This window comes from Triticum aestivum, chromosome 4D (genome assembly GCF_018294505.1).
Source record: "Triticum aestivum cultivar Chinese Spring chromosome 4D, IWGSC CS RefSeq v2.1, whole genome shotgun sequence".
NCBI classification, from domain to species: Eukaryota; Viridiplantae; Streptophyta; class Magnoliopsida; order Poales; family Poaceae; genus Triticum; species Triticum aestivum.
Window position 1 is genome coordinate 472,797,615 of NC_057805.1, and position 72,089 is coordinate 472,869,703.

The 72,089-nt window shown below is 46.9% G+C and overlaps 2 protein-coding genes across 2 annotated transcripts; one reads left to right on the top strand and one right to left on the bottom strand.

The window, feature by feature from the left end:
* Nucleotides 1-22,170: 22,170 nt before the first annotated feature.
* On the bottom strand, nt 22,171-37,002 carry LOC123098736 (uncharacterized). Its single transcript, XM_044520800.1, has 11 exons — nt 36,704-37,002; nt 34,332-34,449; nt 34,032-34,215; nt 33,872-33,943; nt 26,249-26,431; nt 25,988-26,068; nt 25,718-25,804; nt 24,094-24,228; nt 23,587-23,794; nt 23,358-23,429; nt 22,171-23,201 (listed from the first exon to the last, which is right to left on the bottom strand). The coding sequence occupies exons 4-9, from the start codon at nt 33,890-33,892 to the stop codon at nt 23,639-23,641; spliced, it is 663 nt and encodes a 220-aa protein (XP_044376735.1). The 5' UTR covers nt 33,893-33,943; nt 34,032-34,215; nt 34,332-34,449; nt 36,704-37,002; the 3' UTR covers nt 22,171-23,201; nt 23,358-23,429; nt 23,587-23,638.
* On the top strand, nt 24,493-25,420 carry LOC123098737 (uncharacterized). The gene has a single exon (XM_044520801.1). The coding sequence runs from the start codon at nt 24,620-24,622 to the stop codon at nt 25,271-25,273; it is 654 nt and encodes a 217-aa protein (XP_044376736.1). The 5' UTR covers nt 24,493-24,619; the 3' UTR covers nt 25,274-25,420.
* Nucleotides 37,003-72,089: the final 35,087 nt, after the last annotated feature.

Sequence of the window (72,089 nt, forward strand, 5' to 3'; positions counted from 1 at the left end):
GTGTAAACTAAGCAGAAGTCATTTCAACAAATTAGAAGTAATACAAGCTAGACACCACATGAAAGATGCAAGACAATATCACACTGCCAAGCTAGAGAAAGCACCTGGGATGCCGGTTTCGCCGGACGACCGCCATCAGTCCCTGCCTTAATTTTTTCCTTCCTCTTACTAAATTTTATTGCCTTGTCAAGTCAAACCCACACGAAAAATGAACAAAAATTTGCTTTTCAGAACTCATTGATGTAGGATGCTGACGAGCACTAATTTAATGTAAGGCAACGCATGATAGGACGATTGAATGTGTAAGAAAAAAGGACAACATTGCATATTCACATCTATGATGTGTAAACTAAGCAGAAGGCATTTCAACAAATTAGAAGCAATGAAATCTAGACACCATACGAAAGATGCAATGAATATCACTCCACCAAGTTAAAACTGTCTCGTCATAAGTGCAATTTCAACAAATTAGAAGCAGTACAAGCTAGAAAATAATGTGAGATGTAACCTATATCACACTCCCAAGTTAAACATGTCTTATGACAAGTGATTGTTACAGGTTACACAACAGTAGTACTTTGATGTAAGGACATGGTGTGATAGACAAATATTGTATGTTCTAGAAACAGGAACACGTGTCTTATTCACAAGTATAATGTGTAAAGTAAGCAGATGGAATTCAACAAAACTAGAAGCAATACACGCTAGACATCATACATAACATGCAACCGCATATAACAATGCCAAGTTAGAGGGAGCACCTGTGATGGTTGGCTAGGGGAGACATGCTCATCATCAACACATCTACGTTGAGTGTCTATGCATGTGTTGTCTTCCAAATCTTGTTGGGGGGATGGCGGAGTAGAATCTGTAGAGGCCCTTTGTTTCAGTTGGTTGGAAGGAGCATCTTTATCCACTGCCTTGCTAATTTCCTTCCGCTTTGTTGATTTTGCATTGTCAAGTAAAACCGACAAGAAAAAACAATGAAATTCACTCTTCAGAACTCATTCATGCATGATACTGACAATCACTACTTTGATGTAAGGCAAACACATGATACGAGGATGGAATATGTACGAAAAACAGGACGACATGGCATATTCACAACTATTTTTGTAAACTAAGTAGAAGCCATTTCAACAAATTAGAAGCAATGCAAGCTAGACACCACATGAAGGATGCAACCAATATGACTCTGCCATGTTAAAAGCATCCCATCATAAATGGCGTTTCAACAAATTAGAAGCAGTGCATGCTATAAACATATGAAAGATGCAACCAACATCACACTACATATACTAAAGGTGTCTCGTCATAATTGATTGATGCGGGATACAAAAAACAGTAGTTTTATGTAAGGACATGCTTGATTGATAGATGTACTGTGTTTCAAAAACAGGAAGGCATGTCACATTAACAGGTATAATGTATAAACTAAGAACAACACATGCAATTTAACCAGATTGGAAGAATTACAATCTGGATACCATATGCAACATGCAACCACATATCACGCTGCCAAGTTAGAGCAAGCACCTACGATGGTGGTGTAGGGGAAATGCTATTATCAACTACAGAGCTATGTTGACTATCTTCATCTAGCCTTGCTGTTTCTTGAGAATCATGTGGGGAGGCTGACACTGCATTCTTTAAAGGAGGATCTTTTCTCACAGTTGTCCACGGGCCTGACTGTCTCATCATAAGTGATTGATGAGGGATACACAAAAACATTAGGTTGATGTAAGAACATGGTTAATAGACACATGTAATAGTATATACCAAAAACAGGAAGTCATGTCATATTCAAAGGTATAATGTGTAAGCTAAGCAGATGCAATTTGAGCAAATTGGAAGCAATACAAGCTAGACACCCGGCTGGAGTGGTGAGCATGATCATCGAGGACCTGGGAGCCTGGTGGGAGGCGGGCTGCTTCGCCGCCACCGTGGCTTTTTAGTTGGCTTGCATGTGATGCCTGTCTGTGCTGGGCTTGTCACTGGCTCGGCCATTGCCCTGACTAGCTATTTGGCTTCTGGTGCTCCCGGGATGGTGGTTCATGTAAAAAATATCTTTCCTTATCTTAATAAAGACCTACTTCGGCCTTTCGAATACAAGCTAGACACCATATGCAACATGCAACCACATATGACACCGCGAAGTTAAAGCAAGCACCTGGGATGGTGGTTCATGGCGAGCGAGATGATCAACTCCAAAGCTACGTTTACCGTCTCCATCTGCTGACACTACACCCTTCAAAGTGCCGAAATGTGTCTTGCCTACCCACGTAGAAAGCTGGAGCGACTTCTCTCTTTTCTTTCGTGTTTCTACCAACAGTTTGGCAGAGGCTGAAATACTCATTCATAAAAAAATAGTGAGAGTATGGGTGAAGTGCGTGCAGAACTAGTGCACTGTAAAAGTAGCAAATAGCAGGTGGCTGAAAAATAAATGACAGGAGACATATGATAGCTCTACAACATTAAATGGCAAATGAAATTAGATTCTACTCCGTAAGATTTTGTAATATATGAGCATACCGATGGCTGGGAAATGCAGGTACACCTCCAGCACACCACCACATGTGGTCCTATCAAAATAACAGTCGACTGAAAATAAATAGGCCAGTCGATTTTTTCTGAACCGTCCGATCTACAAGGAACGGGCAGATGGCCTTCGTCTACCTCCCGCCAGTCACTGTTGACGATCTTTCTCGAACCGACAGCGACCACCGGCCCAGACCCCTGCCTCCGCCGCCCCGCCCTCCCCTCGACCTCACACGACCGCCGTGCTTGGCCGCGCCCCCGACCATCCCTTTAAGCCCGGCCGACCTCTAGATCGGGCGCCAACAGCTCCTAGGCCCCACACACCCCTAAGATAAACACCGAGGCGCTGTTTCCCTGGCATAACAGGTGGACTAGGGCCTGTTACGCCGGGGGATGCTTCCTTTAATTGGGAATCAACTGACCAGGAATTGAAATCCAGGGGGCGACGAACCTGTAGCTAAGGTGAAATAGTATATGAGGAGAAACCTTGTGCATCGCGAGTTACTAGGAACATCTAGCATCAGGAAGAAGATGCAGGAAAAAGCGGTCAACTAGTGTCTTATGTGGGATGAATACCGTGCAAGCAGACACGTAAGATTTGCATGAATAAGGGAAGAGGAGTACCAGTTCCGGTTGCCAGTGTTGTGTCGTCGTGATTTCGCGGTGATGTTCTTCTTTTTACCGAGGGAATCGATGTTGTGGAGGAGGGTGGAGCCCTGGACGACGAACCCATGGACAAATTGTTGACTGTGTTGCGGTGGCCGTCTGTCGACGGAGGGGAAGCAGATCCAAGGCGGTGAAGGATGGCGTAGCGGGAACAGCTCCGGTGTGGAGGACGTTGGCGATGTTGGAGTGGCATCGGTGAGGCGCGGGATGGCGTGGTTGAACTGGCTCAGGTACGACGCACGTCGGCATCCTGGAGGCAGCTCGACCTCGGTTTCAACTACTAGCAGTGGAGGGAGTTGTGGTTGCGGTGGACGGCGACGTCGGGGTATCGGCTCCGATGTGATGGATCAGGAGGGCGGCGGTTGATGGGTGGGATGGGGTGGTGGACGAAGGACGCCAGGGTTTCGCGACTGGTGGAGAGGTAGTTTTGGCACCCACGAGGTACGAATGGGGAATCGGACGGGGGCGGGGGGAGGTGGGGAGCTAAGGGGGAACCATGTTTTGGTCTGGGATGCGCTTGTTTTGTTTTTTTAACAGATGGGACGCGCTTGTTTGAAATTTGGAGAAAGTACAAACTTTGTCCCCCTCTTAAATTTCAGACCTACTGCGAGTCGGGGGTAGGACGGTAATCCCAGGTGTCCCAAATAGTGGGCGGGAGCGATTTCGGCCGAGCGCATGTGTGTTAAGGCGACCAGGGTGTATGAATGTTTTTCGGAGGCGGTTGCGCGGCGTCTAGATGAAGTTACAAACCTACCCCGGTTTAGACCTTTGGTCGTCGGGCCGGTAGGTTTCATGGGTCGGAGTTAGAAAAGTAATTTTCTTCTACCAAACATTGGTCTCACACGTTTTCGGACGAGTAGAGGCTCTTTTGGAGCTTGGTTCGAAATTTTGAAATAGAAGCATTCACGTTTAGAGTACTCTTGAACTTTGAGGATTGATCTAAATAGACAACGTTAAATTTGACCTTGCATGTGTGAAAGCCTCATTAAATTATGCAATTCTTTTTGAAATTTTGACTCTTAAAAATCCTATAACTACGATTATTTCGAAATGGAGGAGATAAATTTGAATCTATTTTGTATACGACTATATATGCTATTATGTACAAAAGCAGAGCAAAGATTGGTGCTTTCATAAGTTAGGTATGATTTACAAATGCCATGATCTCAAATTCAAATAAATGAATGGATTTCATGTTGAATTCGAATTTTTTAAACCACCTTAAGTTGAATTCAAATGTATGCTAGTTCCTAGTTAGCTATTTAGAATGTTCATTGTGTAACTTTTGTATGTATAATGTGCTTTACACACACAACATGAACTATACTTATGTTTATATTCCAATTGCTAAAACGATGCATTGTCTGGAGTTCAAAATACTGATTATATGGATCAATTATGTTGAATAATAACATAGACATGCTTAAATTCGATAAAATATAGATGTCTGATGGATCAATGATTGTTCCTTATGCAAATTGCAAATACCATGATCCCATCCTAATATTTGGATATAATTTATATTTTTAATCAATGTGTACATCAGTCTTTTACGTGTAGTTTCACTCTCCATAGGCCCCTCCTCACACATGCGCTAACTTTCTCTCTCATACATAAGCGCACATGGTGTATATCCATCGGGGGTCTCTCACACATGCTCACACACACTCTCCCGAGGTGTCTTTCTCGCACACATGCTTTTGATATCACCCTCCCTCCCTCTCGCAACCATTTATGACTGTTTTCACTAGCCTTTATCACAAGAACTCTTCCTCTCACACGAATATGCATGCACAATCCCCATCGACCCTTTCTCTATACATAGACCTGCCTACGTGTCTCTCGCACACACATTATCTTAAGGCCTATCTCACATGCACTGTCTCCACCTCTTTTCCTAATTGACCAATATGATTCTAACAGAGCATTCTATAGGATGCCCCTTGAAGTTAGGTTGGATGAATGGTAATATCACAGACAAGGGGTTACCTTAGTCCGGGGACCTAGGGTTACAAATCCTAGCCGGCTTTGTTAGTGGACATAGAGTCCTTCACGGCTCTGGTATCTTTGTCTTGTACGACTAGTCCTTCATGGGTCTCCCTGAATGTGTCATGGGCCGACCAATGTGGCGCAGGACGGAACCGACCCAAGGGCCTCACCTCGGCCCACCGGACCTCACGCGGTGACACACCCTCTACCCCTAGGTCTTGTTATCTTCTCACACCCACACACACACCCACACAGACACCGCACAAACTATTTCTCCTCATGCCTCTATCCCCTCCCCCTTCCATGTACACACTCAAGGGCATCTCTCGCCATGACATCCTATTCATCTCTCTCTCTAGACCTCTCTCATTTCTCGTGATATCTCTCCCACGTCGCCCCCCCCCCCCCCCCCCGCGCGTCGGCCCCTCAATCCATGCATCTCTCGAATACGTACACACACCCTCTCTAGGCCCTGCCAAATACGTCAACTACACATTCACACATGTTACATCTTATCACATACCCCATTGATCCAAAAAGCCCTCTCTTCACGTTTACTTCGCATACAACATTCCTTTTGAATAAAACCACACAAAGTGTGGCCAAAAATTAATTTTAGAATTTCTACATATATACAACATTACAAAGTTATATGGAGTAAGAAAGTTAATTTGCATTGCATGGTGCACCCAATGATATTTATTCCGCACTGTGAATTTTTATATTTTTATACTATATACTCCCTCCGTCCGGAAATACTTGTCGGAGGAATGGATGTATCTAGTTGTATTTTAGTTTTAGATGCATCCACTTTTACCCATTTTTGCGACAAGTATTTTCGGACGGAGGGAGTATAAAGTTAGTCATAATAAAGAGAAACGAAGAGCATCTCTCTCCATGCACACACCCCACTACGCCCCTTTCACGTACGCACACAAACTATCTCTATGTCCTCTAAAAGTACGCCCCCAGCACATTCACGCATGTTTCATCTTTCTCTCGTGATATATACAACGACGATCACTGCATTTGAAGCGAAAGCACGATACGTATATTGGGCTTCAGAATCCACTCATTACGGTCACCATTTATGTTTTGTGGTTATTATACAGTCACGGGCTCACCGTACAGCTCTGCATTTGACCAGTTAAATGCTCCATGTGGCACCTCTAGTGTTACATCACATTATCTCACTACCATTGGGCCCACCTGTCGGCGTGTGTAAGAATAAAAACGAACGATAAAAAAATATTGGATGGGGGAATTCAAAGTCATGACCGCAGACACGGCGGACAAGGTGGCCTTGTATTGGTATGCTGAGCCGTCTGTTTTGACATACATGAGCTAGTGTGGTGATTATATACACACACACACATGCACACGAACTGCATGCATGCAACACTCACACGTACACACGCAGCCACGCAACACTCTCTCTCTCTCTCTCACACACACACACACACACACGCACGTAGCACTCACACGCACACATGCACACACCACACGATCCAACACACACGCTCACGCTCAAGTGCTCAACCTACACGTGCATGCGGACACATTAGACCCTGACAGACACATACACAACCAGGGGGTTCCCGCGCACGGGTTGGAGTCTTGTCGCGCCTATGTAAATTTGTGTTTATCTTACTTTTTTCCTCTGCGAACTGACAGGTGAGACCCACGAGGAACGTGGTCAATTTAACCAGTCAACATAATGCCATGCAGACTATTTGGCCGGTCAACAGAGTGCAATCCGATGCTGAATGGTGAGCAAGTGACTGTATAATCACTGCAAAATGTATATAGTAACCGTGATGAGCGTATTCTAAAGTCCGGTGACCGTATTACGCTTTTCGCTTGAAATAACATTTTTTTAATCCTACCATTCCATTACGGAATTTAGTTCTTTTTGAAGATTAAGAAAGATCCCAACTCCGTTGCATTGCCAAAATCCATGTTTCATATTTGAAGCGGGTTGCAAACAAAATTGGAAGGAAGAAAATTTCTTTTTTATTTTTATTTAAGAACTACTTGAATTTTTGTAGGTTCTACTTACTTTTCATTGGCTTCGGAATAATAGAGTAATTCGGAATAGCAGCCAAAATCTTGTATTTATCTCTTCTCTCGCTCTCTCTGTGGAGCCGAGTAGGCCAACGTGCCAATGCCTAAATTGGTGCACGCTACCCCATTATTGTTGTACTGGTTTCGTAAGAGCGAAAAAACATTCACGTCTACCGTACAAACTGTAGATATGAGTTACAAATGCTATGAAGACGAATACAAATATTTGAATCCACTTTATGCCAAGTTTCTCTCTGTAGGCCCTCCAAAAGTACATCTTTACACGTTCTCACTTATTACATCTAACAACTATGCAATACAACACTACTACACTCTAACACAATAAATCATATGTGTTTTTAGTTTTACTAGATCTCATATTGTTACTTAATTATTTAGTTTGCATACATTAAAATTGCCTTTTAAATGTATGGCTAGTATTATCTAGTGATATGAAAGGCCACACCACACACACACACACACACACACACACACAAAAGGGCCCATTACACATTCAAGCATTTCACATCTTTTTCTCGCTCTCTATGTCAAACCAACTATGCCAAACTACCCTGTCTACCACGCGAGAAAATTCCCACCCTCGCCTGTTTAATCAGGTTTGTATCGATGGATCATGCGAAACAGCAAAACTATAATAGTACATGAAAATGTACACATTACCATGGCATGTGTCAGATTTAACCTGTGGACTGTGATAACACCAAATTCAGTTAAGAAGATAGCATTATAACTAAAATGTAATTCAGTTCTTGTTTTTAAACCAAAAATTCAGTCAACCCTTCAGGGTCATCTGGTACACAAAATATTAACATTTTCTGTCAACCAAGAGTTTACTAAAGAACTTCAAGCTACCTGAATAAAAAAAATTCAAGATATGGATGTTATTGGTATCTTTACCGAGAATGTCAATACTCTTTTGATATATCTAAATATCTGTTGTTTCCACAGAAAACCGGATCATATTTTCTAGGTGAGCACCTCAAATTTTCAATAGAAAACCCTGATCTCTAACATAACATTTTTATACCTGATCTGGCAACTAAATTGAGTGTGGGTTATCTAATTTAATCCATTGGTATTTTCCTCATAGAACATAAACTGGACATATACAGATAGCTAGACAGAACTAAAACTGAAATTAAGATATATTGAGCTAGGTGATTTCCCTATCCAGAGCATAAATGCCATATTATACCTAATTTAAGCTACGCATGACTAAGGAAAATAAATGCTTTATTATACATAAATCATCAGAGTTGAGCGCCTCGGCAATACTACAGTGGAAGAGATGACTGACAGACTGATGAAATAGAAGATTTATGTCTTCGGTGTATGAACCCCTAGAGAGGCTAATATAGCACTTAAAATTGTTAAGAACTAACAGTGACAGGAAGTGCTTTATCGTATCAAATGAATCACATCTCAGTACACCATGTAATTGCCGCAGAGCTTTCTTGCATTTTAGCATTTGTGTCCTATGTGTTACTGCTGACGTGTAATAACTAATAGTGGTGTGTAAGGAAGTTGGATAAATCTTGTTACCACTGAAGGATCTTGAGCAGCGACAATGCCTCCTGCCATGACAACCAAATGAATCATTAAACACTAACCAAGTAAGCCAAATAAGTGAGAATTTGCAGTACGACTGAAGATGTGTATTGTGCCGAGTGCCCGCATAATTGCAAAGAAACCCAACTGGACAAAGATAGCCCTCACAAATACGATACATAATGCAGCGAGGAGTGTATGCCACTTCCACCTGAGCAATGGAGCTTGAAAAGGATCAAATATGAAACGGAAATGTTGATAACTTTACTTAGTCGCAGAGACTGAAGCAAAAAAATCCACAGCTTACCCTTTTTCTAGTCAAGAACCTGCAGTCAAGAATGCAACTGAATAAAACAATGGTGTAATAATTAACAAATAATTTGGTATACAAGTATACAGCCTGATAGCACTGGCTATTATGAAGGTGAATATTATGCAATCAAAAATTTCTGCCATGAAACAGGGGACATAATATTTCTTAAAGAAATGAGCCAATCTGAACAAATCTGAGTATTGCAAAATTATTATAAGCAGATCTACAACATGCATGTCCTGATGTCCATATACAGCCTATCTCCAATCAAAATTTTGCACCATCCTGTTGAACATGGAATTCTTTGGCCCACCGTTCTCCTACAAAGGCATGAAATTAACCCCATTTTGCAGGAAACATTAATTTTCCCATGCACACTTAATCTTGGGCATGAGAAACTCCTGATCGACTAAATAAGTATTTAGGTGTACAGACTTTTCACCAATTTCGTTATAAGAGGATAATCTTCTTCTCAACTTTGTGGTAAAATGTAACTGAGTAGGTTTTGTTGAAAGAAGATATACAACACACCACGTTCTTAGGATCAATTGTTTAAAAACAGAATATATACACAATCAAGTTTTGCTCTGTCTTGCAATATACTAACCAAGGGAAACAAAATTTTCCATCTGACTTGGAACTGAATAGATAAAATACCACTTCTCTCCCACTCCACACCCCAATGAGACACCTTCTCAGTTCAACAGTGTACAACCTGTAGATCCAAATTATGGAGACCATGGTTGAAGTGCCATCAATACTGACTGTACCTCGTTACAATACATGCATAGTCTTCAGATAACTACAAATAACTCAAATAGGACAACCATAGTTACATCATCGAACCACAATAGCAATGCTTTTGTTTCTTATATAAGGGAAAAAGAGGAGCAATAGAATGAAATTCAGCAGCAGCAGCAGCAAGATAAACTACAGGAAAATAGAAATGAATCATAAATTCATACCAAGTGAGACACAAAGTTTTGGTAGAACAATATGTGTATCAATGATTTCCTTAGACAAAATGTAGGGAATAGTTACGTTAGTAGAAATGCCATGATCACCTTCAGTGAGAATCTTTATTAGTCCTTCTCATGAAGTCACTTGTGAAACAGTCACATATAGTTGTCATCAAATCGGAGCAAATCTTTCAGTGGAAAAGACCAATCAGGAAATTTAGGTAACGAAACTTTCCCAACGTAACAACCATTGTAAACTGGCAAGTTAAACCTTCCATCATGAGCACCCTTAGAACGTTCCTGAAACCAATATAAAACCTGGCAGGTACCGCATATATACTCAGGACCTCCATAGTACAAACGTCCACGAACAGTTGCTGCCATCCAAAGAGAAACAATTTAAAATTTAACAACTATAATAAATAAGACAGTAGTTTTGCAACAATGTTGGACCCCAACTACAGGAAAAATTTGAGTTGATTATTAGAAAACTCGTCAAAATTTGACTGTGATATCCGTTGTAAGAAAGCATGTTTTTTTGGCTTTTTTTGTCTCTAAAAAGAAATGAGTACGAAGCGATACAATTCCTGTTTAAATCTACAATGTTAATACAGAAAACTGAGAACTGAACATCAGTCCCTGAAAAAAAGGCTAGAAGCAACTACCTTTCAACAGATCAATGTGATTTTTGGAAAATGGAGACGCAAGTTTTTTAACTGAAAACACAACCGTAGCCACCAATCAAATAAGCAAAGAGAAGAAAGTATGAAAACAATAAAATGGTCAATATGCTAATAAGAAAATACGTACTTTTAATTTTGCCTGATCGATGCCTCCAAAGAAACTTTCTCTTCCTCCTATTCAAACGCACAGGATCAACGTACGGCAGGGGAAATACTGAAGAAGAAGCAGATATCTAAGCATATATGAGTAAATCATGAGAGACAAAAAGAGACGGAAAATACCTAAAGGAGTCGGCTGGGCGCACATGATAGATCAAAAACCAGAGATGAACGATGGTCCAGAGGTCGAAAAAGAATCCATGGGTTGTGGCAACTGGCAAGGAAATAGTTGGATGAAAACAATGGTGTAGAGCAGTCGCCTTGGAGAACGACAGAACAAGACGCCAACTCTGCCGAAAGTATAAAAGAACAGAGAAGGATTAGCATGAGCCAGTAATGCAAAATTTAGATATTGCAAAAAAACAAAGAGAATGAGAGGCCCACCTGAAGAAGCCGAGGGAGTACTTTTGTTACGTGGGTTCTCTTGAATAGGACGCTTTCCCTGACGAATATCCTGATGACGGCGCCGCGCTTCAGCAGGATCAACAGCCCCATCTGCAAAAAACAAAATCATAAACATACAGAAGAGATAACTAAAATAGATATAGTAGATGAAATCAAAGAAGCAAACAACTGCAGCAGCAGCTATACCAACAGAGGGAGCATCCACGACACGCACATGGTGTTATGGCGCTGCTAGAAGGAGGGCGCGAGAGGGCCGGCCGGGGGCCTTTTTGCCCACGGCCGGGCAAGAGGGAAGGGATTTCCTTCTTAATTCTTGCTTGATTAGATTGATACATCTCCTCTCTTTATATAAAGAGGTTTACTTGACTCCCAAGCAAGGCTTTACTTGACCCCTAAGCAAGCGACCCTTATCTCTAATTAACCCTAAGACTAACGGGCTATACTGCCAGACCAGGCCCATTACGTACTCTAACACTACACCCCACCTGGACATGCAACTTGTCCTCGAGCTGCAGCCTAACCAACCTATAACCATGACTCGACGCAACACAAACCTAACACCTAAAAACAAGCCTTTTACATCTCGGCTTGTGTTATTACTCTCAACCTGAAATGGAATGGGACGCTTTATTTTGGACCTCTTTACAAAAAGTGGACACCATCCGCACGTCGGACGTGCACGTGTACAGCCACCTGGATCCCATGGACACCACCTGGAGAAAAGGAGTGCATGTGTATGGCTGTTGGTCTGCACCGCACAGGGAAGAGTTGGAGGGCTTGCGATGGAGAATGATGAGGAGGGGTGCACCCCCCCCAACCGCCGATGTCGCAAACTTTGAGGTCGCTGCCCGCGGAGAAAACAGCATGCCCACCGCCCGTGGGGGAAACCGCATGCCCAAGATCCCCGACGCAGCGGACAAGATCGAGGTCCTTTGCGCAGCGAATGGCAATTTTGAGGAGCGGCAGCTGCAGACCACGCATCTCCCGCACACGCCGACGCACTAGGAGGCCGCGCGCAGCAGCCTGCAGCCTCACCGTCGCCGACACGTGGCGGGTAGTGATCCAAGACGGAAGCGGTGACGGCGAGGGCGGGAACCGGACCTGGTGGATCGGGACTCCCGCCGGCGCGGGCGATGCGGGGCCGGAGCTGACCGGCGGTGGCTGCTGCAGCTGCAGCGGCTGCTGCGGTGTCGCGCCAGGTGTGGCGGAGGCTGCCATGAGCGGCGGCTGCCACGGCAGCCAGGGCGGGGCGGTGGTGGCGGTGGATGGCAGCTGCAGCGGCTGCTACAGCGGCCCGGCAAGCGCGGTGGAGGCCGCCTGGTACGGCGGCTGCCACGGCGGCGCGGCGGAGGCCGCCTGGTGCGGCGGCTGCCACGGCGGCGCGACGAAGGTCGCCTGGTGCGGTGGCAGCCACGGCGGCATGGTGGAGGCCGCCAGGAGCGGCGGCTGCCACGGCGGCGCGGCGGAGGCCGCCTGGTGCGGCGGCTGCCACGGCGGCGCGACGAAGGTCGCCTGGTGCGGTGGCAGCCACGGCGGCATGGTGGAGGCCGCCAGGAGCGGCGGCTGCCACTGCAGCCAGGGTGGGGCGGTGGTGGCGGTGGATGGCAGGTGCAGCGGCTGCTGCAGCAGCCTGGCGAGCGCGGCGGAGGCCGCCTGGTGCGGCGGCTGCCACAGCGGCGCGGTGGCGGCAATGGATGGCGCAGCCGGGTGCGGCTCGTAGGACCCGGCCAAGAACAGGCGGATCTCCTGGACCGCCTGGGTTAGGTCCCGCACGCCCCGGACACCTCCTCCGGGGTGAGGACGGCGGGGGCGGGTGTGACGAATGACAGCAGGAGAGACGGGTTGGGCGGCGGTGAAGACATGATCGAACCGAAGCTAGCTGATACCAAATTGTTATGGCGCTGCTAGAAGGAGAGCGCGAGAGGGCCGACCGGGGGCCTTTTCGCCCACGGCCGGGCAAGAGGGAAGGGATTTCCTTCTTAATTCTTGCTTGATTAGATTGATACATCTCCTCTCTTTATATAAAGAGGTTTACTTGACTCCCAAGCAAGGCTTTACTTGACCCCTAAGCAAGCGACCCTTATCTCTAATTAACCCTAAGACTAACGGGCTATACCGCCAGACCAGGCCCATTAGGCCCATTACGTACTCTAACACATGGAGACCAGACGATGAAGAACGGGACGCAGAGAAAGAATTGCCGACCACACCCACAGTGTCCCCGAAGAAAGCAGAGAAATTGGTCTTCTACAACCAGGACCGCCAGATGGATCGGGGGGCAGCGGAACACGGCGGACGCCTCGTACACCGCCTCGATCAACATGAGAAGGCGCAGCGGACGACGGGTCAGGCGAAGAACATAAAGAAATCCCGCCCCGAGAATATCAATCGGGGGATCCAACCAGAGAAAAAGGGAGTCGGACGAAGCATGAATCAAGGGAACAGACCCGTCGGCCCTACCAGGTGCGCCGCCCCGCGGCAAAAGAGCAGCCAACCACCCACGGCCGCCTCGACCAGATCGGTCAAATCCAATCAAGATTCAAGGTGTAGAAAGTAAACCTGAATGAGATGTGCCAATAGGCAACAAACTCTTCAATGCTGGATTTTTAACATCAACATTCAAATGCATCGCTTAAGTCCAAATAACGGGCATGCTTGACATCCCAAACATTGCAAACACAAGGATCATTGGTAGGAGCTAGGGCCCTACCGGATCTAGGGCGTAGGTTGTAGGGGAAGGAGGGGGAAGGACGAGGGCTGGTGCGCGGCGGCCGACGGCGTGGCACCGTCCTTGCGACGGGAGCAGCGGCGGCGAAGGCAGGAGGCGGCTAGGGTTTAGGTCTCCCGGCTCCCTAAGGGAAGCCGAGCAAATATTGATTGCTTCTTGCTTCCTTAGATTGATACATCTCCTCTCCTTATATAGAGAGGTTTACTTGACTCCTAAGCAAACGATCCTAATACGATAAGATAATTGGGCTAAGCCCCTAATAATGATTAAGATACTTGGGCCATAACCCACTGGGCTAAGCCCCTAATATGCTGGTCATAACACTTCTCCCCGCCTGCACAAACAGCTCGTCCTCGAGCTGTAAGGTGGGGAAGCGCTTGCTGAACTCCTCGAGGTGATCAACCAGCGTCAAACACCTTCGCGACAGCTGGGGCGGCAAGGTCGGCGGCGACGGCGTCCTCCGGAATGTAGTCTGCAACCTCCAGGTAGAAGAGTCGCGGGCAGGCGTGGCTGGGCGTGTAGGGCTCGTCGCAGTTGAAGCACAACCCTTGGCGGCGACGCTCGAGTAGCTCAGCCGAGGTGAGCCGGCGGAACGGGCGCGCCGCGGTCGCGGCGAGAGGTGTCGCGGAAGCCTGAGCAGGCTGACCCTGCGCGAGATCTAGCCAGGGTATCGACCCAGCGGCCCGGGACGGTGATTCCTGCTGGACGGCCACCGCGCGGCGCTCGAACGCGCAGGCGTAGTACATGACCGTCTGGAGATCCTGGGGTCCCCGAAGCTCCACGTCCACGCGGATGTGATCCGGAAGTCCACCGACAAAGAGGTCGGCCTGCTGTTGCGCCGTCACGCCCGACGCGTGGCATGCCAGGGCCTGGAAACGGTCGGCGAAGTCTTGAACCGTGGAGGTGAAGGGAAGGCGGCCTAGCTCCACCAGGCGGCTCCCGCGGATCGGGGGCCCAAAACGAAGGAGGCAGAGCTCGCGGAAGCGCTCCCAAGGGGGCATGCTGCCCTCGTCCTGCTCGAGGGCGTAGTACCAGGTCTGGGCTGCACCGCGGAGGTGGTAGGATGCCAGCCAAGTGCGCTCCGACGCGAGCATGCGCTGGCCACGAAAAAACTGCTCACACTGGTTGAGCCAGTTAAGCGGGTCCTCCGTGCCGTCATAAGTGGCGAAGTCGATCCTGGCGAACCGTGGTGGCGTCTGGGTCGGCGCGCCATGGCCGACCGGCTCGGCGGTGCGGAGCAGTGATGATTACGGCGCCCGGTCAACGGTGGGGAGGCCATCGTAGGCCCCCGCGGAGCCGGACAAGGCCCCAGACTGCAGCGTGGGTACCGGTGGGTCCCCGGCCTCCGTGCAAACTGGCGGTGGCGACGTCCCGGTTAGCCAGGCCGGGATAGGGGACGGTGACGACGGAAACCGGACCTGCTGGATCGGGAGGCCTCCCGGTGTGGACTGGCCCAGTCCGGAGCTGGGCGGCGCCGGTGGGAGCTGGACCGGCGCGGGCGGCGCGGTTGGCGCGGCTGGGGGCGGCGCGGGCCAATGCGGCCACTGCACCGCTGGGGCGGGCGCGGGAGGCGCGGGTAGCGCCGCGAGAACCGGCGCGGGCCACTGCGGCCAGGACGGTGCTGGGGCGGGCGGCGGCTGGAGCGACGGATGGGCCCCGACGATCGCCGCGGGTACCGAGTACCAGGGCAGGTGCAGCAGCGGTAGAGGCGGCCCGCTGGGGTGCCCCGTCTAGAACGGCAGCAGCGGTGGCCTGCCAATTGCAGGCGCACCCTGGGACGGCCTCGGCAGCGCGAGGTGGCCGTAGGCGGCGGTAGTCGCAGCCGGCGGAGGTGCGTGCGGTCCGGCCAGGTACAGATGGATGCCCTGGACGGCCGTCACGAGATCCCGCAAGATGCTGGTGACTTCTTCCGGCGTGAAAACGGCGGTTGTCGGCGCAGCGGAGGTGACCGGGGCCGGCGGCGTGGGGGAACCAGCGGTGGTGACGGTGACCGGGGCCGGCGGCGTTGGGGAACCGGCGGTGGTCATCGGTGCGGTGGTGATGATTGGCAGCGGCGGCGTTGGCGTTGACGAAGACATGATCGAGCCCGAGTCTCTGGATAACAAATTGGTAGGAGCTAGGGCCCTACCGGATCTAGGGCGTAGGTTGTAGGGGAAGGAGGGGGAAGGACGAGGGCTGGTGTGCGGCGGCCGGCGGCATGGCGCCGTCCTTGCAACGGGAGCAGCGGCGGCGAAGGCAGGAGGCGGCTAGGGTTTAGGTCTCCCAGCTCCCTAAGGGAAGCCAAGCAAATATTGATTGCTTCTTGCTTCCTTAGATTGATACATCTCCTCTCCTTATATAGAGGTTTACTTGACTCCTAAGCAAACGATCCTAATACGATAAGATAATTGGGCTAAGCCCCTAATAATGATTAAGATACTTGGGCCATAACCCACTGGGCTAAGCCCCTAATATGCTGGTCATAACAATCATTGTATAGGCATGTGCTTCTCTATTTGATCATCTCCTCATGCAGTTAAGGATCTCTTCTGCAACCCATGTATCTGCAATAGGAAAAGAACATGGCACATTATCATTGAGAAGACATCATATTGCATTCACATCACATGATGAGCTTCGCAAACCATTCAACAACTTTCCCGAAATCCTACCATTGATAAAAAAATCAATGAACTCGCTGAAGACAATAATTATCAACCTCACAACCAGCAAGAAAACAGTGCAATAACTAAAGAACAACACATCATGTACAATAAAAAATCACAAATAAGCATTAGGGGGTTAGAAACAGCAATAAAGCGCTAAAAAGGATAGCGAAGTTGGTAATTAAAATGATTCAATACCACTGCCATATTGCTACCTAGGCATTGCAATTTCCCACTGGCACCTATAATGGTAACAGTGCCCATTTTCTTGAATGGTTCAACTACAGAGGTTTTCATTTGCTGAAATTCAAGCACGGTCACCATAAAGAAAGTTCGATAAATAAGATTCAGTTGTTAGTGTTAGGAATAAGCAACTTGTATTCCCATGAGGCCATAGGCCGATATATATACATGTACAGGTGTGGAACATATGCAGAAAACCCCTTATACAACAGGATAAATACAAAGGGGTACATGACCTATATTATAACTCTAACACCCCCCCCTCAAACTCATGGTGGAGGAACAACACTGAGTTTGGAGAGATAAAAGCCATGTTGTGCTCTAGTCTGGGCCTTCGTCAGGAAATCCGCCAACTGTAACTCGGAAGGCACATACTGAAGAGCAATAACCTGATCCTGCACAGCAGCGCGCACATAGAAAGCATCAACACCAATATGCTTGGTGAGCTCATGCTTCACAGGATCGCGCGCAATGCTAATAGCACCTGTACTGTCAGATAAGAGCAGAGTCGGTGTAGTGACAGAAACACCAAAATCCTGAAGTAACCACCGTAACCAAGTCACCTCTGCCGTCAAAAGAGCCATGGCTCGCAACTCAGCCTTAGCACTCGAACGGGAAACTGCAATCTGTTTCTTCGTCTTCCAGGCAATGAGAGAACCGCCAAGAAAAACACAGTAAGCAGAAAGTGAACGGCGATCAGAAGGATCACTAGCCCACGTAGCATCCGCATAGGCCTGAAGCTGTAAAGAACTGGAGCTAGGGAAGAATAGACGGTGAGAGATCGTGCCCCGAAGATATCGGAGAACACGAAGGAGATGACTATAGTGAACCGATGTGGGAGCAGAGACAAACTGACTCAGAATATGAACCGGATAAGAGATGTCCGGACGAGTGACAGCGAGATAAACAAGACTGCCAACAAGATGACGATAACGCGTCGGGTCAGGGAGAGGATCACCATCAGTAGCACGGAGGTGAACATTGAGCTCCATAGGAGTCTCAACAATGCGCTCGTCAGTAAGAGCAGCACGAGCAAGAAGATCCTGGATATACTTTTCCTGGGATATAAAAAAGCCATCAGAGGTAGAAGAGACTTCAATCCCAAGAAAGTAGCGAAGAGGTCCAAGATCAGACATAAGAAACTGCTCACTAAGACGGGCCTTTACAAAGGCAATATATTCAGGGTCATCCCCAGTGATGACCATATCATCAACATAGAGAAGAAGAAGAGTCCGGCCACGAGGAGAAAGGTGAATAAACAATGCTGGATCATGAGCACTTGCTGAAAAACCAGCAGTAGTGACCACAGAGGCAAAACGCTCAAACCAGGCGCGAGGGGCTTTCTTAGGGCCATAGAGAGAGCGACGAAGACGACACACCATGCCATCAGGAACAGAATACCCAGGTGGTGGCTGCATGTACACCTCCTCACGCAGCTCACCATTAAGAAAGGCATTCTTAACATCAAGCTGAGATATAGACCAGTGGCGTGCAGAGGCAACGGCAAGAAGTGTATGAATAGTGGTCATATGGGCCACAGGAGCAAAAGTCTCGTCATAGTCACGACCATGCTCCTGCTGAAAACCAAGAGCCACGAGACGAGCTTTGTGACGCTCAAGAGAACCATCGGAGCGAGTCTTAACCTTGTAGACCCACTTACAAGTGATGGGACGGACTCCGGGAGGAAGAGAAACAAGATCCCAGGTACCAGTGCGTTCAAGAGCAGCAATCTCCTCTGCCATCGCAAACTGCCATTCAGGATGAACAACAGCCTGACGGTAAGAAGTCGGCTCAAGAACAGCAGCACCTGCGGTGGGAAATCCAAAGCGATCAATAGGCGGACGAGGACGAGAACGCAAGCCATAAGTAGGCTGAGAGGAAGAGGACGACTCATCCAAGGAAGCATCCACAGGTCGTGAACGACGAGTGTAATGCTGAGGCAAAGATGGAATAAGAGAAGGAGGAATCGCCAAGGTAGAATCGGGGGGTGGCGACGAAGAAGTCACCGGAGATGAAGGTGTAGAATCCAGTGACATGCTAGGTGAGGAGACCGGGGAAGACGGTGGCGGCAAATCGACGAGGGGTGGAGAAGCAGAGGGAGTGGAACGAATAGGCACAGGCGCGACGGGGTGATAGGTGAGTCAGGAAAAGTGAGGAAAGAGATATCCTCCACTGAAAAAGACGAGGAAGATGGGCGTGGGTAGAAAGGACGAGACTCATCAAAAGTCACGTCTCGAGAGATACGCATCCGACGACCGATAGGATCCCAACAACGATAGCCCTTATGCTCATCACTGTAGCCTAAGAAGACACACTCAACAGACTGAGCGGTCAGTTTGGTGCGTTCGCGAGGGGCAAGAAGAACATAGCAAACACAACCAAACAAGCGAAGCATCGAATAATCGGGAGAACGATCAAAAAGACGCTCAAAAGGAACACCACCCTGCAAAGCAGCGGACGGCTGAAGGTTGATGAGATAGGCGGAAGTGGAGATAGCCTCGGCCCAAAAATGAGGCGGAAGAGAGGCGGCGATCATCATAGCACGAGCCGTCTCAAGAAGGTGACGATGCTTGCGCTCAGACACGCCATTCTGAGCATGAGCACCAGGACAAAAGAACTGGGCAAGAGTACCCTGCTCAGCAAGAACACCACGCAACATCTTAGAGATATACTCGCCAGCGGAGTCAGCACGAAAAACACGAATGGGTGAAGAGAACTGAGTATGAACCATGGCAGCAAAACGCTTATAAATAGACAACACCTCACTACGTGAAGTCATGAAATAAAGCCATGTGTAACGAGAAAAATCATTGATGAAAATAATATAGTATTTATGACCACCTTTCGAAGCGAAAGGAGCCGGACCCCATACATTAGAATGGACTAAATCGAAAGGACGCTTAGACACTGACTCACTATGTGAATATGGTAACTGAATCTGCTTGCCAAGACGACAACCCTGACACTCTAAAGAGACATCTCCTGAGACAGACCCCAGAAGACCTCGACGAACTAAAGACGATAATCGAGAACCACACAGATGACCAAGTCGATGATGCCACTGCTTGAAGGAACCAGTAACAGAGGCGACAGCAGCGGAGGGACTGGCGATGGTGGTGGCAGCGGAAGGAACATGAAGCCAGTCCAACTCCCAAAGACCCTGAGAATCACGGCGGCGAGGGCCAGCCCCAACCAGAGTGTGCGTGCGAAGATCCTGGACAGAACAAGAGTCAACATCAAGGATGACACGACAACCAGAATCAGTAAGTTGACCAGCAGAAAACAGATTCATGGTAAGTCGAGGAACATGAGCAACATCAGGAACAGAATAAGGAGTGGAAAGATGGCCTCTACTAGCAACAGAAAGTGGAGTACCATCAGCAGTGAAGACATGAACAGGAGAATCCAGCGATCGAAGAGAAGACAAAGCGGAAGAATGAGAAGACATATGAAAAGAAGCTCCAGAGTCCAGAACCCATGGGGATGTACCTGACTGTGTAGAGGGCGGGTGCTCAGTGCGGGAAGCATCAGTCACCGAACCAGCAATACCCGTCGAGGAAGAACCTGAAGCCGCGAGCAGACGCTTAAGTCTCAGAATATCCTGCTCAGTCAAAGCAATGGCTGAAGCTGGCGAGGGAGATGACGAAGTCCCTGAGGAGGATGATCGCGCCTTGCGCAGGTGTTTCCGCTTTGTGTAGCACTGAGACTCAATATGACCATCATTGTTGCAGTAGTCACAATGTGGACGGGGGCGACCTGAGCCGCCAGAAGGAGTGGGTAAGAGCGGCGGAGCACTGGAGCGAGAATGAGTCGGTGCAGCAGGTGGAGTGGAAGAAGCCCGAGTAGCGAGCACAGAGGGAGCCTCCAGCAAACCAGCACCACGTAAGCGAGTCTCCTCAGCACGAATCTCCGAAAGCGCCTCCATGAGAGAAATACGGCCACGAGCAAACAACTGAGCACGCCGGGGCTCAAACTCCTTACGGAGCCGAGACAGGAACTCGTAGACGCGATGAAACTCCAAATTGGCCTGGACAGCCTGGCAGCAGGGGCAAGTACGACAACCAGCACTGCGGAGAGAATCAAGCTGGCGCCAGATAGCAGAAGTCTGTGCATAAAAGTCATCAACAGTAGAGTCACCCTGCTGAAGAGCATGCTCCTGACGAACCACAGAAAGGTATAAGGCATCACCAGAGGGCTCATAGCGCTGACGAAGACAGGTCCACATCTAAAAGACAGTAGGAAGGCCCAGAAACTCAGAAGCAAACTGAGGCAGAACACTAGCAGTGAGAACAGCTGCAGCACGAGCATCATCATCAAGCCACTGGGTGTAAACAGACAAAGCACCATGATACGTCTGAAGAGCCTCCTCATAGGCCAAAACCCTCTCATCATAGGCACGATCAGCAGCCTCATCAGCAAGCTTAGCCGCATCCTTGGCGGCCTGATTAGCGTCCGTAGGAAGAACCAGTGGAGTCGGCGGAGTAGGGGCCACTGGAGGAACCGGACGTGGCGGACAGCAGACCTCGCCAGAAAGAACAACCCAGAGACGAATGCCACGCATGTGAATGCGCATGAAGCCAGCGAACTCGGTGTAGTTAGTACCATCGAAGATCACCGGACAGCGAGGGACAACTACATAGCCCAATGCAGCAGACATTTTTTTTAGCAGAGATCAGACCTTCCAATCGGGAACGGGATGCTCGATCTGGGCAGAGAAATCGATCGAGGCAGTCAGGCCGAGCAATCAAGGGCAACGGCGGGAGGCGTCAATCAGCAGGGAACGAGGCCGGTTGGGGAGCGGAAGGTGGATCGCGCCCAGCCGCAGCACAGAGCGAGCGGAACCTTGGATTCGATCAGATGCAGAACAGCGCCAAGGGGAGGGAGGTCGCCGAGCGGATCTGCCGCTACCTCGAGGCCGAGGCCGTGCTGCAGGAACCTCTCGGCACAGCGGGTCTGGCGAGCGGGCGGCACCGGATCGTGGTCTCCTGCCTGAACTGCGTCCAGTCGTCGGGGCGGTCCGGAAGCAGTTGCAGCGACGGCGGCTTCGAGCGGGAGGGAGCGAGGAGCGGCTTCGAGCGGGGGGAGCCTTCGAGCGGGAGAGAAGACGAGCCGAACTCGATCGAGACGGATCAATAGCACGAGTTGCAGCGTGGAAAAAATTGACCTAGCTCTAATACCATGTTAGGAATAAGCAACTTGTATTCCCATGAGGCCATAGGCCGATATATATACATGTACAGGTGTGGAACATATGCAGAAAACCCCTTATACAACGGGATAAATACAAAGGGGTACATGACCTATATTATAACTCTAACAGTTAGAACTATCCTTGACTATGTAGTCGTCCTACATTGAAGCGAGTATTGGACACGAGAGATTTAATTATATTGTTCAGTTTTTATCAACCCAGGAAGAAAATATGAGGGGAAATTCATACATAGAAAGTTTAGTAAACCCACACCGGAAAGAAAAACAGCAAACAATGTTCACTTACACTACTCACCAGTTAGTCTTCATATTTGTCCTAGCAGCTTGGCCAACCTATTTTCTTTGTTGTCGTCGTCGGCAAGCTGGCAGGATGACATCCTCATCCCAGACAGCTCTGGTTCTTCTACAGCAGATAGTTGACAGTGAAGCATAATCTAGAAGGGGGAAATTAAGGAAAGAGCAGGGAATTAGTGAACTGAACATCGAAAGCGAGTAGGGGTAAGACTTATAACTCAAACAACAATTCTTTCGCCCCTATAAATTAAAAGAATTTTCTGTTTGACAGCATATATCCAAAGGAACAAACATGTTGTCTGTTTTATTTCCTTGACACACATCTACCCAGCGATCAAATGGTTCACACCTTTTTTTCTTCTTTTGACACATATCTCCTGAATAATCAAATGGTCGAATTCAAAGTACAGCAGTCATATTAGTGTGCCCGTTGTATCAGTTTTATGATTGGAATACGGTTTTCCCTGCATAAAAACAGATCCAAACAGCCAAGCCAACCGTCCAAAAGGTCTATGTATGTAACTAAATCAATAATCTAAAATCAGCAAGCAACATGCTTGCTGGGGAACACATGCTACTCTCCCAAGCACGATCTAGTTCACAAGAATTAGATACAAATGATTTAAATAAACAAATGGGAAACACATGATACTCTCCCAAGCAAAACCAGAAACCTGACTAAAATGACCGGAGGCCAAGTTCACATATGCTCTAGCCATGATTTCCCCCAATTTTCTGCAACCAAAATGAAAGTGCATGATTAATTTAGCAGCAGGTACAAGCACACACTTAACAAGGGACAATCCTCACTTGGGTATCAGAGGCGAACATGTGTGCATGACTAATTTAGAAGCAGGTAAAACAACACACTTAACAGGGGACAATCCTAACCTAGGTTTCAGAGGGGCATGGTTGAAGAACAAACACGTCGTCCTACCTCCTTGTTCAATTCATCCCTTCCCACTTCAAAAAAGAAACAGATTGACACAGTTCAGTAACAATAATAGTAGCACATTGTTTCATAAGATTTTATATGACAGAAATTTAGACGGGTTTAAACTAAAAAAAAGATAGAGCTGTCTAGGCATGGAAGAAAAAACCGAGTGGAGTAGGATATCACCAGGAGCCTAGGCCTGTCATTCTGGCCTTACCGACGCCAAACTGAAAGAGGGTCATTGCCTGCTCTCCTTATCGAAGCCAAATTTGAAGAGGGTCATTGCCTGCTCTCCTTTTTGCTCCCACCCAATTATCACCTGGTTGTAAGGGAGAGGCGGTGATGGCTTGGATCCACCCTGATCTTTTGCCCTGGTGGCCGGATTCGTCCCTCTCTGTTCACCAGCAGGGGAGTGCATGAGAGAGAATAAGAGAGATCTGGAAAAAGGGATTGACAAGTGGTGATGGGAGGAGGACGGGGAGAAGGAGAGAGAAGAAGGTAGGGCAGAAATTAAAACGAGATTCAGTAAGCTGCTTCAGAAATAAGAACAAAGTACACTGCTTTAGGATACTTTATATGAGTGAATCAGGCCCAGATATATCTTCCAAAAAGAATTCATGTGTACAACAACGATAGCCCTAGGGAGTGAAGAAATGGCATTATAATACCACGAGGGCAATGGATCCAACTCACCTTCATGTAGTCAGCAACATGACCTTCATAGATGTATTTGCGGTGAATCTCAGCGCCCAGCTGCTTCTTATCCTTCTTGAAGCCAGCAAGTCTCTTGTCACTGTGCGGAATATCAAGACCACCATCCAAAGCTCCCTGAAGTAGCCAACAGAGTGAAGCGGGTCTCAAACGGATAAATTGTATGCTCCCTAATTCAATAGCTTAGAACCCCCTAAATATAGAATAAAAGAAACACACCGACAACAGGCAATAAATTCAGTCCAAGATTAGGCATCCGGACCGCCCATGGAGCCACCTTCCGCTCCCGCGTGAGGAGGAAACAAGCCACTTCTTTCGCGCGTCCACCACCTGGACCATCGGGGATGGACGGACCTGCCGCTTCTGGATCGACCACTGGATCAATGGGTCTTCGGCCGCCGAGATTGCCCCCGCTCTCGTAGCACTCGTGCCGCGCCGGCGGCGGCGCCAACGCCTCGTCTCTGAGGCCCTTCAAAACTCGCTCTGGATTGGGGACATCCATGGTGCCATGGGCGCCGCTGCTGCGATCGAGTACGTCGATTTGTGGCGACGGATCCAAAGCATTCAACCTTCGGCCGAACCGGACAGAATCTCTTGGAAATGGACCGACAATGGGATCTACACGGCAAGCTCTGCGTACAAAGCCTTGTTCCATGGATCGACCGCCAGCCCATTCTGGCGTCTCATCTGGCGATCGTGGGCACCTGACAGCGCCAAGTTCTTTCTCTGGCTCGCCTCGATGGATCGCTGCTGGACGGCTGAGCGCCGCGCTCGCCATGGATTGCCTCAAGATCCCCTCTACAAGCTCTGCGGCCAAGAGCTCGAGTCCCTGGACCACCTACTTGCCCGGTGTGTCTTCTCCCGGATTACTTGGCACGAAATCCTCTCATGGTGCCGCCTACCAATCCCTACGCCGTGCTCCACCGACGCCTTCTTCGACTGGTGGTGCAAGACCAACAACACTGCCCCAGCTTCATCTCGCAAAGGGATCAACTCGCTCGTCGCGCTCACTGCCTGGTCCATTTGGAAGCACCGAAACGCCGCTGTCTTCGATAATGCCTGGCCCTCAAATGATGATCTTGCTCGCACAATCAAAGACGAGGCCCGCCTATGGGCACGTGCTGGAGCAACTAAGTTAGCATCCATCATTCCTGTAACCTAAGATCTATTGTAGCGAGGCTGAGCACCCTCCCCTCTGCTCATGTTGCACTCTCCGGGTCGCCTTCGGCGCATGATCCCTAGAGTTGCACCCTGTACTACCCCCCTATCAATGAAATGATACGCAACAATGCGTATTCACCAAAAAAAAGTCCATCCATGAGCCTGCCGCAGAGCGATGGATCAAACAACACTGTAAGTAAGCTATATATTTTTCTTGGCTTTTCATGTTTAACAACTACATCCTTTAAAATGTCTATTATTTAGATTTCTAACCTATCCAGCAAAATTATCAATCGCGTATTCAAGATCTGTAGGTAAACAAAATAAAAGAGACTTTTCACCACGAAACTCATCTAGTCATCACAAATCATAGCATCAGAATAAGAGAACAAAGTTTAACAGTGACAAAACAAAAGGAAATCAAAGCATTACAGCAGCAGCTCACCATGGCAATCCTGGAAAGCGAAGACTTGTCAGTGTAGAAGAGGTATGTGAAACCCTCTCTGCCTGATCTTCCTACTCTTCCTCGCGACTGCAGATAAAAAGAAAAGCTGTGAACTTGAGATCCATATCTCAGATTCATATACATCCAATTTTTTTGGCAAAAAAGGCAAAGTAAAAATCTGAGAACCAAAACCAACTGATAGAGCTGCGAGAGCCCAAATAGTTCTGCAAAGAAGAATCATTATTTCCCCATAAGAAAACTTCTCCATACCAAGTTGTATATTCTTCGACACATCCAGTGGGAAAAATATTTAGCAATAAAATTGGTCATTGAAGCTAAAGCACTATTCACCTATGCAACAAGAACATAAATTAGTATCAGAGTTCTAACATCAAATGTAGGTCTAGTCCATAATAAGCTAACTACCTGGAATACCTAGCAACTTAAAATATATGCTTGAATGAAGCTGCAGAATGAAACAAAAAAGGGAGACGAGTGAGAGCAGAGGGGAGAGAGGAGGTGGAGGCAAACCTGAACCGCCTCGGCATCCTTGCTCCTGCTCCTACTGTGCCGGGAAGGAGAAGGTTGCGGGGCGCAGGAGATGCATGGACTCGCCACTGTGCACAAGCTGCAGGTGTCGGCGCCCCACCTTCTGAGGCCACCGCACCACCGCACTGCGCATGCTCCTCGACGAAGAGTCAGAGCGCAGCCGAACTAAATCTCACAATCCACCATAAAGTTTGGTTCAAGATCACGGCGCCTAACTAAATCCAAATTGTTCCAAATTTATTAAAGATTCATTTATCCACCAACATAATAATCACCATGCTCATCTATTAGACCTAAAATCTCATAATCCACCAAACATCTTTGACTATCTTCTCAAGACACAACCACCTAACTAAATCCAACTAAAATCTCATAAATCACAGAGAAGTTTGGTTCAATATCACAATCACCTAACTAAATCCAAAATTTTCAAGATTAATTAATACACCGAACATCTTTGACTATATCCTCAAGATCACAATCAACTAACTAATCCATAAAAAATCTCATAATCCATCATAAAATTTGGTTGAAGATCACAATCACCTAACTAAATTCAAACTTTTTCAAGTTTATTAAAAGTTTATTTATCCATCAATAAAACAACCAACGTGCTCACCTACTAGTAGACCTAAATTCACATAATCTACTGAACATCTTTTACTAGCTTGTCAAGATCCCAATCACCTAACTATATCCAACCAAAACCTCATAATCCCCCGTAAAAATTGCTCAAAAGATCACAATCATCTAACTAAATCCAAATTGTTCCAAACTAAATTAAATATCTGTTTATTCGCCAATATAGTAATCACCATGCTCATCCACTAGACCTAAAATCTCATAATCCACCAAACATCTTTGATTATCATCTCAAGACACAATCACCTAACTAAATCCAACTAAAATCTCATAATCCAGCGTGAAATTTGGTTCAGTATCACAACCACCTAACTAAATCCAAATTGTTCAAGATTAATTAATCCACCAAACATCTTTGACTATCTCAAGATCACAATCAACTAACTAGTCCATCAAAAATCTCCTAATCCACCATAAAATTTGGTTCAAGATCACAATCGCCTAAGTAAATCCAAATTATTCCAAATTTATTAAAGATAAATTTACCCACCAATATAATAATTGACATGCTCACCTAGTAGACCTAAATTCATATAATCCACCGAACATCTTTTACTAGCTCGTTAAAATCACAATAAACTAACTAAATCCAACCAAAACCTTATAATCCACCATAAATTAGGTTAAAAGATCACAATCACCTAACTAAATCCAAATTGTTCCAAACTAAATTAAATATCTGTTTATCCACCAATATAATAATCACCATGCTCGTCTACTAGACCTCTCATAGTCCACGAAACATCTTTGATTATCATCTCAAGACACAATCACCTAACTAAATCCAACTAAAATCTCATTAATCACAAAGTTCAAGATTAATTAATCCACCAAACATCTTTGACTATTGTTAAGAAAAAGTATCTCCTCGAGATCACAATCAACTAAATCCATTGAAAAATCTCATAATCCATCATGAAATTTGTTCAGTATCACAATCGCCTAACTAATTCCAAATTGCTCCATGTTTACTAAAGAAGTCGCTTCTTCCTTGAGATTGAGGTTTCTTTTACCTCTAATGGCTTCTTTATTTCCTAAGAGAAGTATATTCAGGATCTTCTTGCTTATGCTGCTCTTATTGATTAGCACACTATTGAGACTGCTATGGAGCTCAACATCTACCTTTGTGTCCACCTCCGCTCCCTGGAAAGTCCGGATGGGCATCCGTTGCCTGGTGGCGGGTTGCTATGTGTGCTGTCTTGATCCCACATCCCGGGTTCCCTTGCTGGATGCCACCATAACCGCACGCTCAAGCACCAACAATGGCGAGCAAGAGCTCGGACAATCGGCGCATACCTGAATTTTACCCACGAGACGCGCCCGAGAACACGGCGCTACCTATCGTCAAGGTCAAGGGCGCACAGTAGAACGTGGGATGCTTAATCAAGTGCGTGACACAAAATCCACAAACAGGACAAGGACACCAAGCCAGATCAGCGAGGAACGGAAAGTGCACAGGCACGTAAGATGCTGGGTCAAGTCCATCTACTGCCACTACCCCCAGTCTCTCCACCTCTATCGCCTTGTTTACTAGTTATTTTCAGTAGTGGCATCATCGCCTTAAGTCACTTGTGTGGCCCTCATCTCTATCCACCAATATAATAAGCAAAATGCTCACCTACTAGATCTAAATTCACATAATCCATCAAACATCTTTTACTAGCTTGTCAAAATTACAATCTCCTAACTAAACCTTATAATCCATCGTAAAATTAGGCTGAAAGATCACAATCACCGAACTAAATCCAAATTGTTCCAAACTAAATTAAACATCTGTTTATCCACCAATATAATAATCACTATGCTCATCTATTACACCTAAAATCTCATAATCCACCAAAAAAAATTGATTATATTCTCAAGACACAATCACCTAACTAAATCCAACTAAAATCTCATAAATCACAAAGAAATTTGATTCAATATCACAATCACCTAACTAAATCCAAATTGTTCAAGATTAAATAATCCATCGAGCATCTTTGACTATCTCCTCAAGATCACAATCAACGAAATCTCGAAATCATAATCCATCATGAAATTTGTTCAAGATCACAATTGCCTAACTAATTCCAAATTGCTCCATGTTTACTAAAGAAGTCGCTACTTCCTTGAGATTGAGGTTTCTTTTACCTCTAATGGCTTTTTTATTTCCTAAGAGAAGTATATTCAGGATCTTCTTGCTTGTGCTGCTCTTATTGATTAACACACGATTGAGACTGCTATGGAGCTCAACATCCACCTTTGTGTCCACCTTCGCTCCCTGGAAGTCCGGATGGGCATCTGTTGCCTGGTGGCGGGTTGCTATGTGTGCTGTCTTGATCCCACATCACGTGTTCCCTTGCTGGATGCCACCATAACCGCACGCTCAAGCACCACCAATGGAGAGCAAGAGCTCAGACAATCGGCGCATACCTGGATTTTACCCACGAGACATGCCCAAGAACACGGCGCTACCTATCGTCAAGGTCAAGGGCGCACAGTAGGAGAACGTGGGATGCTTAATCAAGTGCGTGACACAAAACCCGCAAACAGAACAAGGACACCAAGCCAGATCAGCGAGGAAAGAAGAGTGCACAGGCACGTAAGATGTCAAGTCCATCTAATGCCACTACCCCTAGTCTCTCCACCTTTATTACCTTGTTTGCTAGTTATTTTCAGTAGTGGCATCACCACCTTAAGTCACTTTGTGTGGCCCTCATGTCTATCCACCAATATAATAATCAAAATGCTCACCCACTAAATCTAAATTCACATAATCCATCGAACATCTTTTACCAGTTTGTCAAAATTACAATCACCTAACTAAATCCAGCCAAAACCTTATAATCCATCGTAAAATCGGGTTAAAAAGATCACAATCACCGAACTAAATCCAAATTGTTCCAACTATATTAAATATCTATTTATCCACCAATATAATAATCACCATGCTCATCTATTACACCTAAAATCTCATAATCCACCAAAAATCTTTGATTATATTCTCAAGACACAATCACCTAACTAAATCCAACTTAAATCTCATAAATCACAAAGAAATTTGGTTCAATATCACAATCACCTAACCAAATCCAAATTGTTCAAGATTAATTAATCCACCGAACATCTTTGACTATCTCCTCAAGATCACAATCAACGAAATCTGTTGAAAGTCTCATAATCCACCATGAAATTTGTTCAAGATCACAATCGCCTAACTCATCCAAATTTCTCCATGTTTACTGAAGATCCATTTATCCACCAATGTAATGATCAACATGCTCACCTACTAGAACCAAAATTCACATAAGCCACCGAACATCTTTTACTAGCTCGCTAAAATCATAATCACCTAACTAAATCCAACCAAAACCTTATAATCCACAGTAAAATTAGGTGAAAATCACAATCACCTAAATAAATCCAAATTAAACTACATATATGTTTATCCACCAATATAATAATCACCATGCTCATCTTTTAGACCTAAAATCTCATAATCCACCAAACATTTTTTACTATCTTCTCAAGACACAATCACCTAACTAAATCCAACTAAAATCTCATAAATCACGGAGAAATTTGGTTCAATATCACAATCACCTAACTAAATCCAAATTGTTGAAGATTAAATAATACACCAGACATCTTTGACTAGCACGCACGCCTATCTTCTCTTCTCGAGAGGATGAAATCAATCTGGCTAGAGTGTTGACCACTACTAAAAGCAACTAGAAGTGATTCTCTCTTTTTAAAGAGGGTGTTAGCTACGATCATGTCGTAGGCTAGAGCAAAGCTTAAGACATCTTCTCCTTCTTGATTCCTGATGCCATAGCCAAAGCCCTCATGCACCCCTTCAAAACCTATGTTAGATGTACCCACGTGGCCATTGAGGGTCTCCTCCTATGAAGAGCTTCTCGCCAATCCGTACACTCCTGACCATGTCCTCCAGGCCTTCCCAGAACTTCCTCTTGGTGTTCTCATTGTGGCCTACTTGCGAGGCATATGCGCTGATAACATTGAGAACTAAGTCCCCAACTAACAGCTTGACCAGGATAATCATGCCCCCACATCTCTTGACGTCTACCACTCCATACTTGAGAATCTTGTTGATCAAGATGCCTACGCCATTTCTGTTTGTAACTGTCCCCGTGTACCACAACTTGAAGCCGGTATCCTCCACCTCCTTCACCTTCTGTCCTCTCCATTTGGTTTCTTGGACGCAAAAGATATCAACACTTCTCCTCACCGCTGCATCAACTAGCTCTCGAAGCTTCCCTGTCAGAGACCCTATGTTCCAGGTACCTAAGCAGATCCTCCTAGGCTCGGCTAGCTTCCTTACCCTTCGCACTCGTCGAGTCAAATGCGAAGACCCTTGCTCATTTTCCACTACATCAGGGTGCCGATGTAGCGCGCCACTAAGGATGCGACGACCCGATCCTCGCTCACTTGCCACCATATCCAGATCAAGATACGGCGTGCCATCGGAGGGGTGACAACCTGGCCCTTGCCCATTTGACACCACCCCAGGTTCCGATGTGGCACGCCGCTGAGAGGGTTACGTCCCAACAAAAATCTTTTGGGTTTCATCTCCATAAGAGTGGCTGAGTTTTTATGTTGGCTTGCCAGCCTATCACAACCCTCCTCCTTTACCAGGGCTTGGACCGGCTATGTTGAGACACCATAGGCGGAGTTGGTTCAATATCACAATCACCTAACTAAATCCAAATTGTTCAAGATTAATTAATCCACTGAACATCTTTGACATCTCCCTAAGATCACAATCTACTAACTAAATCCATTGAAAATCTCGTAATCCACCGTGAATTTTTTTTCAAGATCACAATCGCCTAACTAAATCCAAATTGCTCCATGTTTACTAAAGATCCATTTATCCACCAATATAATAACCACCATGCTCACTTACTAGAACAAAATTAACATAATTCACCAAACATCTTTGACTTTCTCGTCAAGATCACTGTCACCTAACTAAATCCAACAAACCGCAAAACACCATGAATTTGGTTGAAAGATCACAATCACCTAACTAAATCCAAATTGTTCCAAACTAAATTAAAGATTTGTTTATGCACCAATATAATAAGGGGGCTGCTACACGTCAGCCGGTGGATATTTTTAACAACAGATGTCTTGTTGCGGAGACATTTGCAACAGAGGTTATGTTGCTTTTTTTTTGGGCAAACTAGGTTGTGTTTGTGGTATTTGTTTTGCAACATGGGTTGTGTTGCAGATTTTTTTTGCAGAATGCGTCGTGTTGTGGGATTTGTTTTGCAACATAAGTCATGTTGCGGGATCTAGCCCCTGGAGATTTAGCTCTTCGTCGATTTGCAAAAAGGGGCTAGTTGCAGAATCTCTTTCTAAAACAATGGACCAGTTGCTCCAGACTGTCTAATGAAGCCCATCTAACAGACATGGAGGTGGTGGACGCTCGCATAAGATATGTCGGTTGAAGGGAATCATTTCCCATAAGATATGCTCATTTAACATACCTAAATTCTCATAATCCACCACACATTTTAACTATCTTCTTAAGACACAATCACCTAACTAAATCCACCCACAATCAAATAAATCACCGACAAATTTGGTTCAATGTCACAATCACCGAACTAAGTCCAAATTGTTCACGATTAATTAATCCAACGAACATCTTTGACTATCTCCTCAAGATCTCAATTAACTAATTAAATCCATTTAAAAATTTCGTAATTACCATGAAATTTGGTTCAAGATCACACCCGCCTAACTAAATCCAAATTACTCCAAGTTTACTAAATATCCATTTATCCACCAATATAACAACCACCATGCTCACTACTAGACATAAATTCTTACATAATCCATCAAACATCTTTGACTACCTCATCAAGATCACAATCACCTAACTAAATCCAACCCAAACATCAAAATCCACCGCGAATTTGGTTAAAAGATCAAAATCACCAAACTAAATTCAAATTGTTTCAAACTAAATTAAAGGTTTGTTTATCCACCAATATAATAGTCATCATGCTCACATACTAGACATAAAATCTTAAAATCCACCCAACATCTTTGACCATCTTCCCAAGATCATAATAACTTAACTAAATCCACCTAAAATCACATAAATCATTGTGAAATTCGGTTCAATATCACAATAGCCTAATAAATCCAAATTGTTCAAGATTAATCAATCCATCGAATATCTTTGAGTATTTCCTCAAGATCACAATCAACCGACTAAATCTTTCTAAAATCTCGTAATCCACCATGAAATTTGGTTCGAGATCACAATCGCCTAACTAAATCCAAAATTTCTCAAGTTTATTAAAAATTTATTATTCACCAATAAAATAACCACCATGCTCACCTACTAGACCTAAATTCACATAACCCACCGAACATCTTTTACGAGCTCGTCAAGATCACAATCACCTAACTAAATCCAATCAAAACCTCATAATCCACCGTGAAATTTGGTTTAAGATCGCAATCACTTAACTAAATCAAAAATGTTCCAAACAAAATTAAAGATCTATTTATCCACCAATATAATAATCAACACGCTCATCTACCATACCTAAAATCTCATAATCCACAAAACATTTTTTACTATCTTCTCAAGATTAAATCACGTAACTAAATCCACCTAAAATCTCATAATCCATCATAAATATGGTTCAATATCACAATCACCTAACTAAATCCAAATTGTCCAAGATTAATTAATCCACCGAACATCTTTGACTATCTCCTCAAGATCACAATGAACTAAATAAATGCATCAAAATCTCATAATCCACCATGAAATTTGGTGCAAGATCATAATCACCTAACTTAATCCAAATTGCTTCAAGTTTATTAAAGATCCATTTATCCACCAATATAATAACCACCATGCTCATTTACTAGACATAAATTTTCATAATCTATCGAACATCTTTGACTATCTCGTCAAGAAAGCAGCCAGCTTACCTTGTTGTTAGCAATTTGCATCTAGAATTGCTCAACACAACTAGAGATAGTGCCAAATGAGCCAGCATCAGCCTGCAGAAGGTCACATGACAAGTATGGTTGAATAAATGGATGCACAACTAAATGTGAAGTCCTGACCATAAAAAAGATATCACAGTACCTCTGCAAAAACATCACTTATCAACTGCTCAGCTCTGCTTATCTGGTCAGGAGTGCCCAAAAGATCAGCCAATCTTGTCCGTGATCCGGGTTGAACATCCATGTCCCTTGTTACTTATCTTTGCCCCTGACTAAAGTTGGATATGCTTTATAGTTTCTCCAGCATTTCCAATGATAACACCAACCTAAAAGAAGTTACAAACATTATCAGTTAGCAGAGCAAAAAAAACTGCACTTCATGCAACCTTGTATCAACTGCAAGAATGCAAAAACCAAACGAGTAAACTCCCAAGTAGCATACCTTCCATTTGGGATATCAATCCTTTTTGTTGTACTACCACTCTAGTATCCACCACCATATGAAGAATACTGATGTGTGTTTCCTTGAGAAGATAAGTGTGGGATGGAAGAACCATGGCCTGGAAACAAAACAACAACTCATTATATTATTGATAGATGCAGATCTGTTGAGTGAGAAGAACCTTCATGTGGACAACATAAAATGGGACAATAATGTCAGTACATAAGTAACAAATTAATAACGTTTAGAGCTGACTAAAAAGGCAAAAATATTACTGGAAATCGAGCTGACTAAAAATATTAGTGGAAATCACATCATCTATGTACTACAGGAGATAATAAAATGTTTGGCTCCATGCCGATAGACAATCATCAATTCAGTATGTTACTATTTTTTGCATGTTAAAAAGGAACCACAAAAACTATTGTCATTTGTTGCATCTAGCAGACAGGGCCAGTTCCACGAGACATTGAATAAAATATTACATGATATAGCAGAATCAAACTATGGATACATATTTTATTTGAGCTGGGCATAAAAGGATTGTTGTACATCAGTTCCAGCCTCTTATAGCTTCTGTTTGTCATCTAGATATTTAAGATATTTGGTCTGATGATCTCCCCTACATTTGCTTGTTTAAACAAACAGGAATTAAAGTTGATGGAATGCAAGAAAAAATAGTTTGTAATTAGATCTGTGATTCTGTGAATGCGAAGGTGCATTCTTACAAATTGTCCGCGCATGTTAGTTTCCCTGGCTGCATTATACAGACAACCCTGGTGGTGGTCGTCTGAGCATGCAAATAACAGGGAGCGAGCTGGAGACAAGATTACCAAGGGCGGTGGCCGTCTACGCAAGAACAGCTTTGACAAGTGCATCATACATTGGTGAGCACTGAGTACCAACTAACAAAATCCCCTATGTGCTAATAATGTCCGCTAATGATGTAATTGCATAAGCTTTTGTATGATGGTTCTCAGTACTAGGTTTGGAACTGGTTTTATTTATATGTAACTACATCTCTATGTGAAATTGGGATTGCTGAATTTGTCGGGTTCAACTACTAGTTCGAGCTGCCCGGTCTTCTCCTGCTGCCTTATCTGCCCTCCTCTTCAACCTAGAGTGTCCTGAAGCCTCAAGTATTAATGCTACCAATGGCAAAGATACAACAATTACCTTGTGTTTTCTACAGAAGTTTTAAATTGTTTTCATGCTCATAATTGTGTCGATGGTTGAACTGATTCAGAGGGGGGGAGGGGGGGGGGGGGGGGGGGGTTGATTAGATCATTGCAAAAGAGAGGGAGGGAGAGAGAAGTTTACCATGACACAACAAAAACTGTGGGCCCACCTTACTAACACATGCATGATGTGAAATATAACACAACTGCACCATTACGTGTTTGAAATTCAAAGTGTGTGAGTGGATGGTGGTGGTGGTGGTGGAAAGAGCTATTGCGAGCTTGGACCGAGGAGGTACATAGATGAAGATATTGCGGGCTTTAACGAGTAACCACGACTAGCTGATTCACAAGATGATCTTTAAGAAAAATTGGTAGTAATAGCTAAAACCTGTTTAGAAGCACAACTACAGTATGTGCACTTAATAAAATACAAGTCAGTTTTGCTTGTGCTTTGCTTTCTGTTTACGTTTTCCAGAAATTTACAAGGAATGGCATGTGTCGTCTATAACATGTCCCTTTTGTGTGAATGTTCAACTAGGAGTAGTTTCATCTCGAGCACTGCAATAATACATGCTACTCTCAGCGACTACTAACATGAAGTTGCACTCAGACTCTCGCATGTATTTTGGTACTTTTGCAGAGTACCGATGGTGTCCTTTTTGTACATATGAAACCCTACAATATCTTTAGAGCATGGAGGAGTTCGTTTGTGCTGCCAACCCTCACCATATTCTGCAAATATCACCGACTTCACCATCCATGAGTGGCAAGTCATGTTTTCTATTTTGTGGTGTTATAAGTAAAAAAATGTTCATATTCGATGGATGAGACCGTACAATGTATTTAGAACATCTAATCCACACATGTCTATAACTTTGAGCCTTGGATGAATAATTGATGATTGAACTGGGAACATGGGTGGTACCATAATCATGAAAGGCGTCTCCACGAGTTGATGCTACACGATATGAAGCTACAAGGTGACTCTGATTGTCTTCAAATCAATGGACGAAAGGGAGTAAATAATAAACAGGGTCAATTTGAAAAAATATCAATCAAGATAATATCTTCTTTGTGAGACGGTTATTAAAATTGACCATCAATTTGTGTCTACTTGATCATATTATGAGCCTACGGGCACTCTACTAGTCTAGTTAGGATTTGGCTGGCAGGGAGGGGGGATGAGCTTACTTCGCGGCGTAGTGGAGCTGGTACAGGCTTGAGCATCGACGTTATCGCCGTCGAAGCAGGAGCCGAGGAGCGCCGGGATGGCGGCGGCGTCCAGGTCGTCGTAGAGATGCGCGTCCGCCCCACAACCCACGACGTTGCCGCGCCTCTGGGCCGCATCCCCAAAAATCCACGACCTACTCTCCCTATAGGCTATAGGCCGCCTTGCGTGCCCTGGCTCCCTCGTCGAACCCGGTGGCGGAAGGCTACGCGGCGGCGATCTGGGAGCGTTCCCCGGCCGTGTCAGTCTCGTACGGGAGCGCGATGGGTACGCGGAGCGGGCCGCACTTGACGTGTAACCCTGTGTCGTCCGGGCGAGGGACTGGCCCGTACTTTGTGGGCCTGGTCCACATAGGGGAGACAGATGGGCTTGGAAGCGGGGACTCGGTGAGTACACTGCCGAGGTGAGGTGTGTGAAGCCCTAAAAAAAAGGTGAGGCGTGTGTGTTTTCTCAAAAAAAAAAGTGAGGTGTGTGTTACTCAAAAAAAAAGTGAGGTTCTATCTCAACTCCCGCGTCTCCTCCCCAAATCCCTCAACGGAGTGTGGCCTCTTCCACTGCATTCCTTCCTTTCTCCTGCCTTTCAGTCTCATTGCGCCACTCTGTGAGTGTAGAATCACTTCGAGTCCAAGTCGGTGAGCAGGGGACGAGGCGACTGTTGGCGGCCAGCATGGGAGGAGGAGGAGCATAGGGCTTGCATCGGCGCATCGCCGTCATCCCCACACTGGAGACAAGTGTTGGGACGACGGCCGGAAGCAGGACTCTCGGTGGGGCGGGAGCAGATGTTGGTCGGCTACTACTGGTAAGATGTACCCGGGAACTTTTAGTCCCACATCGTGGATTTAGCCGGTTTTCCACTAAGTTACAATTGTTTCCCTCGGCCATATCACCCCGATATTGGATTTCGAGTTCATATGAAGATTTGGCGGCCATTTTACCGGAGTACACACCATAAGACAGCCTTTCGAACGACCGCAAGCGGCCGTTTCGGCAGTTGTTTGACATGTTGTCATCTCCGAAAGTTGCCCTTCCAGACGAGATTCTTCACTGATTTCATTCCCGTTCAATCCCACGAGATCCGTGGCTCGTAAAGAAGAGACTGGGAGAGGATTTGGCTCATTGTGAGCCCTTGGATGAGGCCCATCAAGAGAGGAGCTAGGAAGGTTCCATATATATCATCTACAACCCTAGCCGCCGTCTCTCGCATTCCATCACATCTCATTCATCCACAACCCATCTCCATTGCTGCTCCACACCTGAGAAGAAATGACAACAACAAACGGGAGAAGGAGAAGGCTCCACCACCATGAGCACCGGCCTTAGGGCCAGTGCCCTCGCGCCGACGCAGCTGCCATAGGTTCCCCCATCTCTGTCACCTCGGGCGCGGCCATCATCATCACTACTGCGTCGCTGCCAACACCACCATGCCTTCTCCCTTCACCGGCTTGATGCCGGCTTGTAACTTGTGCCTAACCTTCATGAGTTTGATTGAGTAGTTGTACTAGTTCTTGAGGATATGGTTGAACCCTATATGATATTTGTTGCGATCCAATATTACATGTTCATAATTCGAGTTAGTAGCTGTTGGAAATATGCCCTAGAGGCAATAATAAATGGTTATTATTATATTTCTTTGTTCATGGTAATTGTCTATTGTTCATGCTATAATTGTATTGTCCGGAAATTGTAATACATGTGTGAATACATAGACCACAACGTGTCCCTAGTAAGCCTCTAGTTGACTAGCTCGTTGATCAACAGATAGTCATGGTTTCCTGACTATGGACATTGGATGTCATTGATAACGGGATCACATCATTAGGAGAATGATGTGATGGACAAGACCCAATCCTAAGCATAGCATAAAAGATCGTGTAGTTTCGTTTGCTAGAGCTTTTCCAATGTCAAGTATCTTTTCCTTAGACCATGAGATCGTGCAACTCCCGGATACCGTAGGAGTGCTTTGGGTGTGCCAAACGTCACAACGTAACTGGGTGACTATAAAGGTGCACTACGGGTATCTCCGAAAGTGTCTGTTGGGTTGGCACGGATCGAGACTGGGATTTGTCACTCCGTGTGACGGAGAGGTATCTCTGGGCCCACTCGGTAATGCATCATCATAATGAGCTCAATGTGACTAAGGCGTTAGTCACGGGATCATGCATTGCGGTACGAGTAAAGAGACTTGCCGGTAACGAGATTGAACAAGGTATTGGGATACCGACGATCGAATCTCGGGCAAGTAACATACCGATTGACAAAGGGAATTGCATACGGGATTGATTGAATCCTCGACACCGTGGTTCATCCGATGAGATCATCGTGGAACATGTGGGAGCCAACATGGGTATCCAGATCCCGCTGTTGGTTATTGACCGGAGAGGCGTCTCGGTCATGTCTGCATGTCTCCCGAACCCGTAGGGTCTACACACTTAAGGTTCGGTGACGCTAGGGTTGTAGAGATATGTGTATGCGGAAACCCGAAAGTTGTTCGGAGTCCCGGATGAGATCCCGGACGTCACGAGAGGTTCCGGAATGGTCCGGAGGTGAAGAATTATATATAGGAAGTCAAGTTTCGGCCACCGGGAAAGTTTCGGGGGTTACCGGTATTGTACCGGGACCACCGGAAGGGTCCCGGGGGTCCACCGGGTGGGGCCACCTATCCCGGAGGGCCCCGTGGGCTGAAGTGGGAAGGGAACCAGCCCCTAGTGGGCTGGGCGCCCCCCCATGGGCCTCCCCCCATGCGCCTAGGGTTGGAAACCCTAGGGTGGGGGGGCTTCCCACTTGCCTTGGGGGGCAAGGCACCCCCTTGGCCGCCGCCCCCCACCCTAGATGGGTTTGGCCGGCGCCCCCCCTCCCAGGGGGCCTATATAAAGGGGGGGAGGGAGGGCAGCAACATCTCAGCCTTGGGCGCCTCCCTCCTCCCCTGCTACACCTCTCTCTCTCGTAGAAGCTCGGCGAAGCCCTGCCGGCATCCCGCTACATCCACCACCACGCCGTCGTGCTGCTGGATCTCCATCAACCTCTCCTTCCCCCTTGCTGGATCAAGAAGGAGGAGACGTCGCTGCACCGTACGTGTGTTGAACGCGGAGGTGCCGTCCGTTCGGCACTCGGTCATCGGTGATTTGGATCACGGCGAGTACGACTCCGTCATCCACGTTCATTGGAACGCTTCCGCTCGCGATCTACAAGGGTATGTAGATGCACTCCTTTCCCCTCGTTGCTAGTATACTCCATAGATGCATCTTGGTGAGCGTAGGAAAATTTTAAAATTATGCTACGATTCCCAACAGTGGCATCATGAGCCAGGCCTATGCGTAGTTACTATGCACGAGTAGAACACAAAGCAGTTGTGGGCGTTGAGTTTGCCAATTCTTCTTGCCGCTACTAGTCTTTTCTTGTTTCGGCGGTATTGTAGGATGAAGCGGCCCGGACCGACCTTACACGTACGCTTACGTGAGACAGGTTCCACCGACTGACATGCACTAGTTGCATAAGGTGGCTAGCGGGTGTCTGTCTCTCCTACTTTAGTCGGAACGGATTCGATGAAAAGGGTCCTTATGAAGGGTAAATAGAAATTGGCAAATCACGTTGTGGTCATACGTAGGTAAGAAACGTTCTTGCTAGAAACCTACAAACCACGTAAAAACTTGCAACAACAATTAGAGGACGTCTAACTTGTTTTTGCAGCAAGTGCTATGTGATGTGATATGGCCAGAAGATGTGATGAATGATATATGTGATGTATGAGATTGATCATATTCTTGTAATAGGAATCACGACTTGCATGTCGATGAGTATGACAACCGGCAGGAGCCATAGGAGTTGTCTTTATTATTTTGTATGACCTGCGTGTCATTGAATAACGCCATGTAAATTACTTTACTTTGTTGCTAAACGCGTTAGCCATAGAAGTAGAAGTAATCGTTGGCGTGACGACTTCATGAAGACACAATGATGGAGATCATGATGATGGAGATCATGGTGTCATGCCGGTGACGAAGATGATCATGGTGCCCCGAAGATGGAGATCAAAGGAGCATAATGATATTGGCCATATCATGTCACTATTTGATTGCATGTGATGTTTATCATGTTTTTGCATCTTATTTGCTTAGAACGACGGTAGTAAGTAAGATGATCCCTTATGATAATTTCAAGAAAGTGTTCCCCCTAACTGTGCACCGTTGCGAAGGTTCGTTGTTTCGAAGCACCACGTGATGATCGGGTGTGATAGATTCTAACGTTCGAATACAACGGGTGTTGACGAGCCTAGCATGTACAGACATGGCCTCGGAACACACGCAATACACTTAGGTTGACTTGACGAGCCTAGCATGTACAGACATGGCCTCGGAACACGGAGGACCGAAAGGTCGAGCATGAGTCGTATAGAAGATACGATCAACATGGAGATGTTCACCGATCTTGACTAGTCCGTCTCACGTGATGATCGGACACGGCCTAGTTAACTCGGATCATGTTTCACTTAGATGACTAGAGGGATGTCTATCTGAGTGGGAGTTCATTAAATAATTTGATTAGATGAACTTAATTATCATGAACTTAGTCTAAAATCTTTACACTATGTCTTGTAGATCAAATGGCCAACGTTGTCCTCAATTTCAACGCGTTCCTAGAGAAAACCAAGCTGAAAGATGATGGCAGCAACTATACGGACTGGGTCCGGAACCTGAGGATCATCCTCATAGTAGCCAAGAAAGATTATGTCTTAGAAGCACCGCTAGGTGAAGCACCAATCCCAGAAACCAAGACGTTATGAACGCTTGGCAGCAGCGTGCTGATGATTACTCCCTCGTTCAGTGCGGCATGCTTTACAGCTTAGAACCGGGTCTCCAAAAGCGTTTTGAGAAACATGGAGCATATGAGATGTTCGAGGAGCTGAAATTGGTTTTCCAAGCTCATGCCCGGGTCGAGAGATATGAAGTCTCCGACAAGTTCTTCAGCTGTAAAATGGAGGAAAATAGTTCTGTAAGTGAGCACATACTCAGAATGTCTGGGTTGCACAACCGCTTGACTCAGCTGGGAGTTAATCTCCCGGATGACGCGGTCATTGACAGAATCCTTCAGTCGCTTCCACCAAGCTACAAGAGCTTTGTGATGAACTTCAATATGCAGGGGATGGAAAAGACCATTCCTGAGGTATATTCAATGCTGAAATCAGCGGAGGTGGAGATCAGAAAAGAACATCAAGTGTTGATGGTGAATAAAACCACTAAGTTCAAGAAGGGCAAGGGTAAGAAGAACTTCAAGAAGGACGGCAAGGGAGTTGCCGCGCCCGGTAAACCAGTTACTGGGAAGAAGTCAAAGAATGGACCCAAGCCTGAAACTGAGTGCTTTTATTGCAAGGGAAGTGGTCACTGGAAGCGGAACTGCCCCAAATACTTAGCGGAAAAGAAGGCCGGCAACACCAAAGGTATATGTGATATACATGTAATTGATGTGTACCTTACCAGTACTCGTAGTAGCTCCTGGGTATTTGATACCGGTGCGGTTGCTCATATTTGTAACTCAAAACAGGAACTACGGAATAAACGGAGACTGGCGAAGGACGAGGTGACGATGCGCGTCGGGAATGGTTCCAAGGTCGATGTGATCGCCGTCGGCACGCTACCTCTGCATCTACCCACGGGATTAGTTTTAAACCTCAATAATTGTTATTTAGTGCCAGCTTTGAGCATGAACATTGTATCTGGATCTCGTTTAATTCGAGATGGCTACTCATTTAAATCCGAGAATAATGGTTGTTCTATTTATTTGAGAGATATGTTTTATGGTCATGCCCCGCTGGTCAATGGTTTATTTTTGATGAATCTCGAACGTGATGTTACACATGTTCATAGTGTGAATACCAAAAGATGTAAAGTTGATAACGATAGTCCCACATACTTGTGGCACTGCCGCCTTGGTCACATTGGTGTCAAGCGCATGAAGAAGCTCCATGCAGATGGACTTTTGGAGTCTCTTGATTACGAATCATTTGACACGTGCGAACCATGCCTCATGGGTAAGATGACCAAGACTCCGTTCTCCGGAACAATGGAGCGAGCAACCAACTTATTGGAAATCATACATACCGATGTGTGCGGTCCAATGAGTGTTGAGGCTCGCGGAGGATATCGTTATGTTCTCACTCTCACTGATGATTTAAGTAGATATGGGTATGTCTACCTAATGAAACACAAGTCTGAAACCTTTGAAAAGTTCAAGGAATTTCAGAGTGAAGTTGAGAATCAACGTGACAGGAAAATAAAATTCTTACGATCAGATCGTGGTGGAGAATATTTAAGTCACGAATTTGGTACACACTTAAGGAAATGTGGAATAGTTTCACAACTCACGCCGCCTGGAACACCTCAGAGAAACGGTGTGTCCGAACGTCGTAATCGCACTCTATTGGATATGGTGCGATCTATGATGTCTCTTACCGATTTACCGCTCTCATTTTGGGGCTATGCTTTAGAGACTGCCGCATTCACTTTAAATAGGGCTCCGTCGAAATCCGTTGAGACGACACCGTATGAATTATGGTTTGGGAAGAAACCTAAGCTGTCGTTTCTAAAAGTTTGGGGATGCGATGCTTATGTCAAGAAACTTCAACCTGAAAAGCTCGAACCCAAGTCGGAAAAATGCGTCTTCATAGGATACCCTAAGGAAACTATTGGGTATACCTTCTACCTCAGATCCGAAGGCAAGATCTTCGTTGCCAAGAACGGGTCCTTTCTGGAGAAGGAGTTTCTCTCGAAAGAATTGAGTGGGAGGAAAGTGGAACTTGATGAGGTGATAGTCACCCCTTCCGAACCGGAAAGTAGCGCAGCGCGGGAAAATGTTCCTGTGGTGCCTACACCGACTGGGGAGGAAGTTAATGATGATGATCATGAAGCTTCGGATCAAGTTACTGAACTTCGTAGGTCCACAAGGACACGTTCCGCACCAGAGTGGTACGGCAACCCTGTCCTGGAAATCATGTTGTTAGACAACGGTGAACCTTCGAACTATGAAGAAGCGATGGCGGGCCCGGATTCCGACAAATGGCTAGAAGCCATGAAATCCGAGATAGGATCCATGTATGAAAACGAAGTATGGACTTTGACTGACTTGCCCGATGATCGGCGAGCCATAGAAAACAAATGGATCTTTAAGAAGAAGACGGACGCGGATGGTAATGTGACCATCTACAAAGCTCGACTTGTCGCTAAGGGTTATCGACAAGTTCAAGGGGTTGACTACGATGAGACTTTCTCACCCGTAGCGAAGCTGAAGTCCGTCCGAATCATGTTAGCAATTGCCGCATACTATGATTATGAGATATGGCAGATGGACGTCAAAACGGCATTCCTTAACGGCTTCCTTAAGGAAGAGTTGTATATGATGCAGCCGGAAGGTTTTGTCGATCCTAAGAATGCTAACAAAGTATGCAAGCTCCAGCGCTCAATCTATGGGCTGGTGCAAGCATCTCGGAGTTGGAACATTCGCTTTGATGAGATGATCAAAGCGTTTGGGTTTACACAGACTTATGGAGAAGCCTGTGTTTACAAGAAAGTGAGTGGGAGCTCTGTAGCATTTCTCATATTATATGTGGATGACATACTATTGATGGGAAATGATATAGAATTCTTGGAAAGTATAAAGGCCTATTTGAATAAGTGTTTTTCAATGAAGGACCTTGGAGAAGCTGCTTATATATTAGGCATCAAGATCTATAGAGATAGATCGAGACGCCTCATTGGTCTTTCACAGAGTACATACCTTGACAAGATATTGAAGAAGTTCAATATGGATCAGTCCAAGAAGGGGTTCTTGCCTGTATTGCAAGGTGTGCAATTGAGCACGGCTCAATGCCCGACCACGGCAGAAGATAGAGAAAAGATGAGTGTCATCCCCTATGCCTCGGCCATAGGGTCTATTATGTATGCCATGCTGTGTACCAGACCTGATGTAAACCTTGCCGTAAGTTTGGTAGGAAGGTACCAAAGTAATCCCGGCATGGAACACTGGACAGCGGTCAAGAATATCCTGAAGTACCTGAAGAGGACTAAGGATATGTTTCTCGTTTATGGAGGTGACGAAGAGCTCGTCGTAAAGGGTTACGTCGACGCTAGCTTCGACACAGATCTGGATGACTCGAAGTCACAAACCGGATACGTGTATATTTTGAATGGAGGAGCAGTAAGCTGGTGCAGTTGCAAGCAAAGCGTCGTGGCGGGATCTACATGTGAAGCGGAGTACATGGCAGCCTCGGAGGCAGCACAGGAAGCAGTCTGGATGAAGGAGTTCATTACCGACCTAGGGGTGATTCCCAATGCGTCGGGCCCGATGACTCTCTTCTGTGACAACACTGGAGCTATTGCCCTTGCGAAGGAGCCCAGGTTTCACAGGAAGACCAGGCATATCAAGCGTCGCTTCAACTCCATTCGTGAAAGTGTTCAAAATGGAGACATAGATATTTGTAAAGTACATACGGACCTGAATGTAGCAGATCCGTTGACTAAACCTCTCCCTAGAGCAAAACATGATCAACACCAGGACGCAATGGGTGTTCGATTCATCACAATGTAACTAGATTATTGACTCTAGTGCAAGTGGGAGACTGTTGGAAATATGCCCTAGAGGCAATAATAAATGGTTATTATTATATTTCTTTGTTCATGGTAATTGTCTATTGTTCATGCTATAATTGTATTGTCCGGAAATCGTAATACATGTGTGAATACATAGACCACAACGTGTCCCTAGTAAGCCTCTAGTTGACTAGCTCGTTGATCAACAGATAGTCATGGTTTCCTGACTATGGACATTGGATGTCATTGATAACGGGATCACATCATTAGGAGAATGATGTGATGGACAAGACCCAATCCTAAGCATAGCATAAAAGATCGTGTAGTTTCGTTTGCTAGAGCTTTTCCAATGTCAAGTATCTTTTCCTTAGACCATGAGATCGTGCAACTCCCGGATACCGTAGGAGTGCTTTGGGTGTGCCAAACGTCACAACGTAACTGGGTGACTATAAAGGTGCACTACGGGTATCTCCGAAAGTGTCTGTTGGGTTGGCACGGATCGAGACTGGGATTTGTCACTCCGTGTGACGGAGAGGTATCTCTGGGCCCACTCGGTAATGCATCATCATAATGAGCTCAATGTGACTAAGGCGTTAGTCACGGGATCATGCATTGCGGTACGAGTAAAGAGACTTGCCGGTAACGAGATTGAACAAGGTATTGGGATACCGACGATCGAATCTCGGGCAAGTAACATACCGATTGACAAAGGGAATTGCATACGGGATTGATTGAATCCTCGACACCGTGGTTCATCCGATGAGATCATCGTGGAACATGTGGGAGCCAACATGGGTATCCAGATCCCGCTGTTGGTTATTGACCGGAGAGGCGTCTCGGTCATGTCTGCATGTCTCCCGAACCCGTAGGGTCTACACACTTAAGGTTCGGTGACGCTAGGGTTGTAGAGATATGTGTATGCGGAAACCCGAAAGTTGTTCGGAGTCCCGGATGAGATCCCGGACGTCACGAGAGGTTCCGGAATGGTCCGGAGGTGAAGAATTATATATAGGAAGTCAAGTTTCGGCCACCGGGAAAGTTTCGGGGGTTACCGGTATTGTACCGGGACCACCGGAAGGGTCCCGGGGGTCCACCGGGTGGGGCCACCTATCCCGGAGGGCCCCGTGGGCTGAAGTGGGAAGGGAACCAGCCCCTAGTGGGCTGGGCGCCCCCCATGGGCCTCCCCCCATGCGCCTAGGGTTGGAAACCCTAGGGTGGGGGGGCTTCCCACTTGCCTTGGGGGGCAAGGCACCCCCCTTGGCCGCCGCCCCCCACCCTAGATGGGTTTGGCCGGCGCCCCCCCTCCCAGGGGGCCTATATAAAGGGGGGGAGGGAGGGCAGCAACATCTCAGCCTTGGGCGCCTCCCTCCTCCCCTGCTACACCTCTCTCTCTCGTAGAAGCTCGGCGAAGCCCTGCCGGCATCCCGCTACATCCACCACCACGCTGTCGTGCTGTTGGATCTCCATCAACCTCTCCTTCCCCCTTGCTGGATCAAGAAGGAGGAGACGTCGCTGCACCGTACGTGTGTTGAACGCGGAGGTGCCGTCCGTTCGGCACTCGGTCATCGGTGATTTGGATCACGGCGAGTACGACTCCGTCATCCACGTTCATTGGAACGCTTCCGCTCACGATCTACAAGGGTATGTAGATGCACTCCTTTCCCCTCGTTGCTAGTATACTCCATAGATGCATCTTGGTGAGCGTAGGAAAATTTTAAAATTATGCTACGATTCCCAACAGTAGCCTTCGCGAATGTTAATAGGAGCGCTCACTCACGTTTGTGCCTTGTGTGATGAAGTATGTTACAGTTCTTGTGATGGTTGGGGATATTGGGGTAATTTGAGGTGACAGTAAAAGCCTCGGTTCCTCTCCTTTGCAAAGGATTGGGGAATTACGAAGAACTCTCAAAGAGGTCGCGTCCACGGGGCAACCCTTAATTGTCATGAGTTGTAACCTTATGGGAAGACTATGATGGTGGCGTGCATGGCACGAAGTCTCGCTACTTCGAGTAGAACGTGTATTGTACCCGGCTCCACCCATTTATGCATTTGACCAGTTACTAGAGGATACGATAGTTCATATGCGGTAGTGATTCTAGACCCCCTCAATAACGTTTACTACTCAAACGTCGTCCCTACTAACTTAGTGTCTTTTAATTCCTATTTTTACTCTTCTTGTTAGGTTGCCAAGATGAACCAGTTAGAAATTTGAACTATGTCAACTAGCCCTAGTTGAATGTTGTGATGAAGTCAAATATCAACCAAACCTATTAAATCAAATTGGTAACACCAAATTGAATGAAAACAATCCAACACCTTGTGATGTGTGATTTGTATCTTTGTATTCATGCAAGTTTCCCTTTGCATGAATTGTGTGCTTATGATTGCTATGTGTTATATTTTTGTCAATGTTAGATTATGAGGAGTGCAACCCCTGTGACTGTGAGGAGTGCACAAGTGGCAACAACAACCAAGGCAAGTTTCACTTTGACCATGTTACCTAGTATTTTCTTGCATTCTAGTTTGCCATGATAGGTGTGTGAGTTTAGGATGCTAAATTCTGTACGACCCAGTAGTTGCCAACTTAGGTCCAAACTTACGCTGACCTTGTAACCGACGAGTAGATGCTTAGCTGCAATAACGTGGATTGGGAAATAACAATTATTATTCCACCATACAACCTCATGGTTGACTACTTAACTACAACTTAGTTAACGCATCAATCTGGGTGGAGTGGCTTTGATTGGGTCATTGGTGGGGAATGCCACCCGGGTATCAAACGGATTGTACGGGTTCAAAGTTGAGTAGCTTCCATGTGTAACCGTGAGACAATATGGGCTCTGTTGTAGGTGTGTAGGTCAGACTGGGTCTACCTTTTCTGAGAGGGCTACTACTTCCCAAAAGTCTCGTCTTGATCTACCTAGCTACTTCGCAAGTGAAGTTTAGTGGCACAAAGGTGTGATCGGAATCACGGGTAAAGTATAAAAACCTCTGTAGAGTGTATAAAATTGATCATGATTAGTCGTGTCCCTAGTGACGGACAATTTTGAGCAACTCATCTGAGAATTGTCAGCTTGATCTCATCACCTCTTCTATTAAAATCATGGGGAGTGTGGAGCTGGTCTCAGAGGACTAGAGTGTACCATGGTCTCTGGAGAAAGGCTTGGGGCAACCGTGTGAGGCGGAAGCCCACATACTCAAACTGCATTATGGGCGGCCACTTGATACGATCTGCGCAGGACCGCTATGTGATATCGTATGTCCAGCTCTTAGAGTAGAACACTACTAAATAAATAGGGCAAAACTATATTTCTGCAAAGAGCCTTGAACCCAACTAGATAAAGTGCATGTAGGTGAATAGGTTTCCAATGAACTATGGACTTGCCAATACATTCAATGTATTGACCCTGGTGGTTGTAACGTATCATGTTAAAGGTGATTACTACGAGGAGTGACTTATGTAGGGTTTCGTGCCTCTACTCGATATGCTTCCCCGTGGTGTTGATGGAGCTTACCAAGATGTATACCTTAGATTTGCTTCCGTTTCCGCTTGTTATGAACTCTGTTTGCTTATTGTAAGACTATGTATTTGACTAGGTAGCCTGTGGCTAGAGTCCGTAAGACTGTTTGCTTTCTGGATCATGCGATGTAATAAAGGACGCATTTGTGTATGATACAACATTGTTACCGTGCATGCCGACGATCCGATCCAGAGGTTGGCATGGAAACACACAGAGACCTTATGCCTGAAAAGGTGGGTTGTGACAGGTAGTACCACTTGTGCGGTACTTCCGCTGGAGCACCGCACGTACTACCATGGAAGTTTCTGTTACCCAACAACTAATTCGCGATAGTACTGCTTATTAGAGGTGGTAGTACCACTCTGGCAGTACACCATGCCAGTTTTCGTGCTGGTCCACTGTGGTCTTGGATACTTTCCTATGTTTAGCGGTAGTACCATTCCCCTGGGCGGTAGTACCGTTAAGCACAGGCAGAACATAATGGTTGGATTTTTACCCCCCACTATAAAAGAGGGTCTTCTTCGCCATTGGCCCCAACGACTTTGGGAAACCTTTCTCCTCCATTGTTGACCTCCAAAAGCTTTGTCTTCTCTCCATTCCTCCCATGAATCTTGCATCTTTTTGAGGAAAAAAGAGAGAGGAACTAGATCTACATTCTTCACCAATCCATCTATCCTCTTAGTGAGGGGAATTAACCTTGTGGATCTAGATCTTGGAGTTATTTTATGTTCTCCTTGTTCTTCCTCTCATGTTCCTCCATAGCTTTTGTTTCTTTGGAGGGATATGAGAGTGAGGGACTTGAGCACTTCATGTGTTCTTGCCATTGCATTAGTTGCACCAGTTTAAGTTCTCCACGGTGATATGTGGAAGTGAAACTTGAGAAGCTTATTACTCTTGGGTGTTTGGGTACCCTAGAGCTTGTGCCTCTTGGGTGCCTGGATGGTTGGTGGTGTCGTGGACCTTAGTCATTATGGTGTAAAGCTCCGGGCAAGCTTTGGGGTCTCCAATTAAGTTGTGGAGATTGCCTCGAGCAATTTGTACGGGTTCGGTGACCGCCCCCAAGGGTTGCCATTTGTACGGGTTCGGTGACCGCCCCCAAGGGTCTCCATTTCTACTGGTTCGTTGACCAGCCTCGAGGGTCCCTTAGTGGAATCACGACAGCTTGAATTGGGCGAGGGCGTGAGGAGAATACTGTGGCCCTATTGGCATTTTGGGGAGCATTGTGCCTCTACACCTCTCTAATAGAGATTAGCATCCGCAAGGGTGTGAACTTTGGGATACACCATCGTCTCTGCGTGCCTCAGTTATCTCTTACCCAAGCCCTTTACTTATGCACTTATTTGGTGATAGCCATAGTGATTCATGTTATATATATTGCTATCACATATTTGTTTATCTTACTTAGCATTAGTTGTTGGTGCACATAGTTGAGCCTAGTATATTTAGGTTTTGTGCTTGGCAACTTAAACACTAGTTGTTGTTGGTGCACATTTGTTCAAGCCTAAATCGTAATTGTTTTAAAATGCCCATTTACCCCCCCTCCTCTAGGCGACATATGCGTCCTTTCAAAAAGGAACTTTGATCCTCTCCAGATCAAATGGATCAAAGAACTAACCCACCTAGGATCTGTAGGGGTTAAAATCAATGGTGTGGAAGGAAACTTTTTCACTACTCATAAAGGTTTGAGACAGGGTGACTCCCTCTCACCTTTATTCTTCAACTTAGTGGTAGATGTGCTTAGTAGGATGTTACATAAAGCAGCCAATATTTACCTAATTAGTGTTACATGTTTTGATCTTATTCTTGGGGGTGTCATGTGGCGTCAATATGCAGAAGACACATCCTATTCATGGACAAAGATGAGAACAAAGCTACCAGTTTAAAAATGGTTTTAACATGTTCGGAGAATGTTTCTAGAATAAGCATAAATTACTCTAAAAGTGATATCATTCTTATAGGGTTTTCTCCAGAGGAGACTGATGTTCTTTGCTTCCCTAATGGGTTACACTGTAGGTGCTTTCCCCAAATATCTAGGAATTCCATTAAATTATGATAAACTTAGAAGAGAGGACATTCATCCTCTGATAGACAAAATTTTGAAGAGAATGGCTGGATGGAGGGGGAATTACTTTCCTACTCTGTCAGACTAACTCTAATCAAGGCATGTTTATCTAGTATACCTATATATATTTTTTATCCTTCTTTAAATTTCCCAAATGGGATTTAGATCTGGATAGGGGATGAAGGGGCTTATCCCAGTTGAATTTGGGAGGGGGAGTTAGTTTGAAAGTTAAGTAAAACTTGGTATGGGGGATTATGATTGGAAATAGGGGATGAAGGGCCCATCCCAGTTGAATTCGAGAGGGGGAATTAGTTTGAAAACTTAAGTAAAATGTTTGTAGATTTTTGGGTCTAGCATTATTGGCTCGAGTCCGTCCAACGGAGGATTTGCTGCATACACCCAAATTGAGAAACAAAATATTCACCATGGTTGTGGTGCTGCTCTGCCTCTTGTGATCATGTGCGTGGCTAAGGAGTACTACTACGTATAATAAGCTATATGTATGCAGATGCAGTTTGTGTTTCATATCATCTTTGTACTCCCTTTGTTCCTAAATATAAAATGCTTTGTTAGTTCAATTTGAATTGCCAAAGTGTCTTATATTTATGCAGATGCAGTTTGTCATTCATATCATCTATGTACTCCCCCTGTTCCTAAATATAAGACACTTTGGCAGTTCAAATATAAAACGCTTTGGCATTTTGAACTGCCAAAGCATCTTATATTTAGGAATGGAGGGACTAGTTCATTGCAAACCAAGTAAAAAAATTGGGCCTATGGAACCCAGGGTATCCAGGCGCGGCGCATGACAAGAGCCCAACGAGTGGCCCACCAGCGGGTGCCATGAGCAAGACCCCTCATGGGGGCCTGGCCTCATGAGACCCCACCTCAGGAAGCGGGCATCCCGAGCAGACTCAGCGGCTTCACCGAGAGCCTCGCGAGGCGGCCTCCTGAGGTTGCCTCCCGAGGCACCCTCCCTGAGCCGTGCGAGGCAGGCCCTGCTCGGCTCAGTCGCGCAGTCTCATGTCCAGCACGTGGGTGACGTGCACGGCGAAGAACGGCGGCAGAGGCCGTGCCAGCAGGCGCGGATGAAGATGATTTCCCCTTTTGTGCTAAGGGAGCAGGGCGAGAAGTCCAGCTCCCAAAGCCACCCCAAAGGTTGCCTGATCGGTGAAAGAAGACCAAGAAGGTGATACATCTCCAACGTATCTATAATTGATGAAGTATTCATGCCATGTTTACAACAATTTTATATGGTTTTGGTATGATTTGAATAGAACTAACCCAGACTGACATTGTTTTCATCACAACTACCGTGGTGTTGTTTTTTGTGCAGAAATAAAAGTTCTCCAAATGCAACGAAACTTCTTGATGGTTTTTTTGGAACAAAAGAGGCACTAGAAGCTTCTTGGGAGGACCAGAAGGTGAAGGTGGCGGGCCACTCGAAGCCCATCTGGACGTGAGACCGACGCCAAAAAATCCTATAAATACAGAAACCCCTAGATATAACCCTAGATAAGAAGTTCTGCCGCCACTAGCCTTTGTAGCCACGAAAAACCAATCTAGACCCCGTTCCGGCACCCAACCGGAGGGGGAAATCATCACCGGTGGCCATCTTCATCATCCCGGCAGCCACCATGATGAGGAGGGAGTAGTCCACCCTCGGGGCTGAGGGTTTGTACCAGTAGCTATGTGTTTAATCTCTCTCTCTCTCTCTCTCTCTCGTGTTCTTGAGTTGGCACGATCTTGATGCATCGCGAGCTTTGTTAATATAGTTGGATCATATGGTGTTTTCCCCTCTCTATCTTGTTGTGATGAATTGAGTTTTCCCTTTGATATTTCGTTCTTATCAGATAGAATACTTTTAAGGATATGAGAGCACTTGATTTATGTCTTGCTATGAATACCCATGGTGACAATGGGGTATCATATTGATTCACTTGATATATGTTTTGGAACTCAACTCGCGGATTCCCGAGGTGACATTGGGGTAATCTATGCATAGGGGTTGATGCACATTTTCGTCCTTGTTTCTCTAGTAGAAATCTTGGGGCACTCTTTGAGGTTCTTTGTGTTGGATTGAATATTATGAATATAAAATTATTTGATGCATATCGTATAATCAACTCATGGATACTCGCGGTGACATTGGAGTATCTAGGTGACATTAGAGTTGGTTGATGTGTATCATATGGTGTTATTTTAGTACGAACTCTTGGATAGATCGATCGGAAAGGGTAACTTGGTGTTATTTTAGTACAAACTCTTGGATAGATCGATCGGAAAGGATAACTTTGAGGTGGTTTCGTACCCTACAAAAAAATATTCTTATGTTCTCCGCTAGATAAGAACTTTGGAGTTATTCTTCATCGCATGTTGAGGGATGGTTATATGATCCAATTATATTAGCATTGTTGAGAGATTGCACTAGTGAAAGTATGAACCCTAGACCTCATTTTCAAGCATTGCAACACCGTCTGTGCTCACTCTTTTTACTCGTTACCTTGCTGTTTTTTATTGTTACTATTACAAAAATCAATATCTTCTATCATTACTACACTTGTATTACCATCTCTTCGCCGAATTAGTGCACCTATACAATTTACCATTGTATTTGGTGTGTTGGAGACACAAGAGACTTTTTATTATTTGGTTGTAGGGTTGCCTGAGAGAGAGACCATCTTCATCCTACGTCTCCCATGGATTGATAAACCTTAGGTCATCCACTTGAGGGAAATTTGCTACTGTCCTGCAAAACTCTGCGCTTGGAGGCCCAACACGAGTCTACAAGAACAAGTTGTGTAGTAGACATCGGAAGGCGGGTGCACGGGGCGGAGATCATCCCCGAGCCCACCAGCGGGTCATGGATGGTGGCTTTGCAGGCGAAGACCACCTTTTGCCAGGATAGACTGTGCTCCTGCCCCCCCCTCAAACTTGCCGTTGTGTAGCAACCCTTCCCACCAATGTTTTTGGGGGAAGAGGACCAAGGCATGTCTAAAAGGAGGGCAATGACGATGACATGTACCTAGGGTAGGGTCTTAGGCCTGACCTAGATGCCCTACCCAAGGACACTACAAGAGAGTCCAAGGCCTGCAAGGTTCAACAGAAGATACTGACTGAAATCCTCATTAAGTGCAATCCACTCGACAGAAGATTCAACTCGACCATACAATAATCCACTCGGAGTACAGAATACCTAGAGTCACCCGAGGATGGCAACGGTCAGGCATTCACTTTGTCGTCATAAAGACCATTTAATACGGGCATTACTAGTAACGTTCAGGACTTCACTCTCATTGAACCCTGGTGTAACTGAGGTCAGCTAAGGGTCGGTGCACTCTATATAAGCCACCCTCCCCTCTTGCACAAGGGTTCGCACCCCATGTAACTATTGCACACTCCAATCGACAAGCCTCCGCGGCACCGAGACGTAGGGTTGTTACCTCCTCCGAGAGGGGCCTGAACTCGTAAACCTGTGCGTACAACCTCGCCGTACCTGGGACACTGCCCTCTCCTACATACCCCCTACTTCTACTGTCAGACTCGTTCCCACGACAGTTGGTGCCCACCGTGGGGCAGGCATCTGAGCGACTTCCGGTGAGGTTGCAATCTCCGATCTTCATCAACATGGTTTCCGGCGGTGGTTTGGCCTTGGGTCACGAGATCCGTCTCGGCGCGCTCACCTTCATCGCTGACGACTCTGCCTGGCTCCAAGAAGCTCCCCTCAACGTCGAGGCTCTCCCCATCCGCGGGCCAGCGCACTTCCGCGCGAGTGCCTATGGCATCCTCCTGCGGTAGCCGTCGACTCAGTATCGATCGACTCCTGTGGCGTCTTCGCTCCCCACTGTCCGTCGCCGCAAGCGATCCGGTCGCTCGCGGCTCCAGCGATGGGTGAAGCATGCGGTGGCTCGTCAGTTGACCACCCCTCAGATCGCGGCGATTGAGCCCGATGAATCTCTCTATGGGTTGTTCGATCTGCCGACTGGCCACTCAGATACGCTTTCCGAGTGCGAGAGCAACGATCCCGCGGTGGAGGTCCTCATGGTCAACTCCTAGCGCAGTCCGCCCGGATTCCGTCGCGGCGGCGGCCGCCGCTACAACGGCAGCCCGTCGTGTGATCACGACGAGTATTATCCTCAAGCCCTCACTATAGAGCAGAGGGAAGAGCTGCATCGCAGAAATGTTCAGGCTCTCCAGACCCCTATCATTGGGGGAACCTCTAAGGCTTGGCCTTTGGAGGCTACGCGCTTAGCCACCCTGGCTGAGCGTACGCGCCTGAAGAACCTTCAGCAAGCACTCGACGACCGCGCTCGCAGACAACTTCCAAGTTCCAGTCGATGACCACGACAATTGTTTCCGACTGGGCCTCTAGAAGAGTGTCAGGTATACCGTACCCCGATCCAGAATGTTGTAGCAGCTGCACGTATTGCAAATTCAATTCAGCTGCCCCGTTCAGAGGATGGCAGAGGGTTGCAGCAGATTCGAGCACTGCTCAGAGCGGCCGGAGAACAGCACTCGGCTATTTCTCAGTCCCGCAACAGGATTCACAACAGGTCCGTCATAGCAGACACAGTTCAGTCAGCACACAGCCCAAGATCGCCTTTGCGGCGTGAAGATCGTGGTTATCGCCAAGACCAGTACCTTGGTCGATGCCACGGGCAGTTTGATCCTCGATACCACCGTCGAGTGCCTACTCCCCCTCCAAGGGGTGGTTCGTATGCGCCCCGGCGGTATGATGACAGGCGCCCGTATGGTGATGAGCGGAGAGTTCCAGTCGACCCAAGAGAGCCTGGGTTCGATGCGAGGTCAGTCCTTGTACAGGGCCTGGTTGATAGAGGCAGAGCTAACAGAGAAGGGCTGGACAGAGATCGTCCAAGTGGAAACAGGGCATTCGTCTCTAGGCCCGAATGTTTCAGCAGAGCCATCCGAGCAGCTGGGATCCCGCCCAACTTCAGATTGGCTGCGGGAGTGAGCAAGTTTACTGGCGAGTCGAAGCCAGACACATGGTTGGAAGATTGCCGAGTGGCGGTGCAGATTGGTGGAGGCAACAATGATGTAGCCATGAAGCACCTCCCCTTGATGCTGGAATGTTTGGCCACAGCTTGGTTGAATCAGTTAGCTCCTGGAAGCATATTCTGTTGGGAAGATTTAGCCCGAGTGTTTATCAAGATGTTCGAAGGCACTTGCAGGCGTCCCGCTGGGCTGTCTGAGTTGTAGCATAAACCTTGAGGGATTACATCCAGCAGTGGACTACACTTCATCATCTGGTGGAGAATGTGTCAGAGCACCAAGCCGTCTGCGCTTTCAAGGAAGGCGTACGATACAGAGAGCTCACACTGAAATTCGGTCGCTCCAGGGCCATGACTCTGAATCGGATGATGGAGATAGCCACTCGGTATGCGAATGGAAAAGAGGAAGACCGACTCCATAATGGCAAGACGAAGCCAGTCGACCAAGACACTGGGGTGGAAACCCCAGTCAGAAATAGAAACGCAAGGCTGAAGCCACTGGACAGGCCGAAGCAGCAGTGGTAAATACCCAAGGAAAATTTAAAGGAAAACCCAAGGGGCCATGGGTGCCCAAAAAGTTAAAGGATCAGTCCGGCCAGGACATCCAGGATTTGTCGTGTCACATTCACACGAAGAAGGATGAAGAGGGTAACTTGATTCTGCCAAAGCATACCACTCGACACTACCGACTCCCGATTCAGCAGCTCCGAGAGGGTCAGCCTAGTGAGAAGGACTCTGATAAGGAAGAAGATGAGGAAAAGGATGACGGTTACCCAAAGGTCAATGCTATCTTGGTGAGTTTTGCTGATGTTGAGAGCAAAAGTCGATTGAAAGTCATAAACAGAGAAGTGAACATGGTTGCTCCGGCAACTACGACGTACCTGAAGTGGTCGAAAACTCCCATTACATTCGACCAATCAGATCACCCCGCGCATGTTGCTACCCCCGGGAGGCAAGCGTTGGTGGTTGACCCAGTCGTTGGGGGCACCCAACTGACTAAAGTTCTCATGGATGGTGGCAGTGGTCTGAACATTCTCTATGCTGAGACCCTCCAAGGGATGGGCATTCCGATGTCCCGACTCAGTGAGAGCAACATGCAGTTCCACGGAGTCATCCCAGGGAAGAAAGCAAAGTCACTCGGACAGATTGCTCTTAATGTGGTTTTCGGTGATTCCAAGAATTTCCGCAAGGAGAAGTTGGCGTTTGAGGTAGTAGATTTCCATAGTGCCTATCATGCTATTCCGGGCAGGCCCGCATATGCTCGTTTCATGGCCCATCCATGTTACGTGTATCTTAAGTTGAAGATGCCCGGGCCCAAAGGTGTGATTACAGTCACTGGGAATATGCAGAGAGCAGAGGAGTGCCTCCAGAAGGGTTCCAAGATTGCTTATGAGAAAATGGCGGTGGTGGAACTGGACGAGTATAAGAAAAATACCGATCCGAGTGATTTGTTGCGAGCCAAGAAGCCTGCTTCAGAATCCGCATTTCAGTCGGCCGGTGAGACGAAGCCAGTCCACATTCACGCGGAAGACCCCACTGCTGCTCCGACCCACATCTCAACGACACTCGACAGCAAATAGGAAGCCGCGCTCATCCAGTTCCTCCGTGAGAACTGGGACATCTTTGTATGGAAACCATTAGACATGCCAGGTGTACCCCGGGGGTTGGCTGAGCACCATTTGCATGTCGACTCAAAGGCAAAACCTGTCAAAGAGCATCTCCGTCGGTCCGCAGCGGAAAAGAGGAAGGCAATTGGCGAGGAGGTGGCTCGGCTCTTGACAGCTAAGTTCATCCGCGAGATATAACACTCCGAGTGGCTCGCCAACGTCGTCATGGTCCCCAAAAAGGATAATTCACTTCGTATGTGCATTGACTTCAAGGATATCAATCGGGCCTGCCCGAAAGATCATTTTCCTCTCCCCCGCATCGATCAGATAGTCTACTCGACTGCGGGGTGTGAGCATTTGTCTTTTCTGGATGCATATTCCGGGTACCATCAGATCCGACTGTATGGGCTCGATAAAATAAAAACGGCCTTCATCACCCCGTGCGGGTGTTTTTGCTATGTCACCATTCCTTTTGGTCTCAAGAATGCTGGCGCCACATTCATGCGCATGATCCAGAAGTGCCTGCTCACTCAGATCAGTCGGGATGTGGAGGCATATATGGATGATATCATGGTCAAGTCACGCAAGAGTTCTGATCTGCTGTCTAACCTTGCTGAAACCTTTGCCAATCTGAGAAGATATGACATCAAGCTGAATCCGTCCAAATGCACATTCGGAGTTCCTGGAGGAATGTTGCTTGGTTTTCTCGTTTTTGAATGAGGGATAGATGTAAATCCCGAAAATATCGATGCAATTCTCTGAATGAAACGCCTTGTGCGTGTGCATGACATTTAGAAGCTTACAGGTTGTCTTGCTGCATTAAGTCGATTCATTTCTCGTCTCGGTGAAAAGGCATTGCCTCTTTACCGACTGATGAAAAAGTCTGATACATTTGAGTGGACTCCTGAAGCTGAAGCAACGTTTGTAAAGCTCAAAGCCCTGCTTTCCACCTAGTCGGTGCTTGCTGCTCCGGTCAGCAAAGAGCATCTACTGTTATATATTGCATCCACTGGTCAAGTTGTCAGCACAGTGCTCACAGTGGAGCGAGAAGAAGAAGGCAAGGCCTATAAAGTTTAGCGCCCAGTGTATTACATCTCTGAAGTCTTGACTCCATCCAAGCAAAGGTATCCGCATTACCAGAAGCTTGTCTATGGAATCTATTTGACTACGAAGAAAGTTGCACATTACTTCCAAGACCACTCGGTTTCAGTTGTCAGCGAGGCTCCATTGTCTGAAATCTTGAACAATCGAGATGCAACTGGTCGAGTGGCTAAGTGGGCAATTGAACTTCTTCCTCTGGATATCAAGTTTGAAGCAAAGAATGCGATCAAGTCTCAGGCAATCATAGATTTCTTGGCCGAGTGGATTGAGCAACAACAGCCGACTAAAGTTCACTCGGAACACTGGACCATGTTCTTTGATGGATCTAAGATGTTAAACGGTTTTGGTGCCGGAGTGGTCCTGGTGTCCCCAAGAGGCGACAAACTTAGATACGTCCTCCAGATTCACTTTGATTCATCTAATAATGAAGCTGAGTACGAAGCACTTCTCTACGGGTTGCGTATGGCCATCTCACTCGGTGTCCGTCGCCTGATGGTCTACGGCGACTCAGATTTGGTAGTTAATCAAGTGATGAAGGAGTGGGATGTAAGGAACCCTACCATGACCGGGTACGCAATGCAGTGAGGAAGTTGGAAAAGAAGTTTGAAGGATTGGAGCTCCACCACATACCCCGAAACAAGAACCAAGCAACTGATGACCTGGCAAAAATAGGTTCCACTCAGAAACCTATCCCCAGTAATGTGTTCTTGGAGCATCTCCATACCCCGTCATTGCAAGAAGATCCCTTTACTAAGGAACCTCCCCAACCAATAAGTTCAACCAATCCGACTGAAGTCAAGGTGCCAGCAGTTGTCGACCTAATTATGGAGATTTTGGTAATCACCCCCAACTAGATAGTACCATATATTGCATATCTGCTCAGGCAGGAGCTTCCAGAAGATGAAGTTGAAGCACGTCAGATCATCTGCAGGTCCAAGGCCTTCACAGTAATAGGTGGACAACTCTACCGAGAGAGTGTTACTGGCGTGGCTCAGTGATGTATCTCTCCAGAAGAGGGTCGACTGATCTTGGATGAAATTCACTCGGGGACTGTCGGTGTCAAAACCGGCGGATCTCGGGTAGGGGGTCCCGAACTGTACGTCTAAGGTCGATGGTAACAGGAGACAGGGGACACGATGTTTACCCAGGTTCGGGCCCTCTTGATGGAGGTAATACCCTACTTACTGCTTGATTGATCTTGATGAATATGAGAATTACAAGAGTTGATCTACCATGAGATCATAATGGCTAAACCCTAGATGTCTAGCATGTATGATTTTGATTGCCTCTACGGACTAAACCCTCCGGTTTATATAGACACTGGAGGGGCCTAGGGTTGTACAGAGTCGGTTTACAAAGGAAGGAATCTACATATCCAAACGCCAAGCTTGCCATCCACGCAAAGGAGAGTCCCATCCAGACACGGGAAGAAGTCTTCTGTCTTGTATCTTAATAGCCCATTAGTCCGGCCCATGTTACATAGTCCGGACGCCCGAGGACCCCTTAATCCAGGACTCCCTCAGTAGCCCCTGAACCTGGCTTCAATGACGATGTGTCCAGCGCGCAGATTGTCTTCGGCATTGCAAGGCGGGTTCCTCCTCCGAATACTCCAAAACAGCCTTCGAACACAGAAATCGTGTCCAGCTCTGCAAAACAAGTACCACACACACACACACACGCAGAGAGTACATTATTTCACGAGTCCAATCTACTGACAACTTTTGTAGCGTGACATCATGTCGTTGCCCGGTCATTGTTTCGAACCGTTTTTTAGCCTCCCGCTCCATGTTTCAAGATGCGGTTTTATTGGCACGTCTTGTCGAAGCAGAGATCGTGTCCCCCTATTGCGGGATTCTCATCAATACGGGCATGGGTAATCCAACCGTGTCGTTTGCATGACCCTTGGGGAATAGGTGAGTTTTAAGGCGAGTGGGGAGGCACTTGATATTCGCTGCCTTTATAAGGAGATAATGATTCACCCTTTCACCCACGCCTTCTTTCTCTTTGCCCACCCATTCTCGAGCTCCAGCGCCCAAGCTCTCATCCTCTCCGCCTCAAAAAAGCACTCCGACCATGTTCGGATCTAGAGCGCAGGGCAAGTGGATGGTCCCCTCCGTCAAGGAGAAGGACATCACCAAGCTCCGGGAGGCTGGGTACTTAGCCCAGGAAATCGCCCACCGGCTTCCAGCAAAGGGGCAGATCATCCCCACCCCGGAGCCCCATGAGAGGGTGGTTTTCATCCCCCACTTCGTCCGCGGATTGGGATTCCCTCTCCAACCATTCGTCCGCGGACTCATGTTCTACTACGGGGTGGATTTCCACGATCTGGCCCCCAACTCCTTCCTCAACATCTCGGCATTTATTGTCGTGTGCGAGGCCTTCCTCCGCATCCCACCGGTTAAAGACCTTCAATGTGAAGCCGAAGGTGGTGGGCGGTCAACACGCAGAGTGCGGAGGTGCCATGGTGAGCAAGACGCCAACGTCTCATGGCCCAAAGGTACCTTTGTGGAGACCGTCAAAGGGTGGCAACAGCAGTGGTTCTACGTCATGGAGCCTCGCGACGCCACCTGGGCCGCGGCTCCCGAATTCTAGTCCGGAGCCCCGATGTGGCTCACCTCCTGGCTAGAGAAGGGCCTAGACTGGTCTTCGTCGGATGAGCTGACAGCGCTTCAGACGCGCATCAAGAGCATGGTAGACAAGAACATGAAGCTTGTCAATGTGATCCAGGTGATGCTTTTTCGCCGGATCCTTCCGTGCCAAAGCTGGACTTGCCATTTGTGGGAGTTCGATCCGGCCAAGCACCAGACCTTGCAAGAGTTCTTCGGCACTACACATGAAGACATCTGGAAGGTGCTTTTTAAGGCCAATGAGACGTGGCCGAAGACGACCGAGGATCGTGGGTACAACCTGACCAATCCTGCCAGTCCGGTAAATCTTTCGCATTCCAAAATATATCCTTCACCTGTACCCTCAAGGAGGATGTCTAAGCTTCACTTGTCCGTATTTTCAGGGATGGACAAAGAGGGTGGAGCGGATTCAGTGTCCGGCTCCGCTGCTCGAAAACCCAGCAATCCCACTTCTGACAAAGATGCTGGTTCTGGCGCCCTACCAAGCGCCGGAGAAGAAGGCCAAAAAGAAGGCCAAGGAGACCAGAAGTGGCCTCTGCCGTAAGGGCACTTCGGACATGACGTCCGAAGACGCCGAGACCCACTCCTCCCCCACCGAGGACGACAACAAAGAGGAGGAAAGCAACTCTCCCCCGGAGTGGGAAGGAAGAAAAGGGCGGCCTCCACGCATCTGGAGGCAGAAGCGTCCAAGAAGGGGAGGGTCTCCCCCGCGGACAACTCCGCGTGGGACATAGATAGCAGCTCCGAGTGGCGTCCCAGGGATAAGCCCGTGGCCGAATCGTAAGTACTCAAAGACGCACACATATAACCAGCTCCTTTACTTCATGGCTTTAATGTGTTGAATCATGCGCTGCAGTCCGGCTCGTTCCGACCTCCAGCAATCCTCATCTTCGAGGAATTCACTAGATCTGAGGGTGATGGACAGCGGGTCCCTTCCGGCGGCCTCCTCTCCCAAGGCCATGGGCGACGCTGAGGTGTTCTCCCGAAGGACCTCCCCAGGCTAGGGAGAGATGCAGGAGGCCGTCAGGGTGGCGCCAGAGGGTGATACCTCGGCCGCCGGCCACATGGGGGAGCAAATCCCCCTAGAGACTGGCGATGGGGGCCATATCCAATTCAGCCCCCAACCGAATACCATTCCGGAGACCCATACGGCTCCAGAATCAGGCAAGCAGCCTCCTTCGAAAGGAGGTGCACCTATGCCACCGGTGACCTCTGTCCATCCAGAGGCGCCGGATACTCTACTGGAAGCGCTGCGAAGTGCTTCCATTGTTGAGGAACACCGTATCCTCATGGGTACGGTGGTTGAAAGGGTTCAGTCCGTTAAGAGCGGACTGACCGAAGCCTGCACCAACCTTTTAACAGGATTTGAGCTATGCGACGTATTTATGCAAAAAGAATGTCATAGTATAGATAGTAGCCCCTGAGACTTTGTCCGGTGTTCGAAAAGAAAAGCCGGACAGTGGATCAAATAATCTTCGCAGGAGACTAACCATACATGTCTATGTGAATAAGCAGGCGTCAATGTTGGCTGCGACCTCCCTTTCTGCCGAAGTCTCCGAACTGAAGCAGAGTCTAGAGCGGACCGAGGAAGAGCTTGGCTGTGTGAGAAAACAACAGGAGGACAATCAAGGTATGGAATGACCTTGTGTAGATTCAGAAAGGATGAATGATTTGTGTTGACCATAGTGCCATGATATTTTGTAGGAGCGGCGACCGAGGTGGAGACCCTCAAGAAGGCACTGGCCGAAGCCCAGGAGAGAGCGGCAAAGGAACAAGCCGCTTGCAAAAAACACGAGGCCAGGGTCGGTGAGACCCAGCAGGAGCTCCAGGACGCCATGAAGAAATGCGAGTCCTTGGAGCGCAATATTGCGGATCAAGAGTCCGAACTTGACAAGGCCCGCCAAAGCGCACAAGATGCCCAGGTTGAAGCCCAAGGCGCCCTCCAGGAAATCTAGGAGGCCAGAAAAATCGCGGCGGGCAAGGCCTTTATTATGCAGAGCAAGTATGTGAAGAAAAGGTACCTCTTACTGACCTGGATTTAGAGTTCACCAGGAGCGTTTGCGGATCTGCCGCGCAGTGTTGCAGACACTGCGGATTTCTTTTGAGCCGAAGAAGGGAGCTCAACAGAGAAGCTGTTCTGGTCACAATACCTTGTGCCAGAGCATCCGGTGCCCTTTAGCGATCAGCTGAAATAGCTGACCGAACTGCATAGGGCGGCCGAATTGGCCATGAAGGATTTGATAATCCGTCTATGGCCTGCCGAAGCCATACCCAGCAGCTACTTCGGGCTCGTGAAGTGGCTGGTCAATGCCTACCCTCAGCTTGATGCCATCAAGCGGTCGGTCTGCATCGAAGGTGCGCGGATGGCCTTCGCCCGCGTCAAGGTGCAGTGGGCGAAGATGGACGCCGTCAAGCTCGCGACCGAGGGACCGCCCGCGGGCAAGGAGCACCGCAAGCCTGAGCGGTATTTTGATGATGTCCTGAAGGGATCCCGCATTATAGAGGGCCAGTGCTCCAAAGACATTATCTTTGAATGAAGTCATTCATGTTATCCCTTCCTGTATTATGGAACAAAGCCGTTATGTAATATAATGTTTATGGTTTTCTTTTAATTTTACCTCCTGTGCAGCCGTTTATGTTAAATCTGAGAGTTGGCCAGTCATCGGCTTCAGCCCCCACGTAGGTAGTACGGGGGTGCTCGGGATGGAATCTAAACACTCTTGATCCAAAAGTTTGGTCCTTGAAGGAGGTGTTTAGCGCAACGAACCAGGCAATCGGACTATGTGGCTTTATCACTCTCACTTAGCCATAGGAGTTTGACAATAGAAATGTAGGTGCAGCCCCTAGTACTCGTTAGTCCGAACTAGGGTTCTGTAGACACCTGATCGGGTGGAGGCCGATCCATCGCATAATGCGAAAAAAATCGCAAGAGATTGTGACCTCCGAACAGCTGACCGGCTCACGCCGCATCATGACAGTCAGTTTTCGGCTTTCTCTACTGAGGTGCTCATCTGGATAAACCAGGACACAATCGCAGTAGTTCTCCCTTTACTACCCTAGCCAGTATAGCGGAACGTAAGGTAGTAAGCACAGGAGCCGGGCAACCCAACTATTGACCAAAGACATGATTCGAAGCCGATGCATATAATGCTAAATTCGGGGTGCCAAACTATACTGTAAAAGTGTTCGGACTTGTTGCCGTAGTATGGAGCGCAATGAGGCTCCTGGCAAATCAAGGCGTACCAAGGTGTACGGTTGCAATCGATAAGTATAGCAAAATAAAATGAAGTAGTAAGCCAATGCTGCATAAGTTGGGCCGCGAACTGTTTCCATTATAATTTGATTAATACGTCAAAGCATATTTGTACAAATAGTGCGTTAGGCAACAGGCCTATTTAATATGCCGAGACCAAGGGGGAGCTGTGTGCGGGTCCTGAAAACAGGTAGAGTGATCGTCAAGAAGACCACCTAGAGATTCCCCCACACGTCTATGCTGCTTGCCACCTTGGTATATCCATCCTTCGAAAGGGTCGATGATCAGGCCGTCGTGAGGGGCCTGTGGAAAAGAAACAGAAAAAGGATGAAAAAGAAAACAGAAAGTAAGTGTGTCCGAGGAAGGTCAAGCCGTATTATGGACCACAATCAAGTTACGCCTCTGTCTATGCCCATGGTATTTTGAGTGCGTAGTTATGTACGCGCGGTACATATGCCGCCATTTGGTCGGGACTGAGACGGAGGCCGAATTGCTAGTCGAGCTCCTGACGAGCTGGACTGTCCTGCTGTAGAGTAGTCCGGACTTGTTTGACAGTGTCTGGGAGCTTGGCCGCCGAATTAAGGTTCTGCTTGATGAGGTTGCTCTGTACTTCTGCTGCCAGGGCCGCCGTGTGCTCCTTAGTTCGGAGGGAGCGTTCCGTGTTTCCATTGACTGTTATGACACCGCGTGGTCCGGGCATCTTGAGTTTGAGATAAGCATAGTGTGGTACCGCATCGAGCAAATGCGGTACGTCTGAGCAGTGCATGACAACTGTTGCGGAAGGGGACAATATCGAAGATCAAGTCCTCACTTCGGAAGTTGTCCGGAGATCCGAAGACGACTTCCAATGTGATTGAGCCCGTGCAGCGGGCTTCTACACCTGGTATTACTCCTTTAAAGGTAGTTTTTGTGGGCTTGATCCTTGATGGATCGATGCCCATTTTGCGCACTGTATCCTGATAGAGCAGGTTGAGGCTGCTGCCCCTGTCCATGAGAACTCGCGTGAGGTGGAATCCATCAATGATTGGGTCAAGGACCAGTGCGGCTGAACCGCCATGACGGATACTGGTCGGATGATCCCTGCGATCGAAGGTGATCGGACAGGATGACCATGGGTTGAATTTTGGGGCGACTGGCTCTATCGCGTAGACGTCCCTGAGCGCTCGCTTGCGCTCCCTCTTAGGGATATGGATAACGTATATCATGCTCACTGTTTTGACTTGGGGGGGGGGGGGCTTCTTCTATCCTCCTGTGTTCGGTGGACGAGGCTCCTCGTCGTCGTCCTCACTTTGCGACCCCTTCTCCTTGTCTTCGGTATTTACCTCACCAGCCTATTTAAAGACCTAACAGCTTCTGTGGGTATGATTGGCTGGTTTATCGGGGGTGCCGTGGATCTGGCATGGACGATCCAGTATTTGGTCCAAGCTGGATGGGCCCGAATTGTTTCTTTTATATGGCTTCTTCCGCTGACCGGACTTGGAGCCACTGAATCCGTCGTTGACCGCCGTGTCATCGGTATTGTTACCATTGCTTCGACGCTTGTGCCTGTTGCGTCGGGCCTTACCATTGCTATTTTTGGCTTCAGAAGTGCCAGGTTCGCTTGCATTATTATTGCTACGGGCTAGCCAGCTATCTTCGCCCGCGCAAAAGTGGGTCATAAGTGCTATGAGGGCCGCCATGGACTTCAGCTTTTCTTGGCCGAGGTGTCGGGCGAGCCATTCGTCGCGGATGCTATACTTAAAGGCCGCTAGGGCTTCGGCATCCGGACAGTCGACGATCTAGTTCTTTTTAGTTAGGAACCGAGTCCAGAATTTCCTGGCTGACTCTCCAAGCTATTGAACTATGTGACTTAAGTCATCGGCATCCGGAGGTCGGACGTATGTACCTTGGAAGTTGTCGCGGAAGGCATCTTCCAAGTCCCCCCAGCTGCCAATGGAGTTTTAAGGCAGGCTGTTCAACCAGTGCCGAGCTGGTCCCTTGAGTTTTAGCGGGAGGTATTTGATGGCATGAAGATCATCACCGCGGGCCATATGAATATGGAGAAGAAAATCCTCAATCCATACCACGGGATCTATTGTTCCATCGTACGATTCGATATTCACGGGTTTAAACCCTTCTGGGAATTCGTCCTCCATTACTTCATCGATGAAGAAGAGGGGGTGTGCGGCGCCTCTATATCGGGCCAAATCGCGACGTAGCTCGGATGGAGTCCGTCTATGGTTTTCAGCCCGGGCATGATTATGCTTGTCACGTCCGGCTAGATAGCTGTCGTCGCGCGTCGGGGCATGCCCCCGTGATCCGTAGATCGATCTGGTCTGACCTGCTCTACTGTCCAGGTCTTGCCGCAAGTCATATGTACATCCCCGAGCTGTTATATCTCTACCTTTACGGCGATGTAGTATGGGCTGGTGTTCGGCTTGAGTTGCCGTTTTGTCCCGGCCACGAGGTGGTTGGTCAGCCGCATTGGTGCGGGCTTGAGGGCCTCGTCGTCAAATTGGGGTAGCAGTTTACGCTTCGGGTAAATTTTGGTTGGGCGCTCGAGGCCGTATTCCTCGGCTGCCAGGACATTAGTACACCTATCGTTGAGCAGATCTTGATCAGCTTGAAGCTGCTGCTGTTTCTTTTTTAGGCTCCTTGCAGTGGCAATTAGCCGGCTCTTAAAGTGCTCCTGCTCGAGATGTTCCTCAGGTATGATAAATTCTTCGTCACCGAGGCTCACCTCGTCCTCGGAGAGTGGGAGATAAATACTGTCCTCCGAGTCTTCGTTTACAGCTTGTTCGTCAGCGCTAACTTGCCCATCTTCCCGATCGTCCTGTTCGAAAGTTGGCTCGATGGGGTCTTCTTTGTCTTCGGCATCGTCCGGAGTGTTGTTGCCTCCTGTGCCAGTATTGCTGTCTTTTCCACGACGTGATTTTGAGCGGCGCCGCTGACATCGGTGCTTTGGCTGTGTCTCAGGAGGTTTATCCTCGACCGGATCTTCTTTATCATCGCCGCTACCCTCTTTGGTTGTGTCCACCATGTATACGTCATACTAAGAGGTGGCCGTCAAGCGTCCGGTAAACGGCGGGTTTTCGGCCTGCTCCTCTCCGGCATCATCGTCCATACCGTCAATGTCTTCGGAGCCGTAGTCGAGCATGTTAGTTAAGTCCTTGATAGTGGCTATGAAGTGGGTGGTGGGTGTTGGGGAACGTAGTAATTTCAAAAAAATTCCTACGCACACGCAGGATCATGGTGATGCATAGCAACGAGAGGGGAGAGTATGTCCACGTACCCTCGTAGACCGAAAGCGGAAGCATTAGCACAACACGGTTGATGTAGTCGTACGTCTTCACGATCTGACCGATCCAAGTACCGAACGCACAACACCTCCGAGTTCAGCACACGTTCAACTCGATGACGTCCCGCGAGCTCCGATCCAGCAGAGCTTCCCCAGAGAGTTTCGTTAGCACGACGGCGTGGTGACGGTGATGATGTTGCTACCGACGCAGGGCTTCGCCTAAGCACCGCTACGATATGATCGAGGTGGATTATGGTGGAGGGGGGCACCGCACACGGCTGGAAGAGATCAACAGATCAACTTGTGTATCTAGAGGTGCCCCCCTGCCCCTGTATATAAAGGAGCAAGGGGGAGGCCGGCCGGCCCCTTGTGGGCGCGCCAGTAGGAGGAGTCCTCCTCCTAGTAGGAGTAGGACTCCCCTCTTTCCTACTCCTACTAGGAGGGGAAAAGGAAGGGGGAGAGGGAGAAGGAAAGGGGGGCGCCGCCCCCCTCTCCTAGTCCAATTCGGAACAGAGGGGGAGGGGCGCGCGGCCTGCCCTAGGCCAGCCCTCTCTCTCTCTCTCCACCAAGGCCCATAAGGCCCATTATTTCTCCCGGGGGGGTTCCAGTAACCCTCCGGCACTCCGGTTTTTTCCGAAACCACCCGGAACACTTCCGGTGTCCGAATATAGTCATCCAATATATAAATCTTTACGTCTAGACCATTTCGAGACTCCTCATCATGTCCGTGATCATATTCGGGACTCCGAACTACCTTCAGTACATCAAAACACAAAAACTCATAATACCGATCGTCATCGAACTTTAAGCGTGCGGACCCTACGGGTTCGAGAACTATGTAGACATGACCGAGACACGTCTCCGGTCAATAACCAATAGCGGAACCTAGATGCTCATATTGGCTCCCACATATTCTACGAAGATCTTTATCGGTCAAATCGCATAACAACATACGTTGTTCCCTTTGTCATCGGTATGTTACTTGCCCGAGATTCGATCATCGGTATCTCAATACCTAGTTCAATCTCATTACCGGCAAGTCTCCTTACTCGTTCCGTAATGCATCATCCCCCAACTAACTCATTAGTCACATTGATTGCAAGGCTTATAGTGATGTGCATTACCGAGAGGACCCAGAGATACCCCTCCAACAATCAGAGTGACAAACCCTAATCTCGATCTATGCCAACTCAACAAGTACCATCGGAGACACCTGTAGAGCACCTTTATAATCACCCAGTTACGTTGTGACGTTTGGTAGCACACAAAGTGTTCCACCGGTATTCGGGAGTTGCATAATCTCATAGTCATAGGAACATATATAAGTCATGAAGAAAGCAATAGAAATATACTAAACGATCAAATGCGAAGCTAACGGAATGGGTCAAGTCAATCGCATCATTCTCTAATGATGTGATCCCGTTAATCAAATGACAACTCATGTCTATGGCTAGGAAACTTAACCATCTTTGATTCAACGAGCTAGTCAAGTAGAGGCATACTAGTGATACTTTGTTTGTCTATGTATTCACACATGTCTTATGTTTCCGGTTAATACAATTCTAGCATGAATAATAAACATTTATCATGAAATAAGGAAATAAATAATAACTTTATTATTGCCTCTAGGGCATATTTCCTTCAGTCTCCCACTTGCACTAGAGTCAATAATCTAGTTCACATCGCCATGTGATTTAACATCAATAGCTCACATCTTTATGTGGTTAACACCCATAGTTCACATCGACATGTGACCAACACTCAAAGGGTTTACTAGATTCAGTAATCTAGTTCACATTGCTATGTGATTAACACCCAAAGAGTACTAAGGTGTGATCATGTTTTGCCTGTGAGATAATTTTAGTCAACGGGTCTGTCACATTCAGATCCGTAAGTATTTTGCAAATTTCTATGTCTACAATGTTCTGCACGGAGCTACTCTAGCTAATAGCTCCCACTTTCAATATGTATCTAGATCGACACTTAGAGTCATCCAGATTGGTGTCAAAGCTTGCATCGACGTAACTCTTTACGACGAACTCTTTATCACCTCCATAACCAAGAAATATTTCCTTATTCCACTAAGGATAATTTTGACCGCTGTCCAGTGATCTACTCCTAGATCACTATTGTACCCTCTTGCCAAACTCTTGGTGAGGTACACAATAGGTCTGGTACACAGCATAGCATACTTTATAGAACCTATGACTGAGGCATAGGGAATGCCTTTTCATTCTCTTTCTATTTTGTGCTGTGGTCGGGTTTTGAGTCTTTACTCAACTTCACACCTTTGCAACACATGCAAGAACTCCTTATTTGACTGTTCCATCTTAAACTAATTCAAAATCTTGTCAAGGTACATACTCATTGAAAATCTTATCAAGCGTCTTGATCTATCTCTATAGATCTTGATGCTCAATATGTAAGCAGCTTCACCGAGGTCTTTCTTTGAAAAACTCCTTTCAAATACTCCTTTATGCTTTCCAGAAAATTCTACATTATTTCCGTTCAACAATATGTCATTCACATATACTTATCAGAAATGCTGTAGTGCTCCCACTCACTTTCTTGCAAATACAGACTTCACCGCAAGTCTGTATAAAACTATATGCTTTGATCAACTCATCAAAGCGTATATTCCAACTCCGAGATGCTTGCACTAGTCCATAGATGGATCGTTGGAGCTTGCACATTTTGTTAGTACCTTTAGGATCGACAAAACCTTCTGGTTGCATCATATACAACTCTTCTTTAAGAAATCCATTAAGGAATGTAGTTTTGACATCCATTTGCCAGATTTCATAAAATGTGGCAATTTGCTACATGATCCGGACAGACTTAAGCATCGCTACGAGTGAGAAAATCTCATCGTAGTCAACACCTTTGAACTTTGTCAAAACCTTTTTCGGCAAGTCTAGCTTTGTAGACAGTAACACTACTATCAGCGTCCGTCTTCCTCTTGAAGATCCATTTATTTTCTATGGCTTTGCCGATCATCGGGCAAGTCAACCAAAGTCCACACTTTGTTCTCATACATGGATCCCATCTCAGATTTCATGGCCTCAAGCCATTTCGCGGAATCTGGGCTCATCATCGCTTTCTCATAGTTCGTAGGTTCGTCATGGTCAAATGACATGACCTCCAGAAGAGGATTACCGTACCACTCTGGTGCAGATCTCACTCTGGTTGACCTACGAGGTTCGGTAGTAACTTGATCTGAAGTTACATGATCATCATCATTAGCTTCCTCACTAATTGGTGTAAGAGTCATAGGAACAGATTTCTGTGATGAACTACTTTCCAATAAGGGAGCAGGTACAGTTACCTTATCAAGTTCTACTTTCCTCACACTCACTTCTTTCGAGAGAAACTCCTTCTCTACAAAGGATCCATTCTTAGCAACAAATGTCTTATCTTTGGATCTGTGATAGAAGGTGTACCCAACTGTCTCCTTTGGGTATCCTATGAAGACGCATTTCTCTGATTTGGGTTTGAGCTTATCAGGATAAAACTTTTTCACATAAGCATCGCAACCCCAAACTTTAAGAAACGACAACTTTGGTTTCTTGCCAAACCACAGTTCATATGGTGTCGTCTCAACGGATTTAGATGGTGCCCTATTTAACGTGAATGCAGCTGTCTCTAATGCATAACCCCAAAACGATAGTGGTAAATCGGTAAGAGACATGATAGATTGCACCATATCTAATAAAGTACGGTTACGATGTTCGGACACACCATTACGCTGTGGTGTTCCAGGTGGTGCGAGTTGCGAAACTATTTTGCATTGTTTCAAATGAAGACCAAACTCGTAATTCAAATATTCTCCTCCATGATCAAATCGTAGAAACTTTATTTTCTTGTTATGATGATTTTCCACTTCACTCAGAAATTCTTTGAACTTTTCAAATGTTTCAGACTTATACTTCATCAAGTAGATATACCCATATCTGCTCAAATCATTTGTGAAGGTCAGAAAATAACGATACCTGCCGTGAGCCTCAACACTCGTCGGACTGCATACATCAGTGTGTATTATTTCCAACAAGTCTGTTGCTCGCTCCATTGTTCCGGAGAACGGAGTCTTAGTCATCTTGCCCATAAGGCATGGTTCGCAAGCATCAACTGATTCATAATCTAGTGATTCGAAAACCCATCAGCATGGATTTTCTTCATGCGCTTTACACCAATATGACCTAAACGGCAGTGCCACAAATAAGTTGCACTATCATTATTAACTTTGCATCTTTTGGCTTCTATATGATGAATATGTGTATCACTACAATCGAGATCCAACAACCATTTTCATTGGG

What these genes read in the sequence shown, in the direction of transcription:
- LOC123098737 (XM_044520801.1), top strand. Translation starts at nt 24,620, where the DNA reads ATGGGCGCCGCTGCTGCGATCGAGTACGTCGATTTGTGGCGACGGATC.
- LOC123098736 (XM_044520800.1), bottom strand. Translation starts at nt 33,892, where the DNA reads ATGCAAATTGCTAACAACAAG. An exon ending in AGGATGCCGAGGCGGTTCAG is followed by an intron (nt 26,069 to 26,248) that starts GTTTGCCTCCAC and finishes CTTGTTGCATAG; the next exon opens with GTGAATAGTGCTTTAGCTTC. An exon ending in ATGTTGCTGACTACATGAAG is followed by an intron (nt 23,795 to 24,093) that starts GTGAGTTGGATC and finishes GCTGGTGAACAG; the next exon opens with AGAGGGACGAATCCGGCCAC.